Below are 72,089 nucleotides of genomic sequence, written 5' to 3' on the forward strand. Positions count from 1 at the left end.
TGGAAACTCTGGACACAGTCCGTTCTCCCCCAGAATCGTTGGTCAAGGCATAGCACTCCGGTCTTCTTCAGCTCAGGCATTCATTCAGCCCGATTTAGCCCGTATTTGCTGAACACCTTCTGTGCCAGCCCCGTGCTGAGACCTGGGGACTCGGCGGAGAGTGACCTGTCCCTGCCCAGAGAAGACTTGCAATCTAGAGGTGGGGACAAGAGCAAATGATGGTGACAAAGCCCAATAAGTGTTGTTAAAATCTCTGCCAAAGGTAAAAATTAGGGAGGGGGGTGCGCCATCAAGGCAGAATACGTCATTTCCTCCTCTAGGCCCCCTAGTTGTTGGGGTAGTCATGATTTCCCATGCAAACCAGCAGGCCATAAGGCCAAAGGTGAAAGGTGAAGGACAGGCAGAAGGGAGAAAGGAGAGAGGGAATGAATCGGACATTGTATGCTAACATGGTATTGGTAAAGCCCCCGATAACTCTCTAAACTATGTCGTTTATCTGGGAAGGGAGGGGGCACTTCAATGTATGTAAGAATGTTCAAAGAAACCCAGTTAGACCCTCTCACCTCCTGAAAACCACACACTGAGACCCTCAAAGCTCAGGGAGCCTCAGTGCTGGGTTGAGCACAGGGACATCCAGGAAATGCTGACTTGAATCAAAGGAACGAAAGGAATACATGTACCACATATGAAACCACCCATTAAAAAAAAAAAAAAAAAGGTGACAGGTATGGAAGAACTGCCAAATGGGTAGCTTGTCTTCTGTTTCTATACCCCCCTCCCCCTTCTGCCCTTTCTCCCCTCAGTACTTATAGTCGCCATCTGCACTCTTAGAAGGCAGCATGTAAGTTATTCATTCCCACTAAGGTGTTCATGACTTTGTGTGCTGGCCCCCACAGAAATACTTACCCCTTAAAATGGGACAAATGGAATTCGGTGGAATTTTACCCAGTCCTTGGAGGACAGATTTGAGACACAGAGGAACCCTTCAAATCCCCTGGGGGGAAAGGATTCACTTGGCTTAAAGCAGCCCTTGCAAACACCATTTCCCATCCACACAGCCCATTACTCCTGCCCCCTCTCCTCCTCAGCCTTCAACCTTTGGACCTACCAAAGGAGAGGCCTGTCAGGAAAGAGAATGCAGAAACCATGTGACCTGGAATTGCAGTCAGGGAAGAGCACCCCTACCCTGGCCTTCTGGTCTCCTTCGTCCTGGTCTCTGGGCCAAGGTCCCCAAGGATGGTGGTACCCATGAGAAGCCAGCAAGCCCCTCGTGGGTGAAGATCACACGGTAAACACAGCGGCAAAGCAGACAGCCCCTGACCCTCTTCTCTATGCCTCTTTTCATCCCAAGAATATGAGCTCAAGAGATAGTGCTTTGTTTGCTGTCACTCAGTGTTGTGGGGAAAGGCCTGGATGTGGACTCAAAAGACCTAGGTTTGACTTCGGCCTCTCTGTGGGCCCAGCTTTCCTAGCAGAACATCCATATGGAGTTCCTCCCTGGTGTCCCTCACGGGTCTGGTGAGAACCAACCAAGTGGGAAGGTATTCCCACGTGGACCCCTAACATTTAGGGTATCGGTCTGGGGGGAGGGTGATGGAGGGATGGGAAGGATTTCAATAGTTGTGGTAAGCAGCTCCTCCATGAGCCTTGGTGAGGGGACTGGCCTCTGAGTGGCCCAAGAGCTCTGCTATGTCCTGGGTGTCATCAGGCAGGCCTTGAGCCCCAAGCTCTTGCAGAAGCAGCACCTGTTTGCAGGGTTTGTGGGTGCGTCCAGTTAGGTTCAGGAGCCCAGGTAAAAACTACCTTTACCTGGAGCTTGACAACCATATTCCAAATTCTGTTTTCTCAGGAATACTCCAACACAGATCCTTTATATATAAAGTTTGACTCCACAGAGGACAGTAGTCTCCAAATGCTTACTGTATGCATTTAGTTCCTATTTAAAGTTCAGGCAAGAACTTGAGGCCCTGTGGGCTCATCTTGCCCCCGGCAGCCCACACAGGCTGGCCTTGCCCGCAGGAGCCCACCTCCTCCTCTCTGCCCCAGCTCTCCGAGGAGGGGCCCAGGAGAGCGACCCCTCACCCCCACCGGCTCCTCTCCTCTGCCCTGCTCACCAGTTTCCCACACCAGGCTTTGTGCAAAGCCTACAAATAGCTGTACTAATAACAGGCACCCAGCTAAGCACCTTAATTATTGCAATTCAAGCCTCAGGACAATCCCTTGAGCAGCAACCTTATTGTACCTGCTTAATGGATGAGGAGACTGAGTCTTGGAAAAGTTAAATAATCTGCCCAAGCAAACTGCAGCAGGGCCCACCCCATCCCGGAGCTCACCACTTTCTCTCTTAACCAGATTGACAACAACCAAGCCCACAACACACACACACACACACACACACAGTCTCCTGCGCTCAGGGCTCCACTCTGAACAGAGACTCAGAGAAGGACTGAGCACAGTAGGGACAGCACAGACCATATTTTTAAGACTTTCCTTAGGAGTTGGCACAATTTGGGGCCGCAGATGTTGCGGATGAGGGGAGATGTAGTGGAGATGAACACGGGTCTTGAGTTTTCTATCTGCTCTCAGACTGGACCTTCCCAGCTGGCCGCCCTTTGGTTTAATCCTGCACAGATTTCTGGAGATCCTACTAAGAACAGGCTCGGTGGGGCTTTTAGGGGCTGCAGGGGATTCAGAGAAGCAAGTGCCACGGCCCCTCCCCACCCAGAGCTCATCAGAGGGGTCACAGCCCAAAGCACGGAGGGACAAAAGCGGCCCATAGCATCCTGGCCCCCCTCCTCAGCATTTCAGCCTTAAGGGAGGCCCGCGGAGGTCGAGAGGCAGGGACAGAGAGAAAGGCCAGGAATTGTGGCTGGGAACCCACCCCACCGTGGCGCCCTCGGCGGCCCCATTGGAAGGAGGAAAGGGGTGAATTCTCGTGAGAATTCTGATAACTGGGCTCCTCCACCCCTCCCCCTCCCCCAATTAAAGCGAAGCCCTCGGAGCGCCGCGCTGTAGAAACCACTTCCAAGCCAGGCATGACATCAACATTTCAGTGATAAGGGGTGGACAATGGGGTGTTAGACTAATAGAAAAACACCGCTGGATAAGGCCGGCTCCTGATACGCAGGCTGATGGGAAATACCATTGTCTGTCCGCTGTCAGCTGAGTCCCGGGGCGACAGGGATTCCAGCGGCCACAGGCAGCGGCGGGGAGGGCGGCCCCCGGAGCGGGGCGGGGCGGGGCGCGGGGGGCGGGGCGGGGCGCGGGGGGCGGGGCGGGGCGCGGCGGGGCGGGGCAGCCGGGCTGGAGTCCCGAACGCAGCGCGGGCTCCCGGCGGCACGCGCAGGGGGCTCCGGGACCTCGGAGCCACTGGGCGTGGCTCGCAGTGGAGACCGCCCCCGCCCTGCGGAGGTTCAAGTGCGGCGGTCCGGGTTTCCCCGGCCGCCGCAGGTTCGCAGACGCCCGCGACCTGGCGGCAGGACCTGCCGTTCACCAGCCTTGGGCCTGGGGCCCGAGAAACAGCCGAGGGCGAGGTGGACATGGAAGGCGGCCCCCACTTCTCTCCCGGCGGGGGGACTGTGTTGCTTGGCCGTTCTTTGCTCACAGATGTATTTGCTTCAATCGAGTTTCAGAACTTTTTTTTTTTCTCAAAGTAACACGCGGACAGAGTTTTTATATTTTGAGCCAGTCAGTAATAGAAGGATGTTTAACGACAACAAAACTGGTTTCCTGCGGTCTGCTCCCCATCCCGTCCCTGTGCCCTGCCCTGCTCCCCAGAGGCAACCAAACCACTGTCCACTCCTAGGGCTGCTTCTGGCATTTGCCTGTTTCTGAATAATGCGCTCATGCTGCTGGTTTTTATTGATCAGTTGTAGACATCATCTCACGCCTTTTTCACATGGTAGATGAGAACTTACCACTTTTGCACTGCTCTCCCTTTTACCTTATCTCTCTCATCCTTCAGTAGTTATACAGTATAATTATATTGGAGTAAAATAATTAACAGTGGTTATTCTGAAAATAAAAATACTGCTGTAACCCTGTTTCCTAGACCCTGTTTCCTCTACTTTGTTAAGGTACTCCTTTGTCTTGCTGGAGCATCTCCTTCAGTACCTTCCTCAGAAAGGGCACATTTTTTTATTTGGTAAGGTACTGAAGTCTAGACTGGGAATCATTTTTTCATAGTACTTTAAAAGGATTGCTCCCTTGTCAGACTTCTCAAGAAACACATTCCTCTTCCTGAGACTTTGTATGGACCTTGTCTTGTTTTGTCACTGGAAGCTCTTAGGAAATTCTCCCTATATCTGTTGTTGGAATGTTTCATGGTGATATCTCTTAATGTGTCTTTTCATTCACTGTCTTGGAAAATCAATCAATAGGCTCTTTAAAAAAAAAGATTTTATTTATTTATTTGATAGAGAGCAAGAGAGCGCAAGCAGGGGGAGCAGCAGAGGGAGAGGAGAAACAGGCCCAACGCAGGGCTCAATTCCAGGACCCTGGGATCATGACCCGAGCCGAAGGCAGATGCTTAACTGACTGAGCCACCCAAGCACCCCAATGAATAGGCTCTTAATCTGGAAACTCACCTCCTTTAGTTCTGGGGAAAATTCACCTATTATTTCTTGACTAATTTCTCCTCTTGCCCACCTTCTCTATTCCTTCTTTCTAGGACTTCTGTTAATTAGATATTGGATATACTAAATTAATAGTCTAAATGTCTCATCTTTTATCTCCTATTTCCCTCTATTTCTTTGTCATTTTGTTCTACTTTTGGGGAGATTGTTTTTCAACTTTATCTTCATACCTCCTATAAAATCCTTTTTTTCCTTCTGTATTTTAATTTCTAAGAGATCTTTTCTTGTTTTCTGATTGTTGCTTTTTCATAGCTTCTAGTTTTATTTCATTAAGGTAACATCTTATCATCTAAAATATATTAATTATAATTTTTTTAAAAAGTTTTCTTCTACTCCTCATGTTATTTGTTAGTTTCAGCTTCCTTGTATCTGTTTGTCTTGGTCTCTGTTTTTGAGGTTGGAGATTTTCCTCAGATGTGTGGTGATCTTTGGCTGTGTCACTAAAGGGTCCCTGGAAGTTCTGAGTGCACAAGGGGCTTGTGCCCTGTGGGGCTTCATCCTGGTGACTGGGGGAGAACTTGGTCATTTTCTTGGACTAGTCAGCTTCTCCAGCTTCTGTCTTGGGACATACATTCTGGGATTGAGGCAGAGGAAGGCATTTGTGAGGGTCTGATGGTTCAGTCTGCCAACTTCTTATCCTCATGGTCAGGGCTATTCCTCAGCCCCACCCTTCACTCTACCAGATGCCCCTGAGTCAGGGGCCACCCCAGTTCAGGTTCCACCAGAAAACGCTTTATTTAGCACCTAAAATACTATTTCATACATGCCAAGTCCTAGGATTATGCCCAAGATCTCATGGAACCCCTTCCTTTGACAGAGAAAGAACCCAGAGAGGTGACTAGCCTTAGACCTCACATGAGTTGGGAGCAGAGCTGGGCCAGGGTGAGCCCAGCCCATGACCTTGACCTTTCTTGCAGAGAACATAACTGGTGTAGAAAGTGCCTGGTCTCCTTTCCATCTTCCATCTCTCTGTGTATTGCTTTCTATTCCTTCCTCTGTTTCTCTTTCCCCCTCCACTGACAGATTACAATAGGGTAAAGACATTTAGTATGAATTGCACAAAGGAGAGCCTTGGATATTCTACTCATTTTTTTTTAAGTAATGAAAAAGAAGAAAATTTTTACAAAAATAAATCTGTAAATTTATTGGTCCTCAATTTTATATATTTGGCTCTCATATACCCCATGCTTTCATGCACAGATCCTTAGGAACTCCTTTTCATGTGCCTATCTTGGACCTTCATATGGCATTTCTTGAAAGAACTTTGAGTTTCGCATGGTGGTGCTGCATGGCTGCAAACAGATTGCATTTGGCCCGGTTCGCCATCTTTGTCCATTCAGCCGTGCACGTTACCGCAATTATCTGTATTATATTAGCATATTTTCCTTCATTTTGTTACCTGGCGAAATGGAAAACAAAAATGAAAGTGCCGATACGAGTGATAAAAAGGGTTAGGTCTCAGACACTTCATTCAGTTGAGGCAAGAAGCTGCCAAAGTGGCTAGCCAATCTTCAGCTTTGAGCTGAAGCATGCTGAATTAGGCTGGCTGGTGTTTTCCTTCAGTTTTGAAGGAAAACAGCACAATTAGAGAACATGGTGTAATTGAAGTTTGTAATCGTTTTTAGATCTCACGAAATAGAATCCCTTTAGAATATATAAATCTATTGCTTTGTCTGGCACATTTGAAATGATCTGTAGTGGGGTGCCTGGGTGGCTCAGTCGTTAAGCGTCTGCCTTTGGCTCAGGTCATGATCTCAGGGCACTGGGATTGAGCCCTGCATCAGGCTCCCTGCTCAGCGGGGAGTCTGCTTCTCCCTCTCCCATGCCCCCTGCTTGTGTTCCCTCTCTCTCTGTCAAATAAATAAATAATCTTAAAAAAAAAAAAAAAAAAGAAATGATCTGCAGTTTGTTTGTTTCTTATTCAGAGAAAGAAAGTGGGTAAGACAATGGGACTGTCCGAGCCTCCTCAGTCCCTGAAAGTACTCCCAGGATCAGTGTCCTTGCCTGTGTCTGCAGCTAGGCTCATACGAGCCCACTAAGAAAGTACTCGCAGGTTTGGAAAGCTCATATGCTCCCCCACTGCGTATGTTCGAGGGTCTGGCCACTCCTCCTTGTCCCTGGATGGTTTGCTTCCCTCAAAATACGACTCTTGGTGCTATTTTTGGACAGAGGGCTCCCTGGCTGAGACCACTGCCTGCCTGAATCGCCCACACTCCGGTGACTGACCCAGTACCCCTCATCCTCCATGTATACACCCAGGTGCATAGAGGTTAAACCAGGAAAGTCAGCCTGGCTTCTTCCTACCCTCTGCCACATTCCTACACCCTCTACAACATCCTGACCATGTTCTTCAAGTCACTAAGCCAAAGGCCTGTGAGTAATCTTCAACTCCTTCCAGGCTCACATCCAAACTTTTGCCGCACTCTTTCTCAATTTTACATCTAAAGCCTCCCTCAACATCCGCATAGCTACCACCCTGGGACAGGCCACCACTGTGTCTCCTCTGGGCTATTTCTATCACCCCCAGATGGTCTTCAGCCCCAGCCTACCCCTTCCCCAGTCCATCCTTCACAGTGCTGCCTGAGAGATCATTCCAGAATGCCACTCTGATCACCTCAGGTCTTAATTAAAACATTTCAGGATGGGCGCCTGGGTGGCTCAGTTGGTAAAGTGTCTGCCTTCAGCTCAGGTCATGATCCTGGGGTCCAAGGATTGATCCCCGTATCAGGCTCTCTGCTCAGGCGGGAGTCTGCTTCTCCCTCTGCCCATCCCCCTGCTCATTGTCTCTCTTCTTCCCAATAATCCTTCTCAAGGCAACGCCATGTCTTCCATCCATCCTTAGTGCCTAACTAGGCCTTGGCATATAGTTCGCACCCAATAAAATGCCTATTGAATTTCTTTCATGAAACTAAAAATATGTAGCTCCTGACCACGTATGGTTTATCCAAAAAGTGGTTAGAGAACTGTTTACATAGAATCGAAGGTCTGTTTTCAAATACCAAGACAAACATGTTTAATCTTTGAAATAGTTTATCAGCAGCCAGGGTGAGTGGCCGCTCCATGCATTTCACTGAACATCTGTAGAACTGAAGGGATTCTCCCAACCAGACAAAGGACACCCTCTTTTCTACCATCTGCATTCCCAACACTTCAATCATTCCCAAGCAGAATGTGAGGCAAAATTATTGACATAGAAATGGATGGGAATTGGCATTGCTTCTCTGATTGATCCAGAAATTCTGGGTAGTAAGAACAGCTTAAACTTCCTCAGTGTCTTCTCTATCCCAGGCACAATATCTAATAATAGTCCTACATTGCGGTTATAGACCCCCCTTTTTTTCTTACAAGAAATAGATTAAAGTACGGTTCCCACATCTAAGCATTTTATATCCGCATGAATTTAAGTAGATTGAAGGTAGACTTCTTCAGTGAAGCCTTCGCCCAACACCCTGACTAGGTGAGGTACCCCTGTTCCCTGCTCCATACCACTGTGGACTCCCATGTAATTACATCTTTAACATTTGTCTTCCTTACTAGGCACAAACTCTATGAGGGCTGAGGCTATGTCGTTGTGGTAACTAGGATAACCTTGACAGGTGACATAGTGCCTGGCATATAAAATAGGTAGATGAAGGGTGGGAGAGATAGATGCTGTCCTGGTGTCTGGCCTAGTTTCTACTCATTGCCAGTCTTTACTCATTTTGGCATGATTTTCTTGTTTCTGCTGCCCACACTGGCCTGAGTCTTTATCTTACCAGTCCATTCAGTGTTCTCATTCTCCCCATCTCTGCCTCAGCTCCCCGTGTCAGTGGCTGAAGCTAATTTCATCACTGTTCTCCAAGCACTTTGCTGATCTACGGCTCCAAGCTCGTAAGCACTTTTTGGCTTCCCCCCAAGTGCCCAAGCTTTGAGTTAACCTCTGAGAGTATGGAGACCACAGGACTATATCACACCAAATTGCTACTGTTCTCACTAGAATCTGCCTGAGATTCTCTCTACTGCTAAGTGAGGTTCAGAATAGGATACTCTCACTAATGATCCATCCATGGCATTAGTCATGACTCTTGGGTTTGAGAAAAAAAAAACCAATTCAACCAACCTAATTGGGAAAAGAGGGAAACGATTCATCCTATAATGTGTGAGTCTGAGCCATAATGACTTCAGGCAAGACCAAAATGTCAAATGCCGTCAAGCTCTGTTTGTCTCTCTCTCCATATCCAGCTTCTGCTTGCCTCATACACTAGTCATGATTCTTACAAAAGGCTCTCAACATGATAATAAATATGCTATGGGAACCTCTGGGTGTCCTCATATACTCACAGCTCATGATCCAAAAGGAGGAAACATGTTTTTGGAGTCCATGTGTCAAATCTCATGGAAGGATTCTGACTAGTTCTGCTCAGGTCCCATGCCCACATCTGGACCAATCACAACGGGGACTAGAGTAAACAATTAGAATTGGATCAGCCTAGGTCATATGCCATCCCTAAGGCTTCGGTGTTTGATACCCCATTAAAGCCATATGAGGTTCATATTGTGTTTCCCTCAGTGAAAGCTTGCTGGCACATAAAACCTGTCCCCTATGGTCATCCACACAATCAACATCTCATGAGTACCCTCTTAGAATAAAGCACCATATTAGGCTTTGTAGGGGAAAACAAAGATTAGTCAGACTCATCCTGGCCAAAAGGGGCTTTAGAGTCAGTAAGGATTTAGTTATGCACATAAAGATTTATAGCAGAAGGCAGTTGAGCCATAAGGCCCCTTAGAGGCCATAGAAGGGACAATCCAAGGGGTCACTCATGAGAGTCAGTGCAGAAGAACAATCCAATAAACACAGTGGTTAATTGGATGGTGGTTAAGGATGAGGGAGCATCAACCCTGTTTACCTAGAGCTGATTAGATACCTAGACATGACTTTTCAGAGGTTCTTCCAGGTATCTGTAATGGATCTTTCAGGTCCAACCTCCCATTCTTCCATTCACTATCTTGTCCTGACTCACTCAGCTCATGTCAGGCCCCGATTCTTCCCTTGGTGATCTACCAGCATGGTCACTTTGAGCCACCATCATCACAGACATTTCTACTAGTGATTCCTGAGCTCTGTTAAGGGACCTGGGGAGGCCAGATTGGGCTTTGTTCTAAGGACTTCTTCTAGCAAATGCTTCAGCCTCTCATTTCTGGACTTCTAACTGGTCCTCAGTCCGTTGACAAGAACTATCGCTCCAATCACAGCCAACCTGCTGCTTGTGGAAGCTCAATTTCCTAGGACCTCCCTCCCTTCTCATCCCAGCCTGCCTCCCATCCCAGGATTCCATCCAAATGTCGAGCCCGTTATAAAAGAGGGAAAGTGGAAGTAGCACAATGGATAGGGACAATGCTGCTTGGAGGCAGGGACGCATCTCGTTAGAAGGGAAAGTCTCAGCCTGGTAGCTCGATTGGCCTCTTGGGTTCAATCAGTTCATAATTTCAGTTTATTCAGCACATGTGTTTCACAACTCTGCATGCCCCAGAAAATGCACGTGGGTTTTTTTTCCCCAATACTGGCTAAAATGTGAAAAGTTCATAAGAAGCATACAGTAGGTTTAAATATTTTTCTTTCTTAATGATTCTCTGAGTGAATTAATTCTTTTTTTCCCATTGAGGTGAAATTCACATAACACTGAATTAACAATTTTAGGGTGTATATTCAGTAATACTTAGTACATTCACAATGTTGTGCAGCCACAACAATCACCACTATCAAATTCTGAAACATTTTCTTCATCCTAAAAGAAAACTTCATACCCCTTAAGCAGTCACTCCCCTTCCCCCCTGCCCCTTGCCCCTGAGAACCACACACCTGCTTTCTGTCTCTATAGAGTTATCTATTCTGGAGATTTCTTATGAATGAAGTCATACAATATGGGATCTTTTGTGCCTGATTTCTTTCACCTGGCGTAATGTTTTTAAGGTTCATCCACCATCCATCATCATCATAGCATGTATCAGTACTTTGATTCCTTTTTATGACTGAAGCATATTGTAGGGATATACCACATTTTATTTATCCAACAGTCTGTTCATGGACATTTGGGTTTTTCCTGCCTTCTAGCCATTGTGAATAGTGTTGCTATGAACAGTCATGTCAAAGTATTTGTTTGCCTACATGTTTTCTATTATTTGGGGCATATACCTAGAAGTGGAATTTCTGGATCACGTGGTAATTCTATATTTAATTTTTTGAGGAACCACCATTCTACTTTCATAGCAGGCGAACCATTTAACATTCCTGCCAGCAATGTACAATGGATCCAATTTCCCCACATCATCTCTGAAACTTGTTATTTTCAGAGTTTGTTTTTTTTTTCATTATAGCCATCCTAGTGGGTGTGAAGTGGTTTCTTGTTGTGGTTTTGATTTGTATTTCCCTAAATACTAATGATATGAAGCATATTTTCATGTGCTTGTTGGCCATTTGTATAACTTCTTTGGAGAAATGTTTATTCAAGACTTCTGCCCATTTTTAAATTGAGGTTTTTGTCTTTTTGTTGTTGAAGTGTAAGAGTTCTCGATATATTCTGGATACTAGATGTTTATCAGATATATGATTTGCAAATATTTCCACCATTCTGTAAGTTGTCTTTTCACTTTCTTAATGCATAAGTTTTTTAATTTTGGTGAGTCCAACTTACCTATTTTTTCTTTTGCTCCTCTTGCTTCTGACGTCATATCTAAGAGAACATTGCCAAATCCAAGTTCATGATTAGTTATCCCTATCTTTTCTTCTAACAGTTTTATAGTTTTAGCTCTTATATACAGGTTGTTGATCCATTTTAAGTTAATTATTGTAAATGTTGTGAGGAAGGGGTTCAGCTTCATTCTTTGACATGTACATATCCAGTTGTCCCAGCACCATTTGTTGAAGAGACTATTCTTTCCCCCATTGAAAGGTCTTGGCACCCTTGTTGGAAAATCAATTGGCCATAGATTTCTGAGTTTACTTCTGGATTATTTTAGTTCAATTCTCTTCCACTGATCTGTATATTTATCCTTATGCCAGTACCACACTGGTTTGATTACTGTGGGTTTGAAGTAAAATGAGGAAGTGTGAGCTCTCCAACTTTCTTCTTCTGTTTCAATATTGTTTTGGTGAATTGACTAACTTCAGTTACAGAAAGGGCTCCTTCCTGGGTCCCCAAGTTGTCCCATGAGGCAACTCATTATGGTAGAAGGATCCTTAGAGAAAGAATCTGGAGACTTGGGTTCTGCCTGGCTTTGCCACCAACTCTCTAGGTGTCCTTGTAAACTACATCTCTAGATGTCCTTTGTAAACCACCTTTCAGGTCTTGCTTTATTTACTCTTCCGCAAAATGGAGACAAGGGGGGGCCCAAACTTAAATTTTCTGTTTGGTGTGGGACCTGAAGCTCTTTAAAAGCTCACCCTGAGGGCGCCTGGGTGGCTCAGTTGGTTAAGCGACTGCCTTCAGCTCAGGTCATGATCCTGGAGTCCCTGGATGGAGTCCCGCATCGGGCTTCCTGCTCGGCAGGGAGTCTGCTTCGTCCTCTGACCCTATCCCCTCTCAGGTGTTCTCTCTCTCTCATTCTCTCTCTCTCAAATAAATAAATAAAATCTTAAAAAAAAAAACAAAAAACCTCACCCTGAAAAATGCTTTGAATCCTCAGACTGAGGCCCCAGTTATCAGGGAAGTGACTGTCAGAAAACTCCCTTCCCACAAACCCCACATCTATAGCTAGCCTCCTCCTTCCTGGGTCATCAATGAAGGTATTGTTCTAGAAAGCATTACATTGGCAGAGAGGTGAGAAGTCTGGATCATGGAGAAAGTTAGAGATCGGGTCACCTTCACTTCTTCCTCCAACTGTCATTGAATTATGCTTGATATTTTCTAGCACTTGTCTGATGAATAAAGAATGAAGTCTCATATGTTTTTATTTTATTTATTTTTTAAGTCTCATATATTTTAGATGGCACACATTCATTTATTCAAAAACATTTATAGAGAACTATTATGTGCTAGGCATTAGGTTGGGTACTATGAGTCTCACTCTCTGGTAATCAGTTTCACATTTGAATAATATGAAGGGGAATTTAAATTATTTTGAAAGTCCCTACTTTTTTCATTGATTTGGGTATTGCTTTCAATTTTTTCAATTGCTACTGCATGTGTTGACAGCCTTACAGGAAATCAAAGCCCTGGGCATACAAGCCCTGGGCATACAAGGTCAACTACTTACACACCTGGATGCCTCCTTCAATTCCAAGCAGTCTGTGTTACATGGCTGCAATCAGGGTGTACTTGCTACCACACGTTGACTTTCTTTTTTTTTTTTTTCTTTTTTTTTAAGATTTTATTTATTTGCAAGAGAGAGAATGAGAGAGAGAGAGCATGAGAGGGAGGAGGGCCAGAGGGAGAAGCAGACTCCGAGCTGAGCAGGGAGCCCGATGCGGGACTCGATCCCGGGACTCCAGGATCATGACCTGAGCCGAAGGCAGTCGCTTAACCAACTGAGCCACCCAGGCGCCCAACACGTTGACTTTCTTAACTTGATGTTATTCCATAGAATTGTGTTCTTGTAGAGATATAGTCCAAAGCCTAGACCATGTGCTGGAATGTCAGCATTTCAACAGTCAGTCTACATTTGTCTTTTGTCCCCATTTCTACTTTAAATGCCCTGTATCTCATGCTCTAATATTGGAGTGTGGATAGACCATCAGGAGGCTACAGAGGAAATGATGGTAGGTTGCACAAGGGTGGTAGACCAGATGATAGACTGCATATGGTGAGGGAGAGAGAGAAAGAGGTATCAAGCATGAGTCCACGATTTCTGGCCTGCAGGACTGTTTTATTGGTTCTTTTCAGTGAGTTCAGGAGCACAAAGAGGACTAGATTTGGGGAGAACAGGACACCACTTAGCTCAACAGTGTCCGGCAGAGTTATACAACAAGGGAATCCCAGGGAAGATCACAAGTTAAGTTTGAGGTGTCTTTGAGGCATCCAAGGAGGCAGATGGAGCACAAAGAAAAAGTGAGGGCTGGAGATGTGTGGGTGGGGGTAGAAACAGTAGGTCTGGATAGGATTGCAAAGGGAGAGAGTGTAGAGTGGGGAGAGAACCTAAACCTGAGCCTCGAGGAACACCAACTTAATACGACTAGAGGGAGGATTTCCTGCAGTGGAGAGGGAGATGGGACCAAAGTAGTCAGGGGAAGCAAGGATCCTGTGGAAGCACAGAAGCAAAGGAAGAGAATGCTTCAAACTGAAGGAGGGGATTGTGTCAACAATGTCAAATGCTGCCGAGAGGTCAAGATGAAGAGAGAAAGTGTCCATCAGATTTAGTGACACTGAGGTCATTGATGACCTTAAGGGCCGTTTCCATGGCACGACTGGGGGAGGCAAGATTGAGGGGGACTGCAAAGCAAGTGACAAAATGGAGAAAGTCGAAGCAACTCCTCTGGCAAATTTGGCTTCCAAACACAGCCCATTTCCAGTTCTTCCCCCACCTTCACTGAGTGGGGCGTAACTTTCGGTAAATCTCATCACCTCTCGGGATCTGTTATTCCTAAAGAGGTCTAGGGAAGTGGGGAGATACAGTATCTCTAAGTGCATAGATAATCTTTTGCAAACCAAAGTCAGCATATGTAATCTGAAAAAGAAAACTAAGCACTTACAAGGACAATGGATCAAAAGAGGGTTGGGTGGTGTCATTTCTCTAGGGAACCCCCCCCATTTTCTTTGAGTTAAGAGAGGCACAGAGCACTTTGGGGAATGGTAGGTATTGAACAACCTCCAAGGGTCAGGTGGGCAGTGAGTCTGCATAAGGAAAAATGAGGAAAGGGGGGAGGACAGAGATAGAGCTGATCCAACAAGCCCTGAGAGCAGTTAGTGCTGGGGGAGGGGATCCTGGTCTTGCCAGTTTATTCTTTCCAGAAACTACAGAGGAGGAGGGAGGCCAGGCAGAATTGCTCCCCTGCATCTACTGCAGGCCTGAGGGAAGGCAGGGCTGGGCTTGGAAGGGATGAGGAAGGTGGAGAGGAAGGGCAGCGGGAATAATTATTTGAGCTGGCAGCCGGCCCCAACTAGAGGGTGACCCCTGGGACCCTAGGGTAGAAAAGAGTGAGCATTCCTTTAATGGCCACAGGTGTTAGAGTAGAAAATTTTCCATGAAAAGGGGGCTGTTCCACATGATTAAAATAACCACTTGGGCCCTCTTGGCAAGCTCGGGCCTTGTTTTTTTCACACTTCGCAGCGTGTCCTTCAACTCCTTTTGGAGGCTGCTCCGAGGATAAATGGCAAAAGAAATTCTTTTTCTTCTCTCACACACACTAATAAGGAAGGAGTGGGAGAAAGTGGGCCCCCCAAGGGCAGGCTGGGGAGGCAGAGGCAGGGCACTAGGTTTTTGCTGCAGACAGAGGGAGGCTGGGGGCTGCAGGATGAGGAGGTGCTGTGCTGGGAGTGAAAGCTTGCTTGTTGGGGTGAGGTGGGGGTTGGTACAGAGACACTGTCTGGTTGGGGCCTGCTCTGCAGAAAAAGCTGGAAATAGAGTGGCAGAGACTGAGGCCCTGTCCAAGAGAGAGGGCGCAGGTCCTGGCTCCTGGTGGTCTTAAGGGTAAGTTGACCAGGACAATGTGCTGGGAAGAAAGCTGAAAAGAAGACAAATGTGTACTTTCTGGGGTGTTTCGAGACTGCCCCATCTGTAGGGAGAAGCCAAGACCAGACAGCCTAAGAGCAGCCTTGCACTCCACTTCCTACTATCTGGGCAGGTAAGTGGATGGCTCTCTGTCTTGGCTTCCCTTCTAAAACGTGGTTGCATGGGATGAGTGAGGCATTGCCCAGAAAGCACACAGCAGATAATGTTAATGATGATGACAATGACTATTTCTCTATCCTCCTTCAACCCAAGACCTCCAGGGTTCCCAACCACTCTCATCTCACCCCAGTCCTAATTGCATTTGGGTTTTCTTGGTTTCTGTAGTCCTAGATCAGGTATTAAATAACACCTCTCTCTCCACCATGGAAGGTCCATGAATGCAGGAGGTTACCCACTTCCACTGAAGCAGCCGGTGAAACTGTTCTTGTTGCTATTGTGGCATTGTTGTTAATGGGCAAAAGCCAATTATGGCCTTTTCCTGCCATCTTGCTTCCTATAAAACACCCTTCGCCCTCTCAAGGGGCTTGCCTCTCACTATCATGGGAAGATGCTGGGCCTTTGTCCAGGTTGCCAGCCCCCAGATCATTCTCCCCTTGCCACAGCACATCCTCCCAGGGTTCCCTAGGTCCTCTCGGGGGATGTCAGAGTGCCTGGCCTTGACCCCATATGGTCTTCCCTGACCATCTCAGGTCTCACTGATCCTCTCCTCCTCTGAACAACACTGTCCAGACAGCTGTTTTTCAGGGTGTGATCTGAGGGTCACATATATCAGATGCCCCTGGGGAACTTGGAAAAGCAGATTCCCTGAGCCCCTCCCCCATTCTGAATTAGAATCTCTGGGACAGGCCAGGGAATCTGCATTTGTAATGACCCCTACACGGAATCTTATGAGACACGCACTGTTGGATGCCTGATCATCTACTGTCCTTCATTGCGCCAAATTGGCAGAACTGAAACACATTGCAGTGCCTGTCACAGTGTCTTACATAGAGCAGGGCGTAATAATGGTGATAGATAATGAGATGGATAGATAGATGATAGATAGATAGATAGATAGATAGATAGATAGATAGATAGATAGATAATGAATGGAAAGGTAGATGATGGATGGATGGATGAATGGATGGATGGATGGATGGAGAAATAGGAAGATAGATAATGGATGGATAGGTAGAAAGATAGACTGATGGATAGATAGATAATGGATGGAGAGATAGGAAGATAGATGGGTGGATGGATAAGTAGATAGATGATGGATGCATAGAGAGGTAAGAAGATAGATAATGGTTAGATAGAATGATAGATGGCTAGATAGAGAATGGATGGATGGATGGATGAATAGATGAATGAATAGATAGGGAGATAAGTAGATAGATTAGATAGATAGATAGATAGATAGATAGATAGATAGATAGATAGATAGATAGATGATAGATGATGGATGGATAGATAGATGATAAAGCAAAACCTTATTACAATTTTGGTCATAGTTCTTCTGGTATCTCATGGAACTGAAGTGTGGGATGCCTGGATCTACAAAGCTGTTGAGAGCAAGGCAGCAGGAAGATTACACTTGGACTCAGTAACCTGGCAGGACAGGGTTCAAGTTCACCACTCACTGGCTGAGTGTCTTTGGGTGAGTTACTCAATGTCTCCAAGCCTGATTTTCCCGTCAGTATGAGAGTATAGTAACAGTATGTGCTCTCAGGAGTACGGTGAGCTTTGACTTAGAGGATGCAGACAGCAAGAGCCACTGTGAGCCTGGGCCCCGCACTCCCAGTCCCTCCTGTCTCTGCATGGCTGCCTCCTCTCTCAAAGCCTGGCTTCTAAGACTCCTCCCTGCTTAGAGCCAACGCCTAGCTAGTTTACATCCCCTCAGAGGCAAACACCCTGAGATGGAGGCCCGTCTCTCTCAGTTTTAAACCCAAGTCCCTAGAGAAGAGAATCTGGAGGGCCTCTGAGTTCCATCACAACTCTAAGCCTCCCCAGTCAGGTACAGGAATCCACGTGGAAGGAGCTCCACCGTACCTGCCCAACCCAGTTCTCAGAGAGAGGGGAGGAGGGTGGTGACAGGCTGAGCAGACACCCCAAGGCATCTACTGTGACTCCCCAGAAATAAACATCCTCCCAGCCCTAACCCCACGGCTGCTTTTCATCTCAAAGAGCCTTCCCTCCACATCTTCCTGGGGTTAAGTCCTTCAGCTTCAGAGCTATTCACCTCTCCCCCTGCTCCGTCCCTTATTCCCACAAGCCTCCCTACCAGTATGATCCTCCCAAAACTACCAGTGTGTCCTCCACTGGCCAGGTGGCGGGGAAAGTCCCTAAATGTAAGCCTTACCCTCAGGGTGCTGACAGTCTAGTTGGTAATGTCAAGCCAGCATACCCAAACTGATTGGAGATGGGCCTGGTACTAAGCCATGAGCAATGGCTCTGAGGCACTAGGAATCCAGAGGAAGGAGAGTCCCGGGTAGGCTGGACTGATCACGGAAAACTTCCTGGAGGAAGAGGAACGGGCTTGACGGCGATGGGGGTTGAGAAGAACATTCTGGACAGGCCCTGGAGGAATGGAGAAAGCCCTGCCGATAAGCTGCCCTGGTGGGAATGATTGCAGGGGAAAAGGGTGGCGGGAAGGAGAGGGAGAGAAGGCCGGCTCAGCAGGTGCTGTAATTATGGAGGGCCTCGTTGGCCAAGCATGAGCCTCCAGCACGCAGTCTGGTGAGCCACGGCCTCCCTCCCACCCGGCTCGGGCAAGCTGGCTGTCAGGCCTCCCACAAGTCCTGGTAACATGGGGGCTGCCCCATTGATTGGCCTGTGAAAGGCCACTTGGTGGGCCGGTTGCCGAGAGACAGCCCCAGAGGCCAGGGCTGGGATTAGCGAGTGGCCCTGTTTGCTCTCCTTGCTGGAAGGCAAGAGGACTTTGGTCTCAGCTTATCAAACTGCCCCGGGTTTGAAAGCCCAGGAATGCAGCCTTGGGCAAATGTGCAGTTTCACAGGACACCCATTAATCAAACAGTTCCCTCCCCTCCCTCCACCCCTAATACCCTGACTCCCACTGCACACACACACACACACAGGCACACACACGCACGCACGCGCGTGTGCGCGCCTGCTCACGTGCACACACACTCCCACTGCGCTTTTATATGGTCTTTGTGGGGGGCGGGTCTCAGCCCAGTTGGCAGCTATGCCAGGCCCCAGTGGAGGGATTTCAGGAGAGCAGGCTGGGATACTGTGTCTATCCCCCAGTTTGCCTGGTGGGCCTCCCAGAGGCAGCCCTGAGTCCGGCCATGGGCTTCCACAAAGGTGTGTGGGGCTGGCCCACCACCCCACTGCGTCTTTGCTCCATACAAAGAGCAACACGTTGTCCCCCCCAAGATGGAAAGAAAAATATTCTAGGCAGTAACTTCTGGAGGAAACTTTCACAAACCATAAAAGTCTTTTTTTAAGCCTGTGGAATGAAAAAGGACATTATTTGTTCTTGTATACAGCAGACGGAACTATGGTAGAAAGTCCCATATCAATCCGGAGGCCAAGCCTCGTGGCTTCTGACCCAAGTGCTCCCATCTCTTAAGGGCAAAGGGGTGGAGACAGAAGCCCTGAATCTAAGAAAATGGAATTTCTCAGGAATAAATGTCAAGAAAAAGTATACCTGTGAGTTCCTATTAGTTAGGCTCTAGAAATCCCAAATGCGGGCACGTAGCTTCAAAATAGCCAGTTGGAGAAGTGTCGTGGGCTTGAGAAGATGGCTTGAGTTGCCTATGGACCAACTGTGGGCTGTGGCTACCAGGTCATGGATGTCAGCCCGGGTGGCCGAAAGGCTAGAGGCAAGAAGGGAGGAGGGAAAGAGCCAAGATATCCTACAGTGTTCAGACTTTGTGTAAAACACTGCGTTCCACCCTGGGCAGTACACTTGAAGTTGCCCTAAATTGTAAAGGGGAGCCCCACCCAAGAGGGTGAGCCGGCTGGTGAGGACCTTCAGAGTTATGTCCGATGAGAAATGTGTGCACACTCTGGAGATGCATGTCCAGAGAAGTTTGCCAGCTCCCCTGGGACGCATATGTGACCGTCGCTCAGCTCCGCCCGCGGCCTTCCACCCCATGGCTTGCTGTCTTAGCACAGACGCCGAGCACCTCTGGCCTGGACGCCTCCAGCAGTCCCTCCTGGACACTCTGCCCACGTGAGCAGACAGCCCTGGAAACGCCGTCTGTATCCCCCAGCCAGGGTGGCCTCATTCAGACCCACACCTGACCCTGCCTTTCCCCACTTAGAGCTCTGCAGTAAGCTCCCGCCCACTCCCCTTGCCATGGCCTCAGAAGAAGGTCCAAATGATGCCCCCACATCCTGCAGCTGTCTGTGACCCCCACGCTCTAAGTTGCCTGCAGTTTGGGGGTGCTATATTGCACCCCCCAGCCTTTGCATACCTTGTCTGGGATGCTGATGGCCCCGGCACCCCCATCTGAGTACTCCCTGCATGACCTCCAGCACCCGGCTTGCTGCGCCCTCCTCTGGGAGGTGCAGCCCCCCGCCCCTGCACCACCCCCCAGCTCGGCAGGTTCCTCACCCTGTGGGGCCTGCTCCCCTTTCCTGTCTGGCCCCTCCCCTAGACCACCTGCTGCTCACGGCCAGTCACGTGTCTGCTCCCAGCCCCCAGCTCCAGGCCCAGCACCTAGCAGGTCCCCTATCCAGTATTTGCCAAATGTATGAACACCAGCTGTTTTCAAATATTTGAAAGGCTGTCATGGCGGAGAAGGGTCAGTCCTAACCTGAGTGGCTCAAGAGGCACGATCAGGACCAGTGTGTGGGAGTGACAGAGAGGCAGGACCCTGGTGGGCTTCACCTATAACATAGGCTGCTCCTGAGGGAGTGAGCGCCTTGTCACCTGTGGTCACTGAATGGGACAGGATGACCCCTTGAAGGGGGTGGCAGTCAAGGGGGTTTTGTTTACATGAGATCACCTCCATGCCTTCGTGCTCTGGGACTCTAAGAGTTAGTTTATTTCTATTTCGGGGGCCCCTCCACATACACACGCCAGTCATGGTGCAGAGTTGAGCTTTCCCTGTTGAGAAGCCTCAGGGCTGTTGAGGAGCAGAACGCAGCCCCAGCTAGGATGGAAAATCTGTCACCGTTCTGGAGAGGCATGCTTTGTGTCTTTGGGAAGGCAATGAGATGGATGTTTGGCCATCAGCCCGCGGGCCCCTAGGAAACACTCTTCTCCACCCCAAAACCTGCCGGGCCAGCACTTGGCTCTCACCCTCTCCTGGAGAATCAAGCATTGTGTGCCTGCCCAGAGCTGGGACTGGGGTCTTTGACATCAGATCCAACCCAGGTGCAGCAGGGGAGGGGAAGTGACCTCAGCTCAGCCAGCTCGGCTCCTTGGCCTCAGCTGGGCTGTCCTCCCTCACCGACAAGGTCACTGTTATCTGCTCTGTGAACGCGCTCGTGGGGCCTGGACGCCCTCCAAATATGTGGAGGGAGTTTTAACCTAACCCAAGACTAGAAGGCCTCCCACGTCTGACATTTTCCAAGAGCTGTAAGCTGCAGGCAAGGACAAGAAAGAGAGGCACTTGAAAGCACTTCTGCAGCCAGAGGCTGTCCACGCTACCTGCACTCGTGTCCGTGTGTGTGGCTACGTGTCAGGGTGTATGCCTGTGCCAACACACGTGTGCGTGTGTGCGCGTATGTCCATACGTGTCCTGGGTGTATGTGAACGTGTGTGTGTGTGCGTGTATTGGGAAGGTGTAGAGAAGCCATTTGCCTTGGCTTCAAGGCTGGAGTTATAGAACCATTTTGTCCAGAAGCCTCTCCAAGGCTGGGAAGACAGAAAAATGGCCCCAATTCTCAATCTCCAACTGCTTGTTGGACATGGTCACCAGCGGTCCCCTTGGCCCCTTTGAAATCTTGAGCTGTGAACCATCTTCGTCCTCCACAGGGACTTGCGCTTCCCCATTGCCGTCAGACGGGCCATCACTTCCGGAGGGTCTAATCCTCCGAGCCCCAGGGAAAGAGTGAAATGCAACGTGGGACAGTCCTGAATCCCCGCCATCCCATTGCCAGTTGTGTGATTCAGGGCAGTTAGCCTCTCTGTGCCTCAGTCTCCCCAGCTGTCCAATTTGGAAATGGTCTGATGAGCTGATACCTGGGCAACACTATTACTTGCGGCTTCCCAAACCCTTGGGAATCTTCTCTCTGCATTTTTTGTGGTTCCCCACATTGTAAAGCCACTTCCGCAAAACAAAAACCAACAGAGCTATTTCCCAGCTTCCCTTCCCGCAAGGGCACAGGCCCATGACTCAGGTGGCACCGAGTGATGCCCCTGCGGGTGACTTTGAGTTGTTCGCAGGGAGGCAGGCTGGGTGGGACAGCTGCCATGGGGCGTGAGGAGTGACAGAGGCCACCGAGCAGTGGCTCCCTGACCCGGCCCGTTCCGCATGGCTCTGGGAGTTGTTCCCAGAGATCAACGCAGAGCCTGGAAGCTCACCCACATTCTTAAACTCTTTCCTAGCCGATACTGATTCTGTGGTCTGCAGCTAAGCACCCACCAACCTCTGAGAATTCACTACCACCTTAGGGCATCAAAGTGGGAGCAATTATGACTGTGTTAAATGAGACTGGATGTACAAAGCGCCTAGCTTTGTGTCTGCTTCTCTCTGTGCAAAGCCTCAGAAGACAGCCAGGCTCCTTCTTGAAGGACATGCCCTTTTCTGAGCTTTGCCATAAAGCCTGTTGGACCAAGACCCATATATGTGTGCAAAGTCTCATGCCCTGTATCTCCTGCTGTTGGTGTTTGGGAGAAGAATCCAGAGGTGGTGTGTTATGAAGACAGATTCTGGAGCAGACCCTGGAAACCATCCTAACCTTATTGTTTCGCTTTGAGATTTTCCTCCATAGCGAATGAAGACCCACCAAGCACCAGATTCTGAGTTAAGTAGTTAGGGGAGTGTTAAAAAAAAAAAAAAAAAAAAGTAAACAATCCATTATCTAGTCCTAAAGAAGTTAGTTGGGTTGGGGAGACATCTCAAATGTGTGGAAGAAAAGAATGACCAATAAAAAATAGATTTGATCTTTTATTATTGAGAGGAGCAGACTGCATACCCCAGATCCCTGTCGAGGGGATGAGATGGGTCTTGCTAGAGGGGACAGGGAGGGTTCCCAAAGGAAGCTAGACAGAACTTGGGCTTTAAAGGGTAGGCAGGACCTGGAGGGACAGAAGGTCAGGGGCAGGGGTCACAGGATGAGACATAAGCAGAAGTGCAGAGTGGGGAAAGCCCCTCCCTGTTCAGGGCTAATCAGCTGGAAGAGAAGGCTAATTGGCTAGAATGGAGGCTTACGGGGAAATAGAGAGAAATCTATCTGGAATTCCTGGGACCATCAAAGCCTGGATGAAGAGCTTGGGTTGCAGTCCAGGATAAATATGTGGTTGGATTAGAACAGAGATGACATTGACTACACCTGTTTGGCCCCACTGTTCTGACCCAGAGTATTTTAAGCACCTCATTTTGATCTCATCTGCTTCTCTCCTGGAGTCAAAATACCCTGGACCCATTTTTGGAAGATTAACCCACTGTATTCTTCTACTCCTTCTACTTAACTAAAACTGCCTTGACCTTCCTGGTCCCAAATTTAAGACACCTCTTTCAGACTTGGTCTTACTGGACCTCTCGTGTTTAATGCTATGAATCTCTCTTTTGTTCTTAAAACTCTCCTCTCATGGCTTCTGTCCAGCGTGCTCCTTGTCTCTCCTCTCCTTTCTCTGAGCATTCTGCCACCCCTGGCCCACCACACTTGTCCCTCAGATCCCAGCACCAGCACGGAGCCTGCTGGCACTTACTCCCTCCCGCTCTCCAGCCGCTCCCCACCCTCCCACCAGTGGCCAAGCCTATTTCCTCACCCAGCTGACAAGGTCTCAGACCCAGGAGAGGCCTCTCGGCGGGGCGAGGACAGGGGACTGGCTCCCTCTCTGCTTCCGAGGCCCCCCAGTCCCTGACTGGGGGGCAATGGGAGGGATGAGCTGGCCACAGGTGAGCAAGGCAGGAAACTGCAGTACAGCCTCAGCCATGGGACATGCTACCTCGGGCCACTCTGCTGGGCCTTCGAGCACCAACCTGTCCTGTGCAGGCCGAGGTGCTCAGCTAGCCCCTGCGTCGTTCCCCCCACCTCACCCCTCCCATCCACCCCTGATCAGGCCGGCCCATTTGTCACATTGGGTTCTTACTCTGTGTACTTCGTATACAATGGCAATACTTGCAGGGAGACATGGTACCCCAAAGTCCCCGGTTCTGGTTTTTACAAAAATAAAAAGGAGGGAGGACCTTGGAGCTTGGGGCTCCCTCTCACACTTCGTGAGCCTCCAGGCCTATCTGCTGCATTCATAAGCAGCTTGACCCTGGGCTCACAGGGGAGGGAGCTCTGTCTTCACACCACCACCCACCCAGAGCCAGGGATCCATTTATAGTTTTTTGACAACTGAGCGTTTCTCTTCTGTACAGGATACAATAAAAACTTCCTATGACTTGCACCTGGCATTCCTAGGCTGGTTTCATGAAAACACCTTTCTAGAATAGAGCAGCACTGCTTAGTCAGCTGCCCCCAAACGTCTCTCCTCTGGGTCCGGAATTCCTCCCAGTGCGTCATCTTTGGGTCGGGGCCCCTTCTCTATGCAAAAAAAAAAAAAAAAAAAAACCACACACACACACACACACACAAACTGCCAACTGCCATCTACCTGCTGATGACACATCACCACCCAGGTCTCTCCCAGAGCTTCAGGCATGCATGCTCAAGTACCTGGATTTGACCAGCTCCTGATGAGGGGAACAAAACACAGGCATTCCAGACACCCTTAATTCAACATTTCCAAGAACAAAGTCATGATTCCCAACCTCCCAACCCCCACAGCTCTTCATCAAACCGCTTTCCCTCCCTCTGTTAATGGGCACTAACAACCACCTAGTGATCCAGGCTGAAATGAGGGAATCGTCCTTTTCTTCCTCCCTTGGCCCCAGCCCCTACTAATCAGGGTCCCTCCAGACTTCCCCCTCCATCTCTGCCCTGTCCTCCCACACTGCCCCTCCTCACTCAGGGCTCCCAGCATTTCTCGCCAGCTCTGCGTTACCCACTGCCTGGGTGCTCAGCCCCTGTGTCACCCACTCCACTAGCATGAGCTCTTGGACATACAGATGTGACCCCGTCACCCACCTCCTTCCTGCATCTTTCAGTGAGTCCCCATTGCTCAAAATAAAGTCCAAGCTCTTTAGTGGAGCACATCTGCCCCTCTGTGACCGGCCCTGCCTCCTTCTCCAGCCTTTATCTTTCACTCTCCCACTGCATTCTCCATGCTCGTAATCATTACCTGCCTATGGTTCCCCAAGACCGTCATGCTGTTTTCTGCCCCAATGCCTTTACCTGAGCTGTTTCCTCAGCCTGTGTTATGGACTGAATATTTGTGTCACCCCCAAAATGTGTATGTTGAGATCCTAACCCCCAATGTGATGGTATGAGGCAGCAGGGCCTTTGGGAGATGATTAGGTCATAACGGTGAAGCCCTCAGGAATGCAATTAGTGCCCTTATAGAAGAGACTCCAGAGAGCTCCCTCCCCCTTTCCACCATGTGAGGACATAGCAAGAAGACAGCTGTCTAAAAACCAGGAAGCAGGTCCTCACTAGACACTGAATCTGCTAGACCTTGATCTTGGACTTCCCAACCTCCAGAACTGTGAGAAATAAATTTGTAGTTTATATATATAAGCCACCAGTCGATGGTATTCTAGAATGGACTACTTTCCTTGGAGAACCCGTCCTTCCCTCCTTTATGTAGATAATGCCTATCTACCTTGCAGGATGCATCTCAGGAAACTTCTCTTCCAGGAAGCTTTCTTACCCCAGACTGGATTGAGCGCTCTCCTCCACGCCCCGATGCACCCCATACAAAAACACAGCAGTGTGAATGTTCTTAACACTACTGAACCGTGCACTTAAAGAATAGGTAAGATAATAAGTTTCATGTTATGTATATTTTACCGCAACTAAAAATAACAAACATTTACTGTACTGTACTGATTTTATCTGATTATAGCCATATCTTCCCCACTAGCCTTTGAGGTAAAGGCCTGGGATAATGTCTTATCCGGCTTTGTAAACCTGTCACCTAGCACTGTGCCTGGCACAAAGTGGGAGCCCCGTTCATTTTGTCAAATGGAACCAAACTAAACTGCAGGATGCTTTGGAAGTGGGGCTGGCCAGGGAACAGGGAGGACAGGGTGGAGCCTGATACAGAAGCCAAAGTATAGGGGATCAAGTTCAACCATGAGCACGTTCCTTCTTTCTCTGAGGAAATCTTCTGAAACCAGAAGGGATCCGTGAGGTAGGTGATTAGGCAAGTCGAGGGACACATAGATACCCTTCTGCTCCCTGGGACTGCTTCTCACCAGGGTTCTTTGCCCTTTGAGGAGGTGTTGAGCCTAGGTCAGAACAGCAAGATCAATGGGGAGAAAGGGAAGGCATGTGGAACCCTCGGGCCACAGGACTTTCTGCTTAGAGGATAAGCAGGGGACAGAGCAATAAGCTAAAAGACGTCATGGGAGAAGCAAGGAGACAAATCCAGAAGGTGGGAGACTGCGCACAGCTATTAGCTCCAGTCTCACCAGCACATCGGCACCACTAGATAAAAGAGCCTTAAGGGGGGACGTCTGGGTGACTCAGTCAGTTAAGCGTCTGTCTTCGGCTCAGGTCATGATCCCTGAGTCCTGGGATCGAGTCCCGCATAGGGCTCCCTGCTCAGTGGGGAGGCTGTTTCTCCCTCTCCCTCTGCCTGCCGTGCCCCCTGCTCATGTTCTCTCTCTCTCTTTCTCTCTCTCTGAGAAATAAATAAATAAAATATTTTTTCTAAAAAAGAGCATTAAGGGGTAAAACAACCAGGTGCAATGCATGATCACAGATTAGAGTCTAGTTAAGACATCGAGAGAAATTTGAATACAAAAATGGGTATTTAGAGGAAAATAAGCAACCCATTAATTTTTTTGTATTATAATGTTATTTTGACTGTGTAAGAAAATGGTCTTTTTTTTTAGAGATACATGGTGAAATACTTGGAGGCAATATGTTTTGATAGCTGTAATTCACTTTAAAATGCTCCATCAAAGACAGTGAGTTTGGAAGGGAAAATGTTATTTTCTCAACTTCAAGTTAGAGATGCTGTGAGTTAATAGCAATTATCTTATGAAAGTAATTACAACTGTTGGAGTGCCTGGTTGGTTAAGCGGCTACCTTGGGCTCTGGTCATGATCCCAGGGTCCTGGGATGGAGCCCCACGTCAGGAGCCCTGCTCAGCGGGGAGCCTGCTTCTCCCTCTCCTTCTGCTGCTCCCCCTGCTTGTGCTCTTGCTCTCTCTCTGTCAAATAAATAAATAAAATCTTTAAAAAAAAAAAAAGGAAAGTAATTACAACTGTTGAGTTTATGCTGATAATAGATTTATATCATGTTGTCTGTGGTGTATAACAAGCCAATTCATTTATAACTTTGTCATACAAAGAGCTGTATAGGGGTGTGTTATGGACTGAATGTTTCTGTCGGCCCCCCCCCCCATTCATATGTTGAAACTCTAAACTCCAATGTGATAGTTATTTGGAGAAGTGATCTTTGGGAGCTAATTAGGGTTCAATGAGGCAAAGAGGGTGGGGTTAGTTCCCTTATAAGAAGAGAAAAGGATAAGAAGCTCATGGTCTCTCTCATCTATGTGAGAAATAAGGAATAGAGCCCTCACCAGAACCTGACCATGATGGTACCCTGATCTCAGACTTCCCAGCCTCCAGAACTGTGAGAAATAAGTGTTTGTTGTTTAAGGCCCTCACTCTATGATATTCCTGTTATAGTAGCCCAAACAAAATAAGTCAGTTTGAGTGAAGTCAACGTATCCTGTCAAAATTATTTTAATGACAAAGAGAGAACCTTGGATGTCTGGGACTGTGTATGTGCAATTAATGGGGAGTCTGAGAGCTAGTTGGGAGGGAGACCAAATGCCTGAGAAGTGACTCAGAGAATGAATGAAACAATACTTGGCAATGGCCAAGACCATTTAGATCCAAAGAGCAACAGAGCCCAGAAGAGCAACTTAAGAATCAGAAGCTGAGTCTGGGCTGGGCTGAAAATCCAGGAGCCAAAACCAGGGGAAGCTTGAGCAGATGTTGGGGAAGCAAAGACGAGGAGCCCAGAGGAAGGACTTTGGGACAGGCAACACACAGAAACTATGTTTTGTATATGCTGTGGTCCTCCTCTGCATGTGGCCCGTGTGACACCTGTCCAGTTAGGATCACAAGTATCAAACCAACTCTACAGCCTAAGGGTGGTCATGCTGGAGAGTGTGAGTGTACGTGCAAGTGTGCATGCACACACATCTGTGTTTGTCTTGGTGTCTGGTCCACAGCAAACAGAAGGGATTCCTATGAGAGCCACGCACATTAATATTAGTGAAATCTGGGGGCGCCTGGGTGGCTCAGTCGTTAAGCGTCTGCCTTCGGCTCAGGTCATGATCCCAGGGTCCTGGGATCGAGCCCCGCATCGGGCTCTCTGCTCTGCCGGGAGCCTGCTTCTCCCTCTCCCTCTCCCACTCCCCCTGCTTGTGTTCCCTCTCTCTCTGTGTCTCTCTCTGTCAAATAAATAAATAAAATCTCTAAAAAAAAATATTAGTGAAATCTGGGTTGACTGTCTTAAAGTGAGTTTACTAAAACTTAAAGCATGAAAACCAGACCAATATGGTAATTTAGGTTAAGGGCAAATAGCTGTATACATCTCAATGGTCTTGGAGGACATTACTGTATTACTGTGAAGTATTATGATGCCTCTTTATCATCAAGACAAAGTTATATACAGTAGTACCCTTCATTTAGGGTGCCAGGGAGTTCTATGCCAGTTTTGGGGTCATCAAACATTATTGACATATTTTAAAGTGATATTTTCAAAGAGTGTCATTTATCAGAATATTAGTGCTACAAATATCTCATGTACACACAAACACCACATAACTGAAGGTGACTGTAGTAGAGTAGCCTGAATGAGTTTGTTTCCAGGGTAGATCAAAGCTTTTAAAAAATACTGTTCCTTTACTTTTCTACATGTAAAAACTCAGTAATTCTCGGGCCAAAGAAAACCAAGAGAGCATGAAGAAATGTTCTTTATCATGATCAAAAATTATTAATGATGACTCAAGTCCTAGAGATGTATTTTGTTGGCTTCCAAAAGAGTCCACCAAAAGACACATTTGAAAACTAACTTGTGTGTGTGGACTGAAATACATTTCTCTTGCAAAGAACATAGGTGTATATTTGTATTATTAGACTAAGGAGTGAGGGAAGATAATAAGACGCCTTCTATCCCATTTGTACTGAATGAGCTTTTGTGTCCATCCTACCTTCCCCAAATACCCGATGCATCCCACAATGAGGGACTCACCCCCTCCCAAAGCAGTCCTCTCCGGATTTGCAATGCTGTTTTCAACACTTCTTCTCTGGAATATGGTGTGATGTATTTCCCCAGACTTCCACCTGTAATCCTAGCTGGATACCTGAGAAAGTTAAGACTCTAGGTTGCACATATAAAAACCAGCTGAAGTTAGTTTTTAAGCTAAGGAGACTTTAGATTAACCATTCAGGATGTCTCCCGGGATCTCAGGGCAGAAATGCAGAAAAAAATAAAGCCAAACATAATGAAGGCCCTGAGCTTCTCTCCATCTTACTGCCAAGCTCTTTTGGATGAGTTCAATTCAAAGGAAGTCCATTTCAAGAAAAGAGTTCAATTCATTTCTCAGCAAAGCACCTTTCTGTGCTATGGTGTCCCAAAAACGATTGGGTGGTGAGGGAGGTGGCTGTCCATTTTTCCCAAGGTCACAGTTCAAGAAATGCAGAAAAATGGACTCCCAATCTCACAGAACTAAAAGGTGTCCCCTGCAAAGTCCAGCCATCCTTCTTCAGAGCAGCCTTTCAAATACCCAAGTCCAGGGTCATGTCTCCTTTGGATCTTCTGCCAAAAATTCTTCAGTCATCTGTCACCTGACCTGACTGTGTGTCCCTTCCCCATCATGACCGGTATCTAACAGAGTTGTTACCCAAGACCTCATTGTAGGCATTTATGGATACTTGAAAAAATCTAATTTTTCCAACATAATGACTATTCTCATATAGCCTTAGCTAGGGAAAGTGAGCTGGTCTCTGGATTTCCATACCACCTGAGACACACTTCTTACGAAGTGATGTGAGCCCTGAGGGGAAAGAAACACACAAGTGATGAGAACCAATATCAATGGCTCAAATGTTCACACTGGGAGAACAACTGTTCCAACGTTCTCAGATTTTAGGAAGGAGATAAGTCAGAGATTGGAAAAGATTTGCCATATACACAAGTTACTTGAGGAATAAAACCAGGGATATTCCTTGATTCCTATTCTTTAGCTCAAATCATGTCCAGGGGCCAGGGTCTTGGCTTCTCACAATACTATGTGAGTTTATACAATCAAACTGTGTTCCCCAAGATATTGGTTCCAGCTACGCTTTCATGGCACAAACAAGCTTCATATGCCTGTTTCCTCATCTGTAATGTGAGGATAGTGACAGATTTCACAGGGTGGTTGCAATGGTAAAACTAAACATTATACATATTCTCACATCAAACGTGATCAATGAATAAATCATCACCATCATCATTATTATCATTGTCATTCTGAGACCCAACTTCATAGAGTAGAAAAGGTTCAAGGCCACAAAGCAACAGGAGCATCCAATTATTCAACAATGGATCATCTTCCATGCACAAGTCCCTGTCCCCCTGCTTTCCTTTGGGAACTCCAATTAAATGTATACAGGTGTACGTCATTTTATGGTGCTTCGCTTTATTGCACTTTGCAGATACTGTGTTTTTTACAAATGGACAGTTTGCATCAACTCTGCCTCGAGCAAGTGTCTAGGTACAATTTTTCCAACAGTATTTGCTCATTTTGTGTCTCTGTGTCACATTTTGGTCATTCTCACAGTATTTCAAACTTTTCATTATTATTCTATGTGTTATGGTGATCTGTGATCAGTGAGTGATCTCTGATGTTACTATTGTCATTGTTTGGGGGCACCATGAACCGCACCCATGTAAGGTAGCAAACTTAATCAATAAATGATGTGTGTACTCTGACTACTTTACCAATTAGCCATTATTCCATTTCCTTCCCTCTCATAGGCCTCCCTATTTGCTGAGACACAACAATATTGAAATTAGACCAATTAGTAACCCTACAAGGGCCTCCAAGAGTTCAAGTGAAAGGAAGAGTCTCATGTCTTTCACTTTAAATCAAAAGCTAGAAATGATGAAGCTTAGTGAAGAAGGCATGTTAAAAGCCAAGATAGGCTGAAAGCTAGGCCTCTTGCACGAAACAATTAGTCAGCTTGTGAATGCAAAGGAAATGTTCCTGAAGGAAATTAAAAGTGTTACTCTGGTGAACACACAAATGATAAGAAAGTGAAACAGCCTTACTGCTGGTGTGGAGAAAGTTTGAGTGGTCTGGTAGAAGATCAAACCAGCCACCCCATTCCCTTAAGCCAAAGGCTGATCCAGAGCAAGACCCTAACTCTCTTCAATTCCATGAAGCCGGGAGAGGTGAAGAAGCAGCAAGAGAAAACTCTGAAGTTGCAGAAGCTGGTTCATGAGGTTTAAGGAAAGAGCCATCTCCATAACATAAAGGTAAAGATGAAGCAGCAAGTGCTGATGTAGAAGTTGCAGCAAGGTTTCCAGAAGATCTAGCTCAGATAATTAATGAAGATGGCTACACTAAACAACAGATTTTCAATGTTGATGAAACAGCCTCCTATTGGAAGAAGATGCCATCTAGGACTTCAGAGCTAGAGAGGAGAACTCAATGCCTGCCTTCAAACCTTAAAGAACAGGCTGACTCTCTAGTTCAGGGCTAAAGCAGCTGGTGACTTTAAGTTGAAGTCAATGCTCTCATCATTCTGCCAACCCTAGGGCTCTTTTAAGAATTATGCTATATTTACTTACCTGTGTTCTATAAATGGAATATCAAAGCCTGGATGACAGCACATCTGCATACAACATGGTTTACTGAATATTTTAAGCCCACTGTTGAGACTACTACTCAGAAGAAAAGATTCCTTTCAAAATAAGCCTGCTTATTGACAATGTACCTGTGTCACCCAAGAGCTCTGATGGAGATGGACAACCAGATGAATGTTGTCTGTCTGCTAACAGAGCATCCATTCTGTAGCCCATGGATCAAGAAGTAATTTTGACTCTCAAGGCATCTTATTTAAGAAACACATCTTGCAAGGCTATAGCTGCCACAGATAGTGATTCCTCTGACAGATTTAGGCAAAGTAAATTGAGAATCTTCTGGAAAGGATTCACCATTCTAGAGGCCCTTCAGAACATTTGTGATTCATGGGAAGAGATAAAAATATCAGCATTAATAAGAGTTTGGAAAACGTTGATTCCAACCCTCATCAATGACTTTGAGGGGTTCAAGACTTCCGTGGGGAAAGTGACTGCAGATGGGTGGGAATAGCAAGAGAACTAGAATTAGAGGTGGAGCCTGAAGATATGACTGAATTGCTGCATCTCATGATACAACTTGAACTGCTGAAGAGGTGCTTCATATGGATGAGCAAAAGAAGTGACTTCTTAAGAGAGAACCTGCTCCTGGTGAAGACGCTATAAAGACTGTTGAGATGACAACAAAGCATTTAGAGTATTACATAAACTTAGTTGATAAAGCAGTGGCAGGATTTGAGATGACTGACCTCAGTTTTGAAAGAAGTTCTAACGTAGGTAAAATGTAATATAAAACAGCATCTCATGCTACAGAGAAATCATTTATGGGAAAACAAGAGTCAATCAAGCAGTAAATGTCATCATAGTCTTATTTTAAGAAATTGCTACAGCCACCCCAGCCTTCAGCAGCCACCACCCTGATCAGTAAGCAGTCATCAACACTGAGGTAAGACCCTCCACCAGCAAAAAAAAAAATTATGATTTGTTGAAAGCTGAGATGATGGTCAACATTTTTTAGCAATAAACTGCTTTTATTTATTTTTTATTTATTTGCTTGTTTTTTAGAGAGAGAGTACAAGCAGGAGTGGCCTGGAGGGGCAGAGGGAGAAAGAGAGAGAAAATCTCAAGCAGGCTCCACACTCAGCACAGAGCCTGATGCAGGGCTTGATCTCATGACCCTGAGATCATGACCTGAGCTGAAGTCAGATGCTTAACCAACAGAGCCACCCAGGCGCCCCTGTACATTGCTTTTTCAGACATAATGTTATTGTACACTTAATAGACCACAGTATAGTGGAAACGTAACTTTTATATGCACTGGGAAACCAAAAAACTCATTTGATTTACTTTATTGCGATATTTGCTTTATTACAGTGGTCTGCAACTGAACCAGCAATATCTCCAAGGTATGCCTGTATTAAAAGCCACTTGAAGTTGTCCCACAGCTCACTGGGGCTCTGCAGGTTTTCCCAGTTCTTTTCTCTGTGTTTCATATTGAATACTTTTCAATACCATTGTTATTTCTTCAAGTTCACTAATCTTTTTTGCTGGATATCAAGTCTGCTATTAATGTCATCCTGTCTAGCTTTTATCTCAGACATTCTTTCTCATCTCTAAAAGTTACATTGAATCTCTTTTTATATGTCCCACATCACACTCGTGTTTTTCTCTATCACGTTCAGTGTATAGAATATACTTATAATACCTATTTTGGTGTCCTTGTCTACTAATTCTATCACCTGTCTCACTTCTGAGTTTGTTTCTATTGATTGATAGTTCTCTTCATTATGGGTCTTATTTTCCTGCTTGTTTGCATGCTTGGTAATTTTTAATTGGCTGAGAGACATAGTGAATTAATTTTACCTTCTTGGGTCCTGGATATTTTTGTATTCCTTTCAATGTTCTTGAGTTTTGTTCTGGGATTGAGTTAAGTTGCTGGGAAGCAACTTGTTCCTTTCAAGGCATGTGTGTAAGATTTGCTAGTCAGGACCAGCGCAGCGCTAAGTCTTGGGTAAATAAAAAATAAATAAAAGCAGTTTATTGCTAAAAAATGTTGACCATCATCTCAACCCAGCCCCACTGCCTTGGCTGGCAGACTCAGAAAACACTCACTCGGACTTCCTGCCACTATGGAGGCTATAACCATCTGAGTCCTCTACCCAGTGCTCCAAGTATTACCAGGTGTTCCACTCTGGCTTGTGGGAACACGAACTATCACTAATCTGTGTGAACCCTGGGGACGGTTATGCCTATTCCTTGAAGGCGTTCTTTTCCTGACCTCCAGTAGTTTCCTTGCATGAATGCATCTGTCAGTGCTCTTCTGACTACTTGAGGGGACCCTGTGAAGATCTCCAGGCAGCTCTCTCCTCTCCACTACTCTGTTCTGTGCACTCTACCCTCCCCAAGGAGACTGCCAATCTCCACCTGGATCTCCCCTGCCAGTGCTACAGACTAGAAACTTTCTCCTCTTCCCCCTCTCTCAGGGATCCCTGCCCTGCCCTGCCTATTATTCGTCGTCTACAAACCATTGTTTCATATATTGTGTCCTGCTTCTCAACTGTTCAAGGTGAAGTTGATTCTGGTGTCTGTCACTCCATCTTGGCTGGACATGGAAGTCCTGCTTCAACTTTTAGAGGCCATGGCTCTTCTTCCTCACTGAGCACGAACCCCGGAGGATGCAGGGATGGGCGCTGCTGCTGCCATTTTACTTCTTCAAGGAGCCTGAGCCCAAAGCCAACACAGCAGAAAGCAGAGCCAAGAGATGGAGAGAAACAGAGCCCTGGTGCTGTTGTCTGAGCCCTGCATCAGACTGGTTTGTGAGACATCCTGGCTAGATGAGTTGGAGGGGGATGGGGTGGCGAGGGTAGGAAATCCCTTTGTTCAGGCCAGGGTTTCCTAGCATTTGAAGTGAATGAGGCTTACATGATTTGCTTTTCTATTTAAAAACACGTATGAATACTAGCACGTGTCTTTTAGAACTGGGGCAAAAGTTAAAGAAAATATCCTGTCATCCTGCATATAGCAGGTGCTCAGTAAATGCTAGCCCTCTCTCTCGTCCTTGGGTCTCTGCTTCTTCCTTCATGTTTTGATCTGGCCTTTAGAGCGGATCCAACGCTCTCTCCTGCCACCTCTCCAACTCCCTTTCTTTCCAGTTACTGGCTGGTCTGTTCCTCGGTTTCCCTCCGAGCAGAGGCCAGGCTTTATAGTTAATATCCTGCCGCCTCTGATTGCAGCTTTAAGAGGTGTAACATTTGATAAGCTCCATTTAGCTTGGCTGTGCTGCATTGTTTAAATTATTCAAAGACAGATTGCTCCCCTGCCCTTCCCTCCCCCTCCCCCAAGGATTTCTGCTCTACTGAGCTTGCCGCCTGCAAGTTACCAGGAAATAAGGAAGGGAATCAGCAGGGCAGTTTCTCACTGTAAGGCTGAAAATCAGTTCCAGCCGTTGTTCTACACCCATCACACCCCATTATTCCCTGCTAATTGCAAGCCTGGTATGCAGGTTAACTCTTTGAGAACAATGCTGGCTTTGATTGCTAAGGAGGCGCAGGGCTGCCCCTTCATCCCTCCCCCTCGCCCTCCCCAGGCCTCTCCCCCCATCCTCAGCTGACTCGGCCTGTCTGGGATTCCAAGGGTCTCACTTTGGGGCAGAGGAAATCTGTTCCCCAGGCGTTCTATGGGCAGCGCGGAACACAGCCTTAGAAGCCCCGGACCTAAATGATGGCGGAGACAGACAACCCAGCCCCACTGCCTTGGCTGGCAGACTCAGAAAACACTCACTCTTCCTGGCCCAAAACTAGGATGGGGAGCACTCAGCCATAGCCTGGAGACATGTCTCCCATTCATCACTCAGCAGAGCCGTTTGCTTAGAATACCCTGAATAAATGAGGATGGTTGGCAGGCACCCTGAATGGGGAAATGTTATTTGGGGGACCATGTATTTCACTGGCCTAGATTTGACAGCTATTCACTTGGAGCAAATAATAATAATAATAATAATAATAATAATAATAATAATAATAATGATAATAGTAAGAGAGGCCGTACAGCTTGCAAAGCCTAAAAGATTTACTATCTGTTTCTTTACAGAAAAAGTTTGCTGACCCCTGACCTAGAATTCAGATTAAAAGAGACTGAGGACTGATGAGCACTGGGTGTTATACGCAGCTAATGAATCATTGAGCACGACATCAAAAACTAATGATGTACTGTATGCTGTCTAACTGAACATAATAAAAATAAAATAAATTAAAATAAAGAAAAAAGACTGAGAAGACCTGACCACTAACTACAAGACATGAGCCTGTCCTGAATTGGATCCTGGGCCGGAAAAAGGGCATTAGCAAAACAATTGGCAAAATTTGAATAAACCCTGCCGATTAGATCACAGAGGGCATCCATGTGAACTTTTTCATTTTGGTCATTGTACTGTGCTTCTGTAAGATGTTAACATTTGGGGAATCTGGGTATGTGGGAGTTCTTCATACTCTTCTTGCAACTCTCTTGTGAGTTTGAAATTGTTGTGAGGAAAAAAAAAAAAGAAAGATTTACCAAAAACTAGTAAGGAGATGGAGAATCTTCCTCCCCAGAATTGCAGGGACCTGGGGAAAGCAGCTTTAGGGTAAGGAGGCATACTCCCAGCAGTGGAGGCTACACTCACCGGGGGACCTAAATGTAAGCTGGGGGACCCAGATGCTGCAGAAAACATAGGTTTTTGGAAAGACCTGGAACGAGGAGGGAGGGGGAAACAAGATGGTAGAAGGATGTCCGTGTGGTGATCCCTACGCATAAAACCACCAGCCTTATGAAGGACGAGTGTGATTGGATTTCTTTTTTAAGAACTCAAGGGTCCAAAGCGGTGCTAGCTGCAGGAGGCGAAACTCCTGGCACACCTGGATGTAGCAGTGGAGACGGGGACCAGGAGGAAGTGAGGGCAGCCATTCAACACCTCTCAGGAGGCCTCGGGCCTTACCCAGCCTGGGAAACGGGACTGAGCCAAGCTCACCTAAGCTGCCAAGGGGTAGAGAGGTCTCAGATGCTGGGTTACTCTCTCCAGCACACTTTGTGCTTTGAAAAGCAAAATGTGCTGGACCTCCCTGCGAGGGAGGGGACCCCGATGTGCTCCCTTGAGAACGTGCAGCCCAGATTGGCATCAGGACGATAAATGAGACACGGGTGAAGTCACCCCTTCCGAACTCAATAATGCCCTGGTCACACACAGCCACTCCATGCGCTGTTTACTTTCTCCGCCTACCAGAACCTGCTAACCAAGCTCTGGAGGAGGTCCATTTGTTGGGTTGCAAGCAGCGCAGTGGATCTGCGGGTTCCCTGCGGTCATTGTAAGTTAGTAACTAAGAGCAAGACGGAAAGGTCCTGCCTTTCTTAAAGTATCTTTAAGAAGAGAAGGTGTGAGGGGCGCCTGGGTGGCTCAGTTGGTTGAGCGACTGCCTTCGGCTCAGGTCATGATCCTGGAGTCCCTGGATCGAGTCCCGCATCGGGCTCCCTGCTCAGCAGGGAGTCTGCTTCTCCCTCTGACCCTCCCCCCTCTCATGTGCTCTCTCTCTCAAATAAATAAATAAAATCTTTAAAAGAAGAGAAGGGGTGAAGAGGGCAGATTTTTATTAGGTGGGTACAAAAATGGCCAGATCAGGCAGCATGGCCATGGGCATGAACTTTGCAGTCCTTCAACTACCGAGGGCTTCGTTGACCAGGGGCCCCAGCCGCTGTGCTCTGAAACCCGTGGCTGTGTTGATAGGAAGACCACACTTCCAACCTCGATCGAGGGGGCTGCTCCCAGCCAGGGACTGAGTAACGCTGGGCAGTATTCCTGGGACCCCCGGGACCCTGCTGATGGCCAATGTGAGCTCATGGACTCCTCTCCTGCTCTCCCAAACTGGCCTTGGACTGCATCGCAGTCTAGAAACTTCCACCCAACTTCTCTCCCTCTCCTTCACTCCATTTACACTTGATTTGCAGACTGAACAGCTCTCCCAGCTTTTCGGACTCCCTCCCCATTTTCCCTGCACGGACATTAAACCCATTTTGGCATCTGTTTTTTGGAGCATTGGGGCTAACCCAGGAGCCTCTGAGGTGCAACGCCCTCCAGTACAAAAGGAAGGGAGGGGCCAGAGTGCAAAAAGACTTCAGGGAGGAAGATACTTTAATACCGTTTCATTAATAAAGTGTAAAATTTCAAGAATACATTCTTTTTTCCCAAGTTTGCACAAATTAATCTTTTTAATTTTCAGGAATATAATCTTTATTGGAATTATAAGGGGCGGTATTCACTCTAAAAAAAAATCCACGAACCTATTGATTTCTGATTACTACCATTTGAGGTGGTTATCACTTTTGTACTATCCAGTGGCTATGTCTTGAAATGTTTTGTTAGACAGCTACTGAAGCATTTTATAAGGAAAGGAAAAGCATCATTGCCCATCTCAAAAGCAGTGAGAAACTCTTCCAGATAAACAGGCTTCAGATTCAGGGGTCATAAGGAGTCCAGAAACCCAGTGCGGGGGAGGAGGGGCCTGGGTGGCTCAGTTACTTGGGCGTCTGTCTTTGGCTCAGGTCATGATCTCAGGATCGAGCCTTGTGTTGGGCTCCCTGTTCCGCAGGGAGTCTGTTTCTCCTTCTCCCTCTGCTGCTCCCCTTGCTTGTGCATGCTCTCTCTCTCAAATAAATAAAAAAAATCCCAGTGGAAGAACATCAGGTTGATGTAACCGCTATGTCAACAATTACATAATATTTGCAATATGCCACTGTCAAATTGATACAGTCTCACATATTGGCTTTACTTACCCCTCTACAAATGTTTTCTCCAAAATAAAAATAGACCAGCTAAGTCGATTGACAAAGTAGGAAGCTGCCTCAGGGATAGCATGACTTAGATGGAATGGGGGACATGAAAAATAAGGGGAAGAGGAAGGAGGAAAGTCAGAAGGGAAGATAGAGGAGAGGGTGAAGGAAAAGTCCCCTCCTCACCAGGCTCAGCTCTGTCAGGGGGGAATTTAGGTGCCTGCAACTGGGAGATGGAAGGCCCGTTAACCTTGTGGATGGAGAGCCCCTGCGGAGGACAAAGTCAGGAAATGTCTGCGCTTGCCAATCCTGCAACTGACAAAAGTCCCAGCCCAATCTGTCCAAAATGTCCCTCACATTATCCAAATGGCTGAAAAGGGTCAGTGTAGAGGGAGAATCTTCTTTCTCTGAGAAGCAGAGGGAACTGTTTGGAAAACATCTCCATCTCCACACACTCCAAGGAGGTTGGAAGAGCTGTCTGGGAACCCGGGAGGGGGAAGTAGTCCTGAGGTGTGAGAAGACAAACATGGCATTGGGTTCAGCTCCTTCTCACACTGAGGAAGGCCGAAGGGCTCCCTAAGAACAAAGAGGTAGCAACCCCCAAAATGTCAGCACTGCAAAGGCTTGGAGCTCACAGAAGTCAGCCCGTCCTGTTGAGGGTTAGGCAATGAGGCTCAGCGAAGCTCAGAGCTACAAAGTTAAGAGCTGGTGTCCCAATATCGGTGTCATGACACCATCCCGTGGTTCAAATCAAGAAGGCATTTCTGGGCTCCTCACCTCAGTGACTGTCAGCACTCACTTCCTTGGCTGGATTTTGGACTCAAAGCTGCCCCAGTGATGCTATCCTATTTGTCTTTGCTTAAAGCAGTGCTTTTTTTAAAAGCACAACTCACAGGAAGAAATACTTTTTTAGTTACAGTCTGATATACATACACATATGGATAGGTAGAAAATATCCAAAACAAAAGTTTCACAAACCGACACTCACCCTATTTGCAATACATTCTAGTATTTCCTCTTCTTTTTCTTCTTGTCTCTTTTCTCTATCACTGAAAAGAAATACTGCTTGTAATTGGACCAACATTGGCTGAAGGGAGGACCACAGTGACCTGAGGGCACCTTCTCTCCCCAAAGGGGCCCCAGAAGAGATAGCAGGTCACTAGTGAGGCTCTACTCACAGGTGTGGCTGGACGTCATCATCAGGTCTTTCTGAGAAGACTGGAATTACGACTCGATGAGGTCCCCATGACTGATTTCCATGGTTCATCCCACTACATGAGATCCAATGGACGTGTCTCAATTCAGATGCCCATACAGCTTTTGACTGCAATAACAATAATTTATACTTCCCCTACATGTATTATCTCACTAGAAATTCCCTCAGAACAACCTAGGACAATAGACAATGTTATTCCTTTGTTTAACAGATGAGAAAAGTAAAGGTTAGACTATCTAAGTGACTTGCCCAAGGTCACCTGTGGCCAGGGCTAAGACCTGGATCTTCTGATACTCTTTCTACCATGACGCCTCCCCAACCCCTGCGCCTTGATGATCCTCTGTTAGGAGTGGAGGGATCCTCTGATTCTGGAAACTCTCAGTCCTCCCCTCTCTCCCTTTGGAAATCGCTCCTGGTTCTCAAGCTCTCACAGGACTAGGAAGGTCCCCAAGGAGGAGAAATTTCTAGTAGTCAGCTTATAGCAGGCTATGCAACTGACAGCCCCTCCAACAGGGGCTTCCACCAAAGTCAGCTTCCACAAAGTCCCTGAGCAAATGTTTAGGAATAACGGAGAGAGTGGATGGCTCAAGAAGAAATATGAAAAAGCCACAGTATTTCCAGCTCTGCCTGGGAGCTCTTTTAAGCTGCTGAGGTCAGGAACAATTTGCAAAGTCCCCCAAGAAACTTGACCAAAAGACACTGTGTGCTAGGGGTCAGTGTTTTTATTAATTGATTGTGTTTGCAGCTTCTTAAAAATATTGTATACCCATTGGCATCCGCCCCCAGCCCCACTGTGACAACCTCAACCCAGCCTCCATTTATCAACACAACTGCGTCAAGGGATCGCCTCCTGGCCTCATCCATCAAACAGGCCACTGTCTGCAGACGTTCCGGGATTTGTTGTATTAGGGATTAAATGCAGAGGTGGGGGTAAAATTAACGGGGTTTCTATAAATATAACTTCTCTGGCTCTTGTTAAAACTCTAAGGGTCACAGGAAATCTCTGGTTTCAAACAAGGCTATGCAGAGTGATCCTGTTTACTTGAAATGTCTAGCCAAGATCTAACTTTGCCCCATTAATACTAAATAAATAATTTCCACAGAAGCTATTTTTTGGTCACCTTTGCCAAAAATTTTGAGAAGAAGGGCCAGCACAGAAGCCTTACATGCATGTTTCATGTAAAAGCAACAGGATCAGTGGGAACTAGGCTTTCTTTTATTTTTTTAAAGCTGTTTCATGACAGATAAAACTCAGCTGGTGAACCAATCTATAGAAAATGACCCATCAGGACTACTGCACTGGTATAAAAAAAAAAATCAATGACACTTGTTGAAGATGGTGAGGCAGACTTTATTCAGGACCATCAGGATAGGTATAGGAACCACTGTAAGGGAATTTATGATGGGAGAGAGAGACTGGGCTCAACTCTGACTGCAGCATGAGCAAGTAGGGATTTGTAGCCAAGGTGGGGGTCAGCAGACAGAAACTAAAGAGGAAACATCAGGGGTGAGAGGGGTTCTGGCTGAAAACCAACTAATGGGATTCCTGCTGAAGGCAGACCAGGGTGATTAGACATCACCTAGAGGTGGTGGGGCCCCATGATCCTGATCTGGTATTGAGGATGAGGGTGTTCTAGTTAAAATGACTAAGCAGGGTTCTTGCTAAAACTAAATTTTACAAGGAAGTGCACAGATGGGCCTAGGAGAAGGGACAGGTATCTAACTAAGGCTTTGTCAAGCAAAGAATCTTGTGTCACTGGTTACCACCAAGAGGTCATTCCATGAGCTTCCTATTCTCTTCTTAACCAAACCTCTCTGAAAAGGATCTAACAAATGCATTTACCCAAGATGTCAATGGCCAGCAAGCAGGTTTGCCAGATTCAGCATGAAAAAATACAGAATGCACAGTTAAATTTGAATTTCAGATGAACAGTGAATAATTTTTAGTATAAGTATGTCCCATGCAGTATTTGAAACATACTTATGCAGAAAGTTATTCATCATCTATCTGAAATTCAAATTTAATTGAGTATCCTGTATTTTATCTTGCAACTCTACTGGTAAGACTCCATATGCTACTGTTTCAAAAGAATTGGATATTTAACAGGGATAAGAGTAGACAATGATGTGGTTGGAAAGGAGGACCTATGGAGCTGAGCTACTTTGCCAGGTAAGAGGCCTTCCTTCTTTTGTATAGAAAATTTGCTTTGTATCGAAAGGGCAGCTTATGGGGCACCTGGGTGGCTCAGTTGTTTAAGTGTCTGATTCTTGGTTTCAGCTCAGGTCATGATCTTGCGGTCATGGGATCGATTGGGCGGAGTCTGCCTCAGATTTTCCCTCTCATTCTCTCTCTCTCAAATAAATAAATAAAATCTTTAAAAAAAAAAAAAGGTAGCTTATCCAGCCATCTCCTACCTTGTCATTAAATAATAAAGCTTTGTGCCTTGACCTGTAGGACTGCTAAGAGCTGACATTATTGAGCGCTTATCATTGCACACTCACAGGGAGGTGGATATTATGACCCTGTTTTTACAAGAGAGGAAACAGAGTGCAGGGAGATCAGAAAATATGCCCAGTTCACCCCCAAGAGAGGTCACCAGAGCAGGCCAAGGTCAACACAGGAAGGAACATGCTCTTCCTCAGGCCACCACTCTGGGCACAGGGGAGACAGAGATGGACAGCAGGGAGGCAGAGGGACATCCAGAAGCTGGTGGATGCATCCAATAAAATGACACTTACTGGGGGAGTTGAGGAAGCTTCAGGGCCAAAGTAATTTTGGAGAAAATCAATAAAAAAAAAAGAGGGGATTTAATTGGAGGGAGGTGGAATGGGCGCCAATCTGATTTCTGAAAACTGTGACCCCGACTGCCGTCAGACCCTCTGCTTGGTAAAAGTGTATCCTCTCCCACTGGGTTCACACCCAATTTATAGGAAACTCAAGCCAAAATTTTAGAAACTCAGTCTCCTCAATCTTATTACTGGAAAAGGACTCCTGGTCCCTCCGCCATTTTCTCACAGGACCCCCTTCAGCACAAAGCCTCCAAAATGGCTCTTTATCTCTGATTCATACGCTAACAACATCAACATCAGTGTCACGCTAACCTTGGATGCACCAATAGTGTTTCTGTCAAGAGGTTGAGAGATCTCTGCAGGCCTCATGGTGGTTCTTAACTGGGCGATTTTGTCCCCTGGGGACATTTGATGATGTCTGGAGATATTTGGGGTTGTCACCGCTCAAGAAGACCAGCCATGCTGCTCGACATCCTACAAAGCACAGGACAGCCCCCACAACAAGGAATTAGCCAGCCTGAAACCTTGGCCTAAACTATACATTTAATCCCTTCATTTGGGGCGCCTGGGTGGCTCAGTTGGTTAGACGTCTGCCTTTGGCTCAGGTCATGAACCCAGGGTCCTGGGATCGAGCCCCACGTCAGGCTCCCTGCTCAGCGGGAAGCCTGCTTCTCCCTCTTCTCCCTGCTTGTGCTCTCTCTCTCACTATCTCTCTGTCTCTCAAAGAAGTAAATAAAATCTTTTAGAAAATAATAATAATCCCTTCATTTGAGAAGCAGCTATTTCGTACCAAGCACATCGGACATGGGGCGAGATGCTTGGAATGTGAGATAAATAAGGCAAGGTCCTTGATTTCATCAGCTCACACTCTGGGTAGGAGGAAAGACACAGAACCAGAGCATCTGCAAGTGAGAGTTGTTGTGCACAGGGCTGGGAAGGCAGAGGGAAGAGGAAGGGAAGATCGTGTTCCTGGAACGTCCAGGAGGCCTTCCAAGAAGGGAACATCGAAAAGGGGCTGTAAAGAATGAAGAGGAGTTTGACAGCAGGAAAGGGAGGAAAAGTACTCAGGCAGTGGCCCCACATCGGAGGCCCAGTGGCGTAAGAGTAACACAGAACATTCCAGAAACTGTGAAGTGTTTGGTGCAGCTAGATCATAGCCCTCAGTGGAGGACCGGGGTTGGACCAAGCAGGTGGGGAGGGGCTCGGTCATGTGATCACATTTGAATTTGAAAAATTAACTTAGTATAGAGGATGTTCTGGAGCAGAGACAAGCGCGAGAGGACATGGGGACAATAATGCAGAGGGAGAAGGTGGCCGAGGGGTTAGGATAGTGAGGGGAAAAACCGGGAGATTTTAGAACTTAGTGACTGATATTCCGGGGGGCAGGGCGGGTGTCCTGGATTTAGAAGTTGGGAGAAGAGGGCAAAGGTCGATGTGGTTGGTGAGGAGCAGGGTCTGGAGGGGTTTTGCTGTGGAAACTTGCACGAGTTTGCTAGGGCCGCCATAACAAAATACCACACGCTGGAAGTCTTAACCTGCAGAAATGTATTTTCTCATTGTTCTGGAGGCTGGAAGGCCAAGATCAAGGTGTCAGGAGGGTTGGTTTCTCCTGAGGTCTCTTTCTCTTGGCCCGCAGACAGACATCTTCCCCCTGGGTCCTCCCGTGGCTTCCCTCTGCACAGATCTGTGTTCTAACCTCCTCTTCTTATAAAAACACTAGTCATATTGGATTAGGGCACACCCCAATTACCTCATTTTAATGCAATGGCCTCTTCAAGGCCCTATCTCCAAACACAGCCACATTCTGAGGTACTGAGAGTTAGGACTTCCAAATAGGAGTTTGGGGATGGAAGGTCACCAGTCAGCCCAGAACAGAACAGGAATGAGTTCTGTCTCCTTCAGCCCAGAGGCCATCAGCTTCTTACTGGGTAACATACCCACCTGACGGCTGGACTGCAGCAACTTCCCGCAGACCAGGCAGCCAGCTGCTTCTCTAGTCCAGAAGGGGAAAAAAAAAAAAAAAAAAAGCCCGTTTATTGAGCAACTACTATGTGACGGGCATGTTACATGCAGCATGCCATCTTATCCTCACGGTAACTCTGCAGGCAGCTACCACTATCCTTGTCATACAGATGGGGAGACTGAGGCTGAGACAGCTTCAAACACTAGCCAAAGTTCTCATCACTCATATGAGCCACATTAGCCTGACCACTGCTCGGTCTTCCCCTGCACATCGATGAGCCTGCGCGCCAAGCCCAGTCTCCAACAGAGGACCTGGCACCCGGTTCCTCAGGGAGATGCTTGGCCTCTGTGTTGCCCCGTCTCTTGGCTGGCAGAGCCCAAGCCTCAGGTGTCCCCACCGCACCAGAGATGTGCCCGTGAAAACAACAGGTAGCTCCTGGGACACCAGAGCCTCGGGTCAATATTTACCCAGTAATTCAAGCAGGCAATAAACAGCTTACAGGCAGCCTCCCTCACACACCCCGCAGCCCTTGGACTAGGCCCAGCCCGGCAAGCCTGGCCTGGGGCCTCCTCTCCTTGGCCCTGGAAGCAGGGGCTCTCCACCTGGCTATACAGCAAACCTCCCAAGGGAGCTTTGAAAAATCTGAGAACCCAGGTCATCCCCAGACTGATGAAATCCCAGAGCCTGGGGAGAGAGACTCAGTATTCTTATAAGCCTCCCCAGCGTGCAGGCAGGGCTGGGAAAATGCCGCCATCTGCAATGTGGTAAGGGTTCCTCTTGTCTTTTGTCCCTGAGAGGCATGACATTCAGCACAGCGCCCCCTCCCCTCCGCGTTCGCCCCTCCAGCTCATACAGACAACACACTGATGTGTGGATGGCCACACCCCACCATGCACATGCGTGCACGTGCCTGCACATCCCAGGACCACCTGTCATAAGCCCGTAGGAGAAAGGTCCATCAAACACGAGCTTCTCTGGGGCTTCCCCAAGTGGGGGATCATGAGTCACAAACCCTGGCTTACCCCACGTCACCCCAGCATTGACAATCTCAGCAGAGCAGTCTCAGCCCTCGCTGCCGGCAGAGGAAAGGGGCCAGGCCTGCCCCTGAGATGTCAGTTCCAGGATCTGGGAGGGTGATTCCCATGGGCAGCTTGCACAGAACATCACAGTTAGGGGAGGAAAGGGACCCTGGCAATGATCCCAGTCCCTCTTATCTGTGTGAGGAAACTGAGGCCCAGAGATGTGTAAGGATGTGCCTAAGGTCACCCAGAAAAGGGCTGACCATCCCCAGGCACCAGCCCACAAAATGACGCTAACAACCATCACAACAGTGAGCATCACTGACTGCTCACTCTGGGCTGGCGGCTTTTCTCAGCTGTTAGACGTGTTCTCACGTTCAACCCTCACGTCCTTGAAGGTAGGGGAGGGGTTTTGCCCAATTTTAGGAAGGAAGAAACTGAAACTTAGGAGTTTTTCTCCTCTTTTTTTTTTAATTACAAAATACACATAAATGAAATTTACCATCTTAACCATTTTTAAGTGTACAGCTCAAAGGCATTAAGTACCTTCACACTGTTGGGCAACCACCACCCCCATCAATCTCCAGAGCATTTTTTTAAGAGGGGGCATGGGGGAGGGGCAGAGGAAAGAGAGAGAGAATCTCAAGCAGACTCCCTGCTGAGCGCGGAGCCCAACGCGGGGCTCGATCTCATAACCCTGAGATCATGACCTGAGCCGAAATCAAGAGTCGGGTGCTTAACCGATTGACCCACCCAGGGAGCCCCAGAACATTTTCATCTTCCCAAACTGACATTGAACCATAACCCCCCTCACCACCTTCCCCCAGCCCCTGGCAACTCCCTTTCTACTCTCTGTCTCCATGAGTCTAACTACTCTTGGTACCTCATCTATGTGGAATCATATAGTATTTGTCCTTTTGGTGCCTGGCTTATTTCACTTAGCGTAACTTCCTCAAGTTTCATCCATGCTGCAGCTTGTGTCAGAATGCCCTTCCTTGCGAAGGCTGAATAGCAGAATTCCACCGGACGTATTTACCACATTTTGTTTATATCATCAACTAACACTTGGATCTTTTCCATCTTTTGGCCATTGTGACTTATGCTATGAACACGGTGTACAAATAGCCGTTTGAGTCTCTGCCCTCCATTCTTTGGTGTATATTCCCAGAAATGGAACAAATGGTTACTTTTTGTGTGATTTTTTGAGGATCCTCCACCCTGTTCTCCACAGCGGCTTCACCAGCTGTTCCCACCAACAGTGCACAAGGGTTCTGATTTCTCCACATCCTCCCCAACACCGAGTTTCTGTTTTCCTGAAGGCAGCCATCCAGATGGTTGTGAGTGAGGTGGTATCTCAGTGTCGTTTTGACGTGCATTTCTCTAATGATTATTGATGTCGAGCGTCTTTGCGTGTACTTGTTGACCATCTGTATATCTTCTTTGGAGACATGTGAACCTTAAGACTTTTAAACAACTCATCCAAGGCTACAGAACTAGTGGTGGGAGGGTGACGTTCACACCCAAACATCTAACTGTGGGGACTTGCTCTTAACCACTAGCGCTGAGATAACACATGGAGAGGTCTTGAGCCAGTGCCTTGGATGCATTAGCTCAATAAATGTTAACCATTGCTACCAATAGTATTCCTACTATTATCGCTACCATTAACATTGCTACTACTATTATAACCATTAGTATTAGCGCTTCTATTATATCCTTAATATTAGCACCTGGGTGGCAGTCTACTGAGCAACTGACTCTTGGTTTCAGCTCAGGTTATGATCTTGGGGTTGTGAGATCGAGCCCTGCGTTGGGCTCCATGCTCAGGGGGGAGTCTGCTTGGGAGTCTCTCTCCTTCTGCCCCTCCCACACGTGCTGTCTGTCTGTCTCTCTCAAATAAATAAATCTTTAAAAAATGTTAGCACCATTAATATTGCCGTTACTATTAATATTACTTCTGCTGCTACTACAAGGCTTCTTAAGACTGGAATCAGCCAGTTCTCTCTCACCACATAGCTGTGATCCCATCACTGTATCTGGGGTATTACTACCATGGTTGGCACTAAAGGAGAAAAGATTGAGGACTATCAGGGCTTTGTGATTCACTCTTTATTTTAGCATTTCTCAAAAATTAGGCTGTGGACTGCCTTGATCAGAGTTTCCTGGGAATACGGTGCTTTTTTTTTTTTAAAGATATTATTTATGAGAGAGAGAGAGAGAGAGTGCAAGCATGAGGGGCAGAGAGAGAAGCAGACTCCCCACTGAGCAGAGACCCTGATGCAGGGCTTGATCCCAGGACCTCGGGATCATGACCTGAGCCAAAGGCAGATGCTTAACTGACTGAGCCACCCAGGTGTCCCCTGGCTTTAAACTCAGGTTCCGGATCTCCATCTCAGACTTACTAGGCCAGAATCTCGGGGTGGGAGAGCAGAAGGACATTTGCAGGACGACATTTGCAGGACACAGGCCTCAGGGGACTCTCCACTCAGTACGACTGAGCATCTTGGTCCACTGATGCTGGGCAGGAGCCTTGCTCACCAGTGAGCCTCAGGTACATATTTTGGTTTTGGTAATAATGATCTCCCCACCAAAAAGACAAAAACAAACAGATTGTGATTTACTTTGTTTTTCCTGCTTTCATGAATTTCTAAATTTCTCTGGTGATCCTGTATTAGTTTTACACTGAAAAATAGACATGTTAAAAGTCAACCAAAATTTTTGAGACACGAATAAACTCTTTTTTAACAGCTTTATGGAAGCATAACCCCTATATAATAAGCTGCACCATTTAAGTATACAATTTGATGAGTTTGTTTTTAAGATTTTATTTATTTATTTGAGAGAGAGCGAGCGTGCGCATGCACGTGCGAATGAGCAAAGGCGAGGGGCAGAGAGAGAGGGAGAAGCAGATTCCCCACTGACTGGAGAGCCCCCTCGGGGCTGGATCCCAGAACCCTGAGATCATGACCTGAGCCAAAGGCAGACGCTTAACCAACCGAGCCACCCAGGTGCCCCTACAATTTGATGGGTTTTGACACATGTATGAGACCATCACCAGAGTTGCAAGAATGAACATATTCATCAGCCCAAAAAGTCTCTGCGTGTCCCTTTGTAGAGGCACCTGTATTCATATGGTATGATTTCCTGCCCTTCCTTTCTGCCCACGGACCTTCCACTCCTCCCCAAGGCCTCCAGCATCAGAATGTGCAGATTATAAGGCGGAAGGGGATGTCGGTACCCTTTTCCAGAGAGCACTGCCATTGAAACAACCCTGGTGACACAGCCAGGCACAACAGACCGGGTCCCAGCAGCCGGCGGTAAAGCAGCAGGCCTAGGGGAATGCAGGCTGCCGCACACAGTGCCAGGGTAACAGGAGCAGAAGGGGGGGCTAGGTCACCAAACACATTAGCGGACCCTGGTCTCTGCGTCCAGGATGCCCTCCTCTGGCATCATCCAACTTTCAAACTCCTATTCATCCTTCAGAACCCACCTCTTCTTCTGGGAAGTCTCTCTTGGTCCACATCCCCGCACCCGCCTTGTCTCAGGGATGGCGCCCAATGGCAGGGAGTATCTTTTGCTGAGCTTTAAATAAAATCAAAGGACTTGGGACATCATCCTGGCCACCTCCCTACAACAGGAACCGGGATTTCTGAACCTACCCCCAAAGGCAGACATCTGTCTCCTTTTGCTTCAATCTTCCAAGGGAGATTCACAAATGTCCATCGCAGTGCCCAACAGCCTCCTCACTTCAGTCCGGCTCCTTGGCAACGACAGCCTAACACCTGGCCCCACTCCCCCACCCCAAATCACCTGCCAGGGTCTCCTGGCTGGCCCTGCTCCCCACGCAACCCCAATTCTAGAACAGGTTCCCTGGAACCAAGCCTGGAGCCTCTCCAGCCACCCTCTACTCACTTCAGCCTCCTACAGGGAGAAGGCAGAGGGGAGGCAGGGAGGCAGGGCTGCGGAGGAGTCAGATCTGTGTTCTGCGTGTTCTCAGAAACAGGATGGAAGTGGTACAGTGCAGCCGGGCTGGACTTCCCTAGTGACACGACCTATCTGGCCTCGCTACCCGGCCGCACATTCTTCAGCCCAGGCACCTGGGCACAACCATCGTGATAGCCATCGGTCATGCCAGCCCCTGAGTCCTGCTGAGCACTTCCTGGACACCAAACACTTTTGTCCACTGTATCTCACTGACTCATTGCAACAGCCCCATAAGGTAGACCATTATTAGCTCTACGCTTCAAAGAAGAGAAAGAGGGGCTAACTTGCCCAGTGGCCCAGCTGAAGTGGGGCAGAACCAGGATTCCTGGGCCACTTGAGACCTGACCTCCTCATTCCAATGCGACAGCACCTCCCTCACCTCGAAACCCAGAACCAACATGGAACATGCGGAATCAGGGTCTTTCTGCACACGTGGCAGTTGAGCTCTCCATCCGGGGCTTCGGCCTCCACCCCTGGGAACCGATCCCCAAGGCTTCGGGACAGAGCCCATCTCCTGTGCTGTCCAGAGCATGGGGGCTGTCCTGGCCCCATCACCCATGCACCCGCCCTGCTGCTACGGCCCCTGAGCCCCACTCATCAGGGAAGCGGCCCCACAGTCAGGGTCAATGAGGAGGCTCGTTGCTTGTGTCTAAGCCTCATTCCACACCTACATCACCTCCTTTCCTTCTCAGGAGACAACTGACGGGGGCTTCTCAGAAGAGAAAGGCGAGCAGCACTTGCCACATCCCCAACCCCAGCCCTCAGGAAGCGTGGCAGCCAGACATAGAGCTGCTGGCCTGCCGTGCATGGAAAGATGAGAGGAATTTTGAGTTTCCGGGCAGTCTGACAAGGAGGAAATAAAGAGTCTGGGCAGGAGGAGAGGTGAGAGCAGGAGGAGGTTCTGAGGAGAGGGGGTACAACATGGCAGTTGGTGCTAAATTCTCTTGAGGGAAAATTCTCTTGTGAGGGAGCCACAGAACCCCAGAACAATACTGTCCAATGTCACATTTAAGTGTGTCTGCCGGGCTGTCCTGAGAGATGAACATCCATCCCTTCTCTGGCACCCAGGCCTTCGGGAAAAGTCAGCCTCACACAAAAGGGATATTTCTCTGCTGCTTGGGGCCTGAAGGAAGAGGAACAGCGTCCAGCAGGAGACAGTAAAAGAGGGTGGCAGACCAGGAACCTGAGAGCAGAAGGTGGGCAGGTGGGTGGGATAATACAGAGTTTCGAGGGAGACCAGAGAGAATCCAGACTGATCGATGGCAGCATCAGCCCCCGGGCTCTGCCCACATCCTCTCCCATCCCCCAGAAATCCTACTGAGGATTGTGCTGGTGAACTCCTCCCAGGACTGGAGCCAGGGGATGAACCACACGTCAAAAGCCTAGAGGACCTGTGTCCTAAGGACCATGGTAAGGAAGATGGCTTACAAACCCCATTCTACAGATGAGGGAACTGAGGCTTCTGCCCCCTTGCTCCCTCCACTCAACCACAAATCCCTCCCTTTACCTCTCTAAAACAAAGGAGTTGAACTTTGGGTCCTTCCCCACCCTGCCCCTCACAAACGCCACTGCCTCGCTCCCTGCCTGTGTTCACCTGCACCTTCTCTAGGGAGACGACCCTCCATCAGCCATTCCTTAAGAACGGAGGCCACACATCCCTTCCAACCACCTGAGTAAATTCTGCACCAATCCATGGCTTCAGCTGTATTTTTTTTTAATTAACTGTGGTAAAATACATACATAACATAAAACCTACCCTCTGAACCCCTTGTAAGTATACAGTTCAGTAGCATTCACTGTTGTGCAACCATGACCAGCATCCATCTCCAGACCTCTTTTTATCTTTCTGAACTGAAACTCTAAATCCATTAAACAACAACCTCTCACTCGCTCCTCCCTGCAGTCCCTGGCACCCACCGTTCTATTTTCTAAATTCCATGAACTTGACCATTCTAGATACGTCATGTGAGTGGAATCATACGCTATTTGTCTTTTCGTGGCTGGCTTACTTCACTCAGCTTCATGTCCTCGAGGTTCATCCATGTCGGAGTCTATGTTAGAACGTGCTTGCTCTTTAAGGCTGAATAATATGCCATTGTATGGGCAGACCACGTTTCGTTTAACCACTCATCCACTGATGGACACATGGGTTGCTTCCACCTTTTGGCAATTGTGAATAATGCTGCTCTGAACATGGGTGCATGAATAATTTTCAATTTTTTAAAGATTTTATTTATTTGATGGAGAGAGACACAGCGAGAGAGGGAACACAAGTGGGGGAGAGGGAGAAGCAGACTCCCCGCTGAGCAGGGAGCCTGATGCGGGGCTTGATCCCAAGACCCTGGGATCATGACCTGAGCCGAAGGCAGAAGCTTAACCGACTGAGCCACCCAGGTGTCCCAATTTTCAACTTTTTTTGGATATATGCCCCAAAGTGGAATTTCTGGATCAAGTAGCAATTCGGTGCTTAACTGTTTTTGAGGAACTTGCCACAATGGCTGCCCCATTTTATATTCCCACCAATAATGCACAAGAGCCCAAATTTTTCCACGTCCTCTCATTATTTTCTGTTCCCTCAGCCTTTCTTTTACCTTAGTATCGCTTCCAATCTCTCCCTACTTATGCTGGTGAAAAGTTGGAAAGTTCAGCCTTCCGATGTATTTTTCTGCTGGACTCCCAATTTCTGTCTGGTTCCTAGTGCCCAGATGTTTTACATCATATAAAACAAAATCCAGATGACTTAATACTTCCCGCTTCATCTTGTTTAGCTTCTGGCCTGGAGCTGGTTGGAGGTCACTTTGACCTGACTGCAGGAGGGTCAGACACCTGTCCTGATGGCCACCAAACCCTGGGCCTCAGCGGCTAATGGCTGGCTATGAGCCGAGGACTATTACAAGGTCTTCACCTCGACTGCTGATTGGCTAAAAAATAAACCTGCTGCTCGTTGGTGGAACGTGGGATTTTCACAGAGATATTCATAAACACAATCAGAAAAAGACATCCGGAAGAAGCCTCACACATAGAAAAGTCACCCCTGTGAAAATCCGGATTTTAGGGTCAAAGGACCTGCAGAAGACATTCTGTCCTTGCCCTCCCTCCAAACTCCATGGCAGAAGGACATCTGCCCTCTTCTTAAAAATCTCAAGGGAAAGGAAGGAGCTTTCTGTGTAGTTCTTAAATTATACTGCTATGATCTGCATGTTTGTATTCCCTCAAAATTCATATGTTGAAATCCTAACCCCCAAAGTGATGGTATGCAGAGGTGCGGCCTTTGGGAAGTGATAAGCAGGATTAGTACCCTTATAAAAGAGACCCCACAGAGCTCCCTCACCCCTTCAGCCATATGAAGACAAAACAAGAAGACAGCTGTCTGTGAGAAAGTGGGTCTTCACCAGAGAGCGAACCTGCTGGCACCATGATCTTGGACTTCCCAGCCCCCAGAACTGAGAGAAAGAAACGCCTGTTGTTTAAGACACTCAGTCTATGGTATTCTGTTACATCAGCTTGAACCCCCTAAGACATACACCATTAAAAAGCAAGGGAGGTGGCTAAGGAAGGTAAGTAGCATGGGTTCAGCAGCGCCTCTGTGCAAGCACCTCGCTCCGTGTTTTATATACTTTATATTACAGAACTCTCCAAATCCTGAGGGATGTATAATCCCGAGACCATTTTAGAGATTAGGAAGCTAAGGCTTACAGGGGGTTAGCCGGTTGCCCATTAATGATGGAGATGCAAACCTAGACATGTCAGACTCCAAAAACCATGCTTCGAAACGGCCATCTGCTTCTCACCAGCACCATCTACTTCCATTTCTCCGCGTCTTTGCTGCGGGGGAGGGCGGGGCAGGAGTGAGGGGGTGCTGTGGCTTCAGACCCTGGGCCTCCACTCTGCAGGTTCAGGGCTGGACTTCCATCTTTCTCCCAGAGGTGAGCAGGCTCCAGAGGTTTGTCCCCCACGCAGAGGAGACTGACTTGGAAACAGGGTAGGGTTTATCCATGTATTATGACCAGATGGTGAAGGACTGCCTGACTCCCCATCAGCCACCATCCACTGGCTCAGAGAACCAAATCAAGGTCAGAACCAGAATGATACAAAGGAAGTCCATGCCGAGTGCTTTTCGGATTTTTAAGTGCATTTAAAAATGTAAGCAGGGTGCCTGGGTGGCTCCGTCGGTTAAGCGTCTGCCTTGGGGCTCAGGTCATGATCCCGGGGTCCTGGCAGGGAACCTCTGCTTCTCCCTCTCCCTCTGCCCCTGCTTGTGCGCGCTCTCTCTCTCTCTGTCAAACAAATAAATAAAATCTTTAAAAAAATAAAATAAATAAAAATGTAAGCTCTACATAAGATGTACTATCTTAACTATTTTTAAGTGTATTATTCAACTGCATTAAGTACACTCGCATTGTCGTGCAACCCTCAGCACCATTCATCTCTAGAACTTTTTTGTCTTCCCAAACTGAAACTCTGGCCCAGTAAACACGAACTCCTCACCCCCCTTCCCCTAGCCCCTGGCAGCCCCCAATATACTTCCTTTCTCTGTGGATTTGACTGCTCCAGGAACCTCATGTAAGTGGACTCATATAGCGTTTGTCCTTTTATGGTTGGCTTATTTCACTCATCATGACATCTTCAAGGTGGAAGGTGCAGATTATAAGATCCTTTGCACAACGTATCAAGGCCTAGTAAGTCACCCCTCTCTGCTGAGGAAATCAACACCAACTGGCCCACAACAGAAAACTGCTAACAAACCCATGCTGACCTCTCTCCCCATGGACCGCATGTGAGGGGGACATCCTCTTCTCTATTTCTACACTTCTAGATCTTGTTGAAGTCCCCAAATGTCCAGATCACTTCTCACTAGCTTGTTTTTTCTGGGGGGGCATGCTTCCCTATCAGTTGCATAGGCCTTCTTCTCATCAGGGTTCAACACATCCCCAAACTCCCCAGGGCTGGTGCCCCCAGGGAAGGCATCCAGAATCGGCAACTGCCGTGTGGGGCTAAGGGCTCTTTGGTCACTTCCGCCATACAGCTGGGCACCTGCTGGCCTTGAGTCTTCTGCTCTCTGGTCCTCTCCACTCAACTACAACCCCCAAACCAAAGCTTCTCCAAAATAAAGATGACCTCTGGGTCCCTCCCACCCTGCTTCATCCCAGCTACTCCACTGTCCTGCCCCCTGCCCGTGCCCACCTGCACCGACCTGCCATTTGTCCCCTCACTGCTCTGGTCATTCCTTGTGTGTTGAGGCCACGTGTCCCTCCCAACTACGTCCTGGCCGCCCCAGGCTGCCCAGGGCAGCTTCACCTGAGCTCCTGGGAACACACGCGATCATGAGATTGCATCATGCACACCTTTAGACTGCAAGTGCCACATGGGCAAGGACTCTGCTATTTGTCTTGGCTACACCTTTTTCTTTAGTTCCCTGCTGCCCTCATTTACGGCCCCATAAAACTACAGGATTAGAAAGAAATAACCAATCGGCCGTTGGTGCTCCCTTTTCAGGGACGAGGTTGGGAGGGGTCCTACTTTCCAAGTTCAGAAGTGAAAATATCACCTTTCACCTGAGTAAAGAGAGGAACCCAAGAGGCCTTGCAGAGCTCAACAGCTCCCCTCCGGGCCCTTCTTGTCTGCTTGCAAAAGGACTTCCTCCCCGAGTGATGTCTTCTGGACTCTTCTCCATCTCCCACCTCCTATTCCATCTCCCACCTTCTCACTCCCAGCTGCCTGGTTACTCGTAAGTGTCCAGAGCTGCCCCCAATCCTCACCATAAGCCCTCCCCACCACCCATATTCCCTCCTGGATCCTAGACTTCTCCCTCCACCAAGATCCTTTTCTTGCTTCCCCAACAAACCCCCTCTATGGCACCCTTCTCACCTTGTCTGTAAGTGAAGGAGAATCAAACTAAAGGCCCTTCCCCAGAAGCATCCTCCCGACCTCCTCAGCACCATGCGTCACCATGCACCACCTGCCCCTGCTCCCCCCGGGAGGAGACCCCACGGCAGAACAGCAGGGCCAGCCCCTGGCGCGCAGAGAGCCCTTCCGATCTCTCACCCACTGTCAGTCAACCCAGCCAACTCTTGGAAAGGCCCAGCTGACAAAACCCTTATTGCTTCTCTCCCTGGTGGGAGCATTCCAGAACCAGCTTCTCACCTTCACATTTTAGAAACCACCTGACTTTTCATCTTCCTCTCAGGCCTACTTTTAAAAGGGAGAGAACCCCATTTTCATAAACATTCTGTCCCACTGCTGGAGGTATCTTTTACTCCTCACTCCTTCTCCACTCATATCCAACCTATTTTCATGACAAAAATTCATAGTAGACCGGGTCTCTTGCAGAGCACTTCTCCTGGGTTCCAAGCTACTTCTGTCACTGGGGATCTGATCATCTCTGGCCAGGGCTGGGACACCAACCACCCAATGGCTCTCCCCACCCCTCCTCACTGCTGCCAAACAACCTCAGCAGGCCAACACAGGAAGCCTCTATGGCCCCCTTCCCCCAAAACCCTAAATGATTCCTTATCTTTTCTACAATAAAGCACTCGAAGCCAGCCTCCCCTTCCAGAATCACCTCCCACAACCTCAGTGCACCTTATACTACAACTGAATGCACCTACTCCTCCTTCATAGAATGTGCATGGTTTTAGTTTTGAAAGAAGGCAGCTATTCTTCTTTGGCTGATGGTGGCAGGAATGATCCAGAAGGAGAGAAAGAATGAGTGAGTCAAAGGAGAGAGGGGAGGTTTGTAGGAGCCACCCCTTGACCATCGGGAAGGAATGGGGTCCAGTCCACAGGAGAGGAGAGAGTGGCCTTCCAGAAGAGCAAGGGCAGTGTGGCCACACGCAGATGGGAAGGAGGGTCACAGACAGGCCCCGAGAGAGCTGGGTGTGTGGATGTCGGGGTAGGAGCCCATGGATGGCTTCCGTTTTCTCGAAGAGATAAGAAGAAGCTGAGAGAGAGGAAGGGGAGGAGGTGTGGAGGTCTGGAGAGAAGGAATGAAATATAGAACGACATCAACTATGAAAATACACACCTACTTATGCAGCAGTGTCTGTCTGTCTATCTAACTGTCTTTCTGCATACCCACCCACTTCTCCCTCTACCAAACCTAGAGAGAAATACATCAGAAGGTAATGTGAGGCGACATCTCAACAGAGGTTTTACCACTGGCTCCTGTTTTCTTCCTTGTATGTTTATATTTTCCACAATTTGTCCAGTGAGTGTGACTTAATTTAATAGTTAAAATAGAATTATTCGTAGTAAAAACAAAATGAATTACAGGCTGGTACCTGAAGTTGAACAAAATAGTCAGAGAGTTCTCAAACCAGAGTCAGCCTTGAAAGGAAAAGGCAGATTCTGGCCCAAATATGAATAGAAGGGTCTGTCTCCTCCCTGGCGAAGGAACAAAGTAGCTACAAGCGTTCCCTTTTTCTCTCTCTCATCTCACAGACACGCACGCACGCACACGCGCATACCCCAGGAGCTGTAGGGCCAGGGGGAGACAGGGCTATGATGCTCTGTTCTCCCCCACTGTGTGGGGCCCCATGTTCATGAAAATCCCTGTGTCCCTGGCTCTCCAAGACCAGTCCACGTCTCAGAGTCCTTCCATTGGACACCATAAGGACCCTGAAGTTGTCCACAAGTGTGGTCTCTATGCTGTGTGTCTCTCAGGAAAGCAAGAGGTCCCCAAATCCAGAAAATTGTGGCTTTGGGGCGAAAGATGACAGTATAGTTGAAATAAGGCTGAGCTGGCTGAGCAGAGAGTAAATAAACAAGGAGAGTGAATCTCAAATTTTGCCCGTGGCTTTGGAGAGAGGACAGTCCTGGATTGTCACCATCTGGTCCCTCCAAGTACACTACATAAATGTCGAGGAGATACATGACAGAATGCTTCTCTCTCCAAGCTGGGTCAATGTTCCGAGCCCTGATTGCCTTACCAGGACCAGAAAGAATGGCTTTAAACTAAGAAAGGATGGTACTAAAGGCACAGTCAACAAAAGAGAAAAAGAAATTGGACTATATCAAACTTTAAAACTTCTGTGCATCCAAGGACACAATCCATAGACTGAAAAAGGAACCTACAGAATGGAGGAAATAGTTGCAAATCCTATATCTCCTAAGAGGCTAATACCCGGAATATCTATAGAATTTCGACAATAAGGAGCACCTGGCTGGCTGAGTCAGCGGTAGAGCTTGTGACTCTTGACCTCAGGGTAGTGAGTTCGAGCCCCATATTGGGCGTAGAGCTTACTTAAAAATAAAATCTTAAAAAAAAAAAAAGAATTTCTACAACTTAGTAATAACAGAAAAAAACAAATAACCCCATTAAAAACTGAGCAGAGGACTTGAATGGACATTTGTCTAAAGAAGACATAAGAAAGGCCAATAAGAACCTGAAAAGATGCTCTGCATCACTATTAGGGAAATGCAAATCAAAACTAAGAAGGGGAACCATATTTAGACTAAGTAGCTGGAAGGAAGATGCAAACTGGCCAGTCTAGTTCTGAAGCGGTTTTCCCAGGAAGAGAGAGGCATCTGTGTCACTGGGTCATCTGAAGCATGAGATTGGACACCCCTCTTTGGGGGAAAGGTGGAGATGCTGTTCTAGTTCTCATAGGATGCTCTTGGGGTGACTCTGGGCTGCCCCAGGGTTTTCACTGTGATAAGCTCATTACTTGTATCCAAAAAACCAAGCGCACCTATAAGCCAGAAGAGAGGCAAACTCAAGTTGGATCCGTGGAAAAGGCTCAAGGCGGATTAGTATTCCCCTGTGTGAGCTCCGGGGCCACGCAGCTTGAGCCCGAGCAATGCACACCCCGGTTGCTGCCTTCCTGCGCCTTGGGGCACCAGGCACCATGGAGCATGCTCCTAGACCAATTCTGGAGCCCAGAGAGGGAGAGGGCCTTGTTCAAGGCCTCCCAGCAGGTCAGAGGCAGAGCTTCACGCAGGTCTCTGACTCCACCAGGCTGTGTCCGCTCACCACCCCCAGCTATTGCCTGACACCAAGCCTGAGAGGCCACCAGCTTTTTCCAGAAGGGCCCCAACATCTCAGCAACTTCATCTTGCCTAATGCAAGTCGCTCTCCCCACTTTGACCCTCTTCCCCTGTCTTGTCTGTCCCGGATCCCTATGTCTTTATTACCCAAACTCAGACTTCCTGCCCTGCCCGAGGCTCCTCATCTCATCATTGTTTCAGGCATTCTCGTTTCTGGATGCGATGGTGGCCATGTTGTCCCACCGCCTCGTCCTCCTCCGAGTTGTGCTCTTTCCCACCACCGTCCTTGAACGCCACAGAGCAAGTCTCCAGATCTTCTCCCATCGAGTGAGATGGTACCTGTTCTTTTCCCCTGGGGTAGTCTAAACACGCATCTTAAGAAAAAGACATTTATGGCCAGGACAATTGGAGATAAGGGAAGATCATCTGTCTGCCTGAACGGCTCAAGCTGAGCCTGGGCTGCAGCGTTGTCAGAGTGATTTTAGCACAGACCCTGCTAGACATTAGGCTCTTAGAAAACTCTAGATAAGGCCCTCGTTTTTATAAGGCTCGGAGGAGAAGGGAGACAGGGAGTTGCATGATAGTCGCCACTGTAGATAAGGAGAATATATATTTTGTTTAACCAAACCTGTCCTTTGGCTGGAAACTCCAATGGAGTAGTATCCATCAAATCCTTTTCTGATTTACACAAATACCTGATTCCCCCGATAAGGAAAAGTGTAAGTCAACACTGCTCTGTTGTAATTGGGTGTTACCTGCCCAGATACCGGACTTTTTATCTACAGATCCTTTTGCAGGCTCCCTTTGGCTTTATAGGCCTCGTAGGTGTGACCAAATTGTCATGTGTGTGTGTGTTGGTTCCAAGGGTCCATTCATGAATATGTCCCAAAGAAATGCCACAGAAAAAGAGTGACTGGGAATCTAAAGAGGAGAAAAAAGGGAGATGACAGGAGCATGATGGATCTATTTAATAATCATACCTAAGCCGCCTCGTATTGTCTGCTCTTCGGAGATCTCGTCTGCTATCCATCACCCGTAACACGGAGAAGCTGAATCCCAGGGTTGACCTGATAAGAAGCCAACGCTGTGGTAAATCATCCCACACCTCCGGACTCAGTTTCTCCATCTACGAAAGCGAAAATTATATCTACCACCAAGTATCTATCATGAGGATAGATGAGCTGCGTTATGCCAAGCGATCTTACAACAGAAAAGCTGGCGGATTAAATAAAGATTTACAAAGAATTATGTCCAAAGGATCATTATTTATGATGTGCTTCATGAAGGTAATAGATGACACCTGGAAGGGACCCCAGAGAAAACCTACTTCCAGTGCCTCATTTTCCAGATGAAAAAAAAGGAACACCTCCCCCCACCTTCCTCCGCTGGTCAAGGAAGACCATTTGGTGATGCAAGTCACTGGTAACTCAAAGTCCATACTTCTAGTGAGTCTTAGAATTTATAGCAATGTAGAGAAACAGCTGTGATACAATTTTGAGCAACATAGCAGAATATAAAGTTGCATACATTTTATAACTATAACTGTGCCCTGTGTGTGCATGGGAAATGCAGTATTTCAAAATGAATGAAAATAATTGTGTTTGGGAGTGACTTTTAGTTTAGAATTTGGTCTCTAATTTTACTGCTTTGTTACTGACCTTATCAATCATTACATTCTCTTTGTAAAAAGATTTTTTTTTTGCATGCAATACAAACGTGTATAAGGTATGAAAAGTAAAAGTGCCTACCCCACTCTCAGTCCCTAATTTCTTAATCCCATTCTCCCAGGTTCATTAGTTTTAAATTTGCAGCAAATTTCCAGACCTTTCTTAGATAGAAACTGAGTCTCAATGTTTGTATTTAAGGGTTTTGGCTTTTTTTGGGTTTTTGTTTGTTTGTTTGTTTGTTTTTTAATGAAAAGGGCATGAGGTGGTGACTCTCAAGTGTCACACTATTTAACAACTGGGAGCAAATCATCCTGTGACAATAAGCTGTCAAAGGGGAGAGGATACACTCTCCACTAAGGGACCAGGTAAAGGTGACGTGTGGAGCAGGGCGAGAAAAGAGCTCATTCACCTTCCTAAGAGGAGACTTTACTCCCAGAAAAACACCAACTCAGCATGGCTCCTCCTGGCCCAGCTCCTTCCCTTTTAGCCTGAAAGCACCAAGTGTGTTAGTCTGTGGACTCAACCCCCATCGGCTTAGTCACAGGCCAGCTTGATAGAGGGAGGCTCTGAGACATCAGTGAATCAGTGTGCATGAGTGACTTGAAAAAAACAAATCATAAAACAGGAATTATGGGAATAGTAAGTGGAGCAGACAGGGATTATGTCCAACATATTATGTTATATACTTGGATAATATTCCTGAGAAATCCACCATCCTTCATGACCCAATTCATATGCCACTTTCATTAAATATTCATTTATTCTTAACTCTGGGTTGCCATAATGTACTAATCCCAATTTTGGAACAGGGTACTTTCATAATGCAGTGCCCTAAGTACCCTCCAACTATAAGGAAACCCCCATTTACATGCCATCCTCCCCATCAAACACATCCTCCCCATCAAACACATACCCCAAAACACTAGTAGTGGGCTCTTCACATTTAGAGTTGCCAGATTTAGCAAATAAAAGCACAGGATACCCAGTTAAATTGGAATTTCAGACAAACAATCATATTTTAGTCTAAGTATGTCCCATATTGGGGCTCGTGGGTGGCTCAATCATTAAGCGTCTGCCTTCGGCTCAGGTTATGGTCCCAGGGTCCTGGCATCGAGCGCCACATCGGGCTCCCTGCTCAGCCGGAAGCCTGCTTCTCCCTCTCCCACTCCCCCTGCTTGTGTTCCCTCTCTCGCTGTCTCTTTCTGTCAGTCAAATAAATGAATAAAATCTTAAAAAAAAATTTTTTTTGTTCCATATGTCCTGAATTTTACCTGGCAACTCTATCCAAATGCTATACTCTCTACGAGCCAGATGATTTGATAATTTTATCTGATAATTTTATTTGTTCAAAAAGCACAGTCTAGGGGCACCTGGGTGGCTCAGTCAGTTAAGTGTCTAACTCTTGGTTTCGGCTCAGGTCATGATCACAGGGTCGTGAGATGGGGCTCCCACGTTGGTCTCTGCCAGGTAATTAAAACTCTGTATGGCAATTTTTATTTCTTTTTTCTGTGCGATGTCTATTCATATCCTTCATCTAACTGTGTATTGAAGCCTTGTCTTGTTCTTACTGATTTGTAGGATCTTTTTATATATCTGTCATGCATAGAATGGTCGTTCCTACCCTGAGATTATATAAAGGTTCAGTGTATTTTTTCTACAACTTTTGTGGGGTTTTTTCTTATATATTATTTCCAAATAAATTTATATATACAGTGTGAGATAACATTTGTCATCAAATGTTTACATCTGAATGGTTAGCAGTTGCCCAAACACTTGTATTGAATAATCTATTCTTTCTGAAATGCCACTTTTAGAATGTAGCAAACTCCTATATATATTTCTGGACTACCTATTTCTGTTCCATTGATCTTTCTGCATATTATTACATCAATGCCTCATTGCTATCGTTACAGCTTTATAATACATTTTAACATTTAGTGGTCAAGTCCCTTATGATTACTCTTCTTTCATGGCTATTTTTATCCTTTTATTGTTTCAAATAAATGTTTAGATAAATTTGTGAAGTTCTAAAATATTCATATATCTTTCAATATTGAGTTTTCTCATCTAAGAGAACAGTATGTTTCTCCATTTAGTCCCCCTCTTCCTTCTCCTTCAATAAAGTTGAACATTTTTTGTGAAGTCCCCCACTTTGCATTGTCAATGAAAATCACATAGGAAGCCTGGTCTCACAATCCCACCCCATAGCAACACAGCTACCACACTCTCAAGTGGAATGGGATCAGAGAAGCCTAATGGAGTCAGAACTTTCACCACCACACATTGATAAGGAGACCACCCTTTTTCTTGCATAAGTGGAAGCCCCACAGAGTAACAACACACGTCTGATGATCTCAGACAGGGTGGCATCAACAGAGGCATAGTGGGGAGCCCGAATTTCCAGCAGTGTCAGAAACCTACTCTAACAGAAGATTTTTTTTTTTAAAGATTTTATTTATTTATTTCAGAGAGAGAGAATGAGAGAGAGCACATGAGAGGGGGAAGGGGCAGAGGGAGAAGCAGACTCCCCGCCGAGCAGGGAGCCCGATGCGGGACTCGATCCCGGGACTCCAGGATCATGACCTGAGCCGAAAGCAGTTGCCCAACCAACTGAGCCACCCAGGCGCCCCTCTAACAGAAGATTTAAATAAGATCCAGTCCTGTAATGAAATTGCAAAATGTCCACATTTCAGTTGAAAATCATTCCTTATACAGAGAACCAGGGAAAAATTCATCTTGATAAGGAAAGACAATCAACCAAGATGACACACGTTAGAACGATCTGATAAAGATTTTATAGGGGCCGTAATAGAAATGCTTCAATAAACAACTACAAACACACTTGAAACAAATGAAAAAGCAGAAACTTTTGGCAAATAAGAGCAGGTAAAGAAGAACCAAATGGAAATTTTAGAACTAAAAAATACAGTAACCAAAATTAAAAATTCAGTGGATGGATTCAGCAGCAGAATGGAAGGGACTAAAGTAAGAATCAGTGAACTTGAAAATAGAACAGTAAGGGTGCCTGGCTGGCTCAGTCAATGGAGCATGCAACTCTTGATCTCAAGGTTGTGGGTTTGAACCCCATGTTGGGTGTAGAGAGTACTTAAAAATAAAATCTTAAAAAAAAAAAAAAAAAAAAAAAAAACAGTAGAAATTATTACCCAATCTGAACAACAGAGAGAAAATAGACTTAAAAAAAATGAAGAGGGCGCCTGGGTGGCTCAGTTGGTTAAGCAACTGCCTTCGGCTCAGGTCATGATCCTGGAGTCCCGGGATCGAGTCCTGCACCGGGCTCCCTGCTCGGCAGGGAGCCTGCTTCTCCCTCTGACCCTCCTCCCTCTCATGCTCTCTGTCTCTCATTCTCTGTCTCTCAAATAAATAAATAAAATCTTTAAAAAAAAAATGAAGAGAACCTCAGAGATGATGGGACAATAACAAAAAAATAACATCCATGTCACTGGAGTCCCAGGAAGAGAGGAGAAGAGCAAGGCTAAAAAGGTATTAAAAAAAAAAAAAAGACTGAAAATTTCCAAATTTAGTAAAAGATATAAAGATTCAAAAAACTGCGTGACCCTCAAAACAGGATAAATTTCAAGAAATTCATGTCAAAACTCATTATAGGGGCGCCTGGGTGGCTCAGTGGGTTAAGCGACTGCCTTCGGCTCAGGTCATGATCGAGTCCCGCATCGGGCTCCGTGCTCGGCAGGGAGTCTGCTTCTCCCTCTGACCCTCCCCCCTCTCATGTGCTCTCTCTCTCTCTCAAATAAAATCTAAAAAAAAAAAAAAAAAAAAACCTCATTATAGTCAAACTTTGGAAAAATAAAGACAAAGAACAAAGTCTTGAAAGCAGTGAGAGAAAAATATCACCCTACTTGTGGGGAAAAACAATTGGAATGACAGCATATTTCTCAGCAGAAACCACAGGGGCCAGAAGAAAGTGGCATAATATTTTCTAAATGCTAAGAGAAAAATATGGTTAACTCACAATTCTATATTCAGCAAAAATATCCATCAGAATTGAAGGCAAATCAAAGCATTCTCAAATGAAAAAACTAATAGAATTTTTTGCCCAAGACTTACATTGAAAGAATGACTAAAGGAGTCCTCTAAACAGGAGGGGAAAAAAAAAAAAAACCAGAAGAAAAAATCTTGGAACATCAGGAAGGGAGAAAGAACAACACAAATAGGGGTAAATACAATAGATTTTCCTTCTCTTTGAATGTTTAGAATTATATTTGGCAGTTGAAGCAACAATTATAACATTGATATGGTTGGTCCTCAATGCGTGTAGAGGAAATACTTAAGACAATTATACTATAAATGGGAGACAGTAAAGGAACATAAAGGGAAGTATAATGATAGTCGCTCAAACTAGTGATAATGATATCACTCAAACTGGTAAAATGTTGATACCAATAGATAGTGATAAGTTATGTACATATAATGCAATACTTATGCACTTACTAAAAAAAATTGTACAAAGAGACCCATTTAAAAACATGGTAAAAACACCATCAACCAACAGGATATAATCAACATTTATACAACATTCCACCCAACAACAGCAAAATACACATTTTTTTCAAATGTCCATGGAACTGATATAGACCATATCCTGGCTCATAAGACAAACTTCAACAAATTTAAAAGAATTGAAATCATACAGAATGTGTTCTTTGACCACAGTGAAATAAAAACAAGAAATCAATAGTGGAAAAATAACTGGAAAATCTGTATATACTTGGAAACTAAGCAATACACTCCCAAATAATTCATGGTTCAAAGAGGAAGTTTCAAGGAAAATCATAGAATATATAAAACAATGAAAATACAACATAAAAAATTTGAAGGATGAAAATACTAATTTAAAGAGATGGATGCTATCCCATGTTCATTGCAGCATTATTTATAATAGCCAAAACATGGAAACAATCTGTGTCCACCAACAGAAGAATGGAAAAAGAAGGTATGGTATACACACAATAGAATATTACTCAGCCATAAAATAGAATGAAATCTTACTATTTATGACAACATAGATGGAACTTGAGGGCATTATTTTAAGTGAAATAAGTCAGACAAAGAAAGATAAATGCCATATAATCTCACTTATATGTTTTTTTTTTTTTTTTAATGAACTCATAGATACAGAGAACAGATTGGTGGTTGCCAAAGGTGGGGGATGAGGGGTGGGCAAAATGAGTGAAGAAAGTCAAAAGGTACAAATTTTTAGTTATAAGAGAAATAAGTCAAGGGATGTAATGTACAGCATGGCGACTATCATTAATAATACTGTATTGCATATTTGAAAGTTGCTAAGGGAGTAAATCTTAAAAGTTGTCATCACAAGAAAAAAAATTGTAGCTATGTATGGTGATGGATGTTAACTAGACTTATTTATGGTGATCACTTCACAATCTGTACAAATATCAAGTCCTTACATTGTTCATCTGAAACTAATATTTTACCTCAATTATATCTCAATATTTTTAAAAAGCACTGAGAGGGAGGCAAACTGTAAGAGACGTTGAATTCTAGGAAACAAACTGAAGGTTGCTAGAGGGGAGGCGGGTGGGAGCAAGGGATAATTAGGTGATGGGCATTAAGGAGGGCACTGATGTAATGAGCACCGGGTGTTACATGCAACTGATAAATCACTAAATTCTACCTCTGAAACTAATTAAAAAAAAGAGTAGGGCTCCTGGGTGGCTCAGTTGGTTAAGCGACTGCCTTCGGCTCAGGTCATGATCCTGGAGCCCCGGGATCGAGTCCTGCATCGGGCAGGGAGTCTGCTTCTGCCTCTGACCCTCCTGACCCTCCCCCCTCTCATGCTCTCTCTCTGTCTCTCTCTCTCAAATAAATAAAATCTTAAAAAAAAAAGAGTACACTTACCTTGATGAGCACTAATATATAGAATTGTGAATCATTATATTATTCACCTTAAGCTAATGTAACACTGTATGCTAATTATAATTCAATTTAAAAAAACATTTAAAAAAGAAAAAAAAGCACTGTGGTAAAATAAAATAAATAAAATCACAAGGTAAGCTGTAGAATATAGGAGAAATAACTAGTCCTAGAGACAGGTTTCTCTGCCACTGGCTGGTTGTGTGCCTTGAACATGTAATCTTGTTCTGACTTAGTTTTCCAATCTGTAAAGGAGGATATAATTTTTTTAAGAAAAATTTTGAGGAGCATAGCTAAAGCAGTGCTAAGAAAGAAATTTATAACACTAAGCGTTTGTATTTGAAAAGAGAAAAAGTTCTCAAATAAATAATCGAAGTTCCCACCTCAGGAAGCTAGAAGAATCAGAGTGAAATAAATGGGAAGCAAGTCGAAGGAAGGAAATTATGAAGGCAAAAATAGATATCAATGGAATTTGAAAACAAATTAAAATAATAGAGAAAAAAATCAATGGAATAAAGAGTTCGTTCTTTGAAAAGATCAGTAAAATTGACAAAACTTTAGCAAAATTTTAAAAGGAGGTGGAGGATACAAATTGCAAAAAGATCAGAAATGAAGCAAGGAATATTATTTCAGGCCCTACAGACATCATAAGACAAAAAGTGAATACTACAATCCATTCTACACACACAAATTTGACGAGTTAGATGAAATGGATGAATTCCCCAAAAAACAAATTACCACAACTTACTTAATATGAAATAGATCATTTGAATAGCCCTATAACTCTTAAGAATATTGCATTTTGCAATTTAAATACCCAAAAAGGAAATATCCAGGCCCAGATTATTTTATTGGATAATTCTACCAAATATTATGAATATGAAGAAATAACACCAATCTCTTCCTAAAAATAAAAATCTCTTCCTAAAAATAAAAATGAAGGAAACATTGTAAAGCTAGTATTGCCCTGACACCAAAACAACTCTAAGAAACAAAAAGAACATTACAGACCACTATCCTTCATTTATGTAATTGCAAAACCCTTAATAAAATATTAGTGAATAGAATACAGCAATATATAAAATGAATTACATAACATGACCAGTGAGATTTATTCCAAGGATGCACAACTGGTTCAATATGTGAAAATCAATCAGTGTAATCCATCACATTAATAAGCACAAAAAGATAAATAATATGATCATATCAATTGGTACAGAAAAAAGCTTTTGACAACATTTGACACCCATTCACAAAGAAAACTGAGAGTAGAGGAGAATATCCTCAATTTGATAAAGATCATTTACAAAAGACCTATAGTTAACATTATACTTATGGTGATAGACTGAATGCTTTCTCCTTAAGACTGAGAATAAGACAAGGATATCCATTCTCACCACTTCTGTTCAACATAGTACCAGAAGGTCTAGCCAGAACAACAAGGCAAATTAAGAATAAAGGAATGCAGTTCAGAAAGGAAGAAACAAAAGTATGCCTATTTGCAGATGACATGATCATCTACATAGAAAACCCCAAGGAATCTACAAAAATAAATTTCTAGAACTAAAAAAAATGAGTTCAGCAAGGTTACAGGATACAAGATCAGCAATTATATTTTTATAAATGCTACAATGAACATGAAAACACTGAAATTAAAAGTAGAGTATTACAATTGCTCAAAAAAATAAATACTTAAGAATAAGTCTAACAAAATATGTATAGGACTATATACTAAAAATTACAAAACACTGGAGAAAGAAGTAAGAAAGATTTAAATAAATGGAGAGATACACCATGTTCATGGACTGGGAGACTCAACATAGCAAAGATGTAAATTCTCTCAATATTCATATTTAGGTTTAATGCAATTCTTATGAAAATCTCAGTAAGACTTTTTGTAACTACAGACAAGATTATTTTAAAATTTATGTAGATAGGCAAAAGAATTAGAATAGTTAAAAAGACTTCGAAAAAGCAGAATAGGAGAAATCACTTTACTTGATTTTAAGACTTATTATATAGCTGTAGTAATCAAGACAGTATAGTATTTTTAAAGAAATATATACAGGCCCGATGAAATAGAATGGAGAATCCATAAATAGACCCACATAAGTACAACCAGCTGATTTTTGACAAATGTGCGATTCCGTAGAGGAAGGATGGTCTTTCAACAAATGGTACTGAAGCAACTGGACATTCATAGGTAAAACAAATAAATAAACTTTGAACTACCTCATACCTTATACAAAACTAACTCAAAATGAATCATCATAGATTTAAATGTAAAATATATAGGTATAAAACTTTTAGAAGAAAGCATAACAGAAAATATTCAGAACCTAGGGTTTTGTGAAGGTTTCTTAGACATGACACCAAAAGTATGATCCATAAAAGAAAAAGTAATAAATTGAGCTTTATAAAAATTGAAAACTTTTCTCAGTGAAAAACCTTCTTAAGAAGATTAAAAGACAGGGGCATCCGACTGGCTCAGTCAATGGAGCATGCCACTCCTGCTCTCAGAGTTGTGAGTCTGAGCCCCATGTTGGGTGTAGAGATTACTTAAAAATTAAAAATTAAAAAAAAGAAAGAAGAAAATTAAAAGACAAGTTAGAGGGGTGCCTGAGTGGCTCAGCCGGTGGTTAAGCATCTGCCTTGGGCTCAGGTCATGATCCCAGGGTTCTGGGATCAAGTTCTGAATCGCATCCTGCTCGGCTGGAGTCAGCTTCTCCCTCGTCCTTCCCCCTCCCCCTCGCTCCCGCGTGCACTCTCTCTCTCAAAACAAATAAAGAAAATCTTTTAAAATAAATAAATAAAATAAAAGACAAGTTAGAGACAGGAAAAACTTATTTGCAAGTCACATATCTGACAAAAGATTCATATCTAGAATATATAAAGAACACTCAAACTCAACAGGGAAAAAATGAAACTATCCAATTAGAAAATGGGCAAAAGACATGAAGAGACATTTCACTGAGGACAACATATAACTGCAAATGAGCACATGAAAAAATTTGCAAGAAACATCACTAGCCATCAGGAAAGTGCAAGTTAAGACCATGGTAAATATCACTACACACCTATCAGAACAGCTAAAATTAAAAATAGTGAGATAACAAATACTGACAAGGATGTGAAAAAACTGGATCTCTCACACATTGATGGTGGAATATAAAATGGTACTGCCACTCTGGAAGACAGTTTGACAGTTTCTTACAAAACTAAACATACAATTACCATGTGATGCAGCAATCACACTCCTCAGTATTCATCCCAGAGAAATGAAACCTTATGTTCACACAAAAACCTGTACACAATTACTTTAGCAGCTTCATTTGTAATTGCCAAGAAGTGGAAACAGCCAAAATGTCCCTCAGTTGGTTAAGGGTTAAACAAACAGTGGTGCATCCGTACTATGGGATCCTACTCAGCAATGAAAAGAAATGAACTAATGATACATGCAACAACTTGGATGGATCTCAAGGACATTATGCTGATTTTAAAAAGCTAATCTCAGAAGGTCATATACTGTATGATTCTATTTATATAACATTCTCAAAATAACTGAATTACAAAGATGGAGAATATTGATGGTTGCCAGAGGTTAGGGAGGGGGTTGGGTGTGACTAGAAAGAAGTAGTAGTATAAAGGGGAGGGGGTCTTTGTGGTGATGGAATAGTTCTGTATCCTAATTGTAGCAAGGATTACATGAATCTACATATGATAAAATGACACAGAACGATACACACACACTGTCAGTTTCCTGATTTTGATATTGTGCTATACTTGCGTAAGATGTAATCATTGAGGGAAACTATGTAGAGTACAGGAACATCTCTGTACTATCTTTTCATCTTTCCTGAATATATATAATCTTATTATATTAAAACATTATATTGGGGTGCCTGGGTGGCTCAGTCGTTAAGCATCTGCCTTTGACTCAGGTCATGATCCCAGGGTCCTGGGATCAAGCCCCACATTGGGTTCCCTGCTCAGCAGAGAGCCTGCTTCTCCCTCTCCCACTCCCCCTGCTTGTGTTCCCTCTCTCACTGTCTCTCTCTCAGTCAAATAAATAAAAAAAATCTTTTAAAAAAAATTATATTATTGTATATACTCAGTGGTGTATTAGCAGCCAAGAGACTTTTCTATTACTAAGGCCTGTAAAGAGAAGAACATTTGGGTTATAATGAGTCCTTTCCTCTATTTTCTTTTCTTTGTTTTTTTTTAAAGGTTTTATTTATTTATCTGAGAGAGAGAGTGAGAGAAGAGATCAAGAGCAGAGGGGAAAGGTAGAGGGAGAAGCAGACTCTGCGCTGAGCAGGGAGCCTGAGGCGGGGCTAGATCCCAGGACCCTGAGATCATGATCTGAGCCGAAGGCAGACGCTTACCCCACTGAGCCACCCAGGCACTCCTCCTCTATTTTAATTGCACACATCTCTTTTTTTTATTTTATTTTATTTGAGAGAGAGAGAATGAGAGCGCACATGAGAGGGGGGAGGGTCAGAGGGAGAAGCAGGCTCCCCGCTGAGCCGGGAGCCCGATGTGGGACTCGATCCCAGGACTCTGAGATCATGACCTGAGCCGAAGGCAGACGCTTAACCAACTGAGCCACCGAGGCGCCCTGCACACATCTCTTTTAATAAACTAGGGAGGATGGTCAAGGATGAAAACAATGATGGCATTGTCTTCCTTTTAAAGTATGTAATGTCAAAGGAGGCTTGATCACTTAGAATCTGATAGAAATTGTCAAACCATGAAAAGAAAGGAAATTCGGTTTCTTCAATTCCACAGCCTCCTCATTTATGCAGGCCAGCCAGTTAATGGAATTCCAGATTATTCTGGGTGTGCAGCCCTATGTTGGTACTCTTCCCATTACAAGTGTCTAAAAAAAATTCATATCAGCTTAGTAAAGGTTTAGCTGAATCTAGGGGTTCAAAATATGTCATCAGGGTCCTCATTATGTAACAGACCCTCTTCCATGTGTGGAGCTTGAAGATGAACATTCCACCAACTTTGGAAGCCCAAGAGACAGATGGCTTTTTCATCATTAGCCCTGGCTGAAAATTCTCAGGAAAACTCTGAGTGCATCTTCAAATTGGCCAACTTGGGACACTTGTTCCAACTAAGCCAGAAAAAATAGATGTCCCATAGGAAAGAAAATTCTGCCACTTGAAGAGGGGATGAGAGAGGCCAAGTGCTGGGACTAGCCCTCCATAAAAGTCCTCTCTGCCCTTAAAAAGGAAATTTTCAGACAGTCCCTACCCCTGCAGACTTTATGTTCCACAAGGAGAAACAAGACAAACCCAAACGTGCAATTTATATAACACAAGAGATAGGAGCTTGCAAATATGTACACATTGAACTCCAACTTTATGAAAAGACTGATCTGAGTAGGATGTCGGTAAGGTGAGAATAACAAAATGTTGCACTGGTCTTGGATGTGACCAAAGGGCCTGGAGTCTGATGGATCTAGTGGGGGAGGAGGGAATCTAGTTTCCAAGGAAGGAAAGAATTTTGGCTCTTGAACACACAAGGTTAATGGGTCACATGAGAGAACAGAGGTGAATGCTTGCCAAACTGTAAACTGCTACACAACTATTATCTAGCAGAGAGCACGAGGAGAACACCCTTGAGGAATGGGCCCAATGAGTAGTTCAGAGTCCGCTGGTACGGCAAGAAGAATATGAGGGTTGAAGCTAGCAGCCCTGAGTTCAAGGCCCTTCTGTGGAGTTAGATAAAGGGTAAGAGAAAATGCACACGAAGTGCTCAGCATTGTGCTTGGTACATGATGAGAACCCAAGGAATGGTCGCCATTCATAGCGACCTGGCTCATCAAGTTGAAGTGCAGGGCAAGAGCGAGGGAGACTAGGGGGTGCAGACACAGAAGATTAAGCTAGAATGAAGTGACACTAAGAAAACCCCAAGGACTGCTCTAACTAGAGAGCCTAGGATGGTATTTAAGAAACTTTCAGCAAACATTTAGTGAATCCAGTCAAATCTTAGTCAGGGTGATGGAAATGTTCTGGATTTAGATAGTGGTTATGGTTGCACAGCCTTGTGAATATACTAAAAACCACTGAATGGTACATCTTATAAGAGCAAATTTTATGATATGTGAGTTATATCTCCATTTAAAAAAAAAATGGAAACGGACAGGCTAGAGAAGAGAGAGAGTTCAGAACAGGGTGGAAATGCAATTAAGTCAGAACCTGGCCCCTCAGACCACTTGTTTTCCCACTGTCCTCACCTCTGCCCAAGCTACCAGGACTTCGGGTACTTCTAGAGTCAATGAGATCTTCTCAAGACGCAGGCCCAAATAAAGTGCCCACCCTTATCAAAAGCTAGTCACCCTAGGGCTTCCTGGTCCCAAGGAGACACTTACCAGCAGTAATGCCATCACAATACGAGGAACTGCCTGCTAAGCACAGCACAGCCATGAGC

The sequence above is a fragment of the Mirounga leonina genome, unplaced genomic scaffold (genome assembly GCF_011800145.1).
Source record: "Mirounga leonina isolate KUSES-001 unplaced genomic scaffold, KU_Mleo_1.0 Mir_176, whole genome shotgun sequence".
Classification (NCBI taxonomy): Eukaryota; Metazoa; Chordata; class Mammalia; order Carnivora; family Phocidae; genus Mirounga; species Mirounga leonina.